Here is a 72,089-nt window from a genome sequence, read left to right as displayed (position 1 = left end):
GTAAGCTCTTTGAGGACATGTGTTATTTCATTTTTGTGTTAGTATTCCCAACACCTAGTTCAGTGCTTGGCACAAAGTGGACACCTAATAAATGCTTGTTGACCAATTAATTGCCATTGAGGAACACAGCACAGTCTTTCATTGACATCTTCTGGTGAAAAGAGAGATTATAGCTTACTGAAAGGTGTAGACCACACAAGGAAGACTAGGAGACTAGACAAGAGTCTGGACAGAAGGCAGAAAGTGGATATTTGGCATAGGTCTGGCTGGGGAACAGCCCCTGGTGCACTGGAAAAGGTCCTGGCACAAAGCAGAGTCCAGAGGACCCAAGGCTGATACAGGGCACCCAGGAAAGACTTGGGACAGAGGTGGCCTGAGTTGTGACTTAATTTATGGATTTATAAAATAGGGCCCAGTTCTTTAGGTACTCACCAGGAAAGATCATGATAGCAACAGTGTGAAGTAAGGTTGCAATCACACACTAATAAGGCACAGAGGTTGTATGTAGGGGCAAACGGTGCAGATGATACAGAGAAAAGTGTCAAGAAGGGTCCAGAGACAGAAGGTGTGGGGATGGGGGATGGAGGATGGGGTAGCAAAAGAAGGAAGACAGGTAGCAATGGGGAAGAGGATGGGGAGGGGCAGAGGCACAGAATATCACTCCCCTATCCATGGATTAGAGTTGGGAGCACTTGGTGGCATGGACCCACATGGAAGGGAAGGAGGGCTGGGGGAGCAACAAGAAGTGGCAGGAGTTTCTGATCTCCTTTTACAGGGTTTTGGGGAAAACAGACTAAGTCTTATCTATGCCACCTTTCAGACTCTCGTTGTTGACATTTCTAGTCAACTAAAAAGAAAGAAAACAACCTCTCGCTGAGGTTTGGCTGGCAGACCATCATGGGCAATTCAGAGGCAAGACAGCTTTATTTAGCTGAATAAATTTGCAGTGTTCTTAATGCATATCATTATTTAATTTCATTCTTCTGTTATGGCTAAGTAACTATTCTCTCTAAAATGCTGAATGACCTAGACATGTTGTGTTGTTCCAGTATTAAACTATACTACCAAGGGACTGGCCTGAGTCACAACCACAACCACACATACAGAGGTGGGACACCGCATGCTTAGCATGGTGTTGCTCCATGTGAGGACCCACTCCTTCACTTCTGTACAAAAGGAAGTGAAGAAGCCAATCTAGAAAGAAATAACTTTTTTTTAAACTTGCTGACATTGAAAATTCAGCATGTCCAAAATTGGACTCATCATGTCTCTCCCCCAAACATGCCACTCTTCTGAACTTTCCTGTTACTGTCAAGGACACACCCACCCTTCCAGACATCCAGGGTTGCAACCTCACAGTCACCTTCTGCTGGGTGAGCTCTCCCCTTGTCTTGCCTTCCACCTCATTTCCCATGCTGCTTCTCCCTCTTCCTTCTAATTTCTCTTTTATGTATTCTCTTCCCCTACCAGAACTGAGTTCTTTGAGGACAAGGAATGTCTTGTCTTACTTGCTAGTAAGACAACACATTGGTTTTCTCCTTGTTTAGCATAGTGACTGGCACATAAGAAGTGCTTAATACATCCTCTGTTCTCTCTTTGTCTCTATCTCTCTCCCCCTTCCCCACTCCTGCTCTCTCTCCCTCCCCCTTCTCTCCCTCCCTTCATCTGCCTTTTTCTTTCTCATGCTCCCTACTCTCCCATATTCCCATATTCAGTGAGGCTGGTGACTTTGCACAGCCCTCCCTCACTTAAATCCAATTCACTTGCATATCATGGCATCACTTTCCTGATGTCACCATCCCCTTGAAGAATGAAGGACGAACAACTACTCTTACTATTATTGGAACACAACATCTCGTGCATCCATATCCTGCTCTCCACTCACACAACACTTCTCACCTGGCCTGTTGCAATAGTGTCCAAGTTGTCTCCCTGCCTTTAGTCTCTTTCCCCTTTAATCCAGGTCCACTTAGCTCCCAAAGGATTTTCCTGAGGATGAAGTTTCATCATGCCATGCCCCAGTTCACTAAATTCCAGTGGTTCCCTAGTATATCTAGGACCAGGCTTCTTAGACTTAGATGTAGTTTGTGAATGTGTCTTAAACCCTTTTTTTTGATAACTTTCAGGTTAACTGGTTTTCTGTATCATCTTTTGTATTTTATTTTATATATTTAAAGACATCCTTCTGAGAAGGGGTCCACATTGCCAAAGGGGCCAAGAAAGAAAATCAAAAGGAGTTTAAGAAACTCTGCTCTAGAACCAGATCAAACTCCTCTGTTTATCATTGAAGGCAATTCTCAATCTGGCTAAAACCTATGTATCTCCCGATATTATATAGAATTCTTTATGTACTCTACAATCACGTATAACACTTCATTTATCACATATGTGCCTTTGCCCAGGTTATTCCCCGATCCCTGGAATGCATTGACGACTTAGCAGAGCTTAGCAGAATTCCTTGTTTCCTTCAAAAATCAGCTCAAATGAAACCTCCTACATGTGACCTTTCCTTGTCTCCTCAAGTATTGGAGAGAGGTGCCCCCACACATTAACTTGCATTTTATCAATATTTTGTATATATCAATATATACATACATGTTATCTTTAGGAATAGGATGTATGCTCTTTAGATCAGAGACTTTTTCATTTTTGCTTTAGCTTCCCCAGTACTTATCATAGGGCCTGGAACATAAGAGCTTAATAAATGCTTTTTCACCTGACTTCAGGGCCAGTTGTCATTTAATAACACAGGCTCCATGTGTCTAACTCTAAATGCCTCTGACTCCAACTCTAACTCTAACCCTCCACTTCCTTACAAAAGGAAGGGAAAAAGCCAATCAAGGTAGAAAAGACTGCTTGGCTGCCATTTTAAACTTGATAACCTATGGCAACTCAATCTCAACCTGTTCAAAACAGAACTCATCATCTTTTCCCCAGACCCACCTTCTCCTGAACTTCCCTGTCAAAGACATCCCCATCTTCCCAGTCACACAGGGTTTCATCCTGAAAGTTATTTTCTGATAACTGAGCTCTCACCTTATCTTATCTGGAGCCAAGCCTCCCCCTCGTTTACCAGCCATCTGCTCTAAACTATGCTGCTGCTCCCTCCCCTTTCCAGGTTCCCTTTATGTATATTCCTTTCCACACTAGAAAAGGGAGCTCTTTGACAGCACTGACTCTCTTGTCTTACTTGCTGGTGTCTGTATCCTCAGTGCTTAGCATAGTGCCTGGCACACAGTTAATACAGTGTTCTCTCTCTGTCTCTCTGTCTCTGTCTCTGTGTCTCTCCCCCTCCCTTCCTTGATCTCCATTTATCTAGCCCATTCTCCTCACCCTCCCTCAGTCTCCATATTCAGTCATCTGCCAAGCCCTGTCATTACCACCTACACAACACCTCTGGCATCCCCCCTCTTCCCTCCACTCACACAACCTCATCACTCTTCACCTGCGATGCTGGAGTAGCCTCCTGTAGGATCTCCCTGCCTCTAGTCACTCCCCTTCCCAATTCATCTTTCTCCCAGCTGCCAGAGGGAAAGTCCTAGAACCCATGTCTGACTGTGTCCTTTTTCTGCTCCATAATCTTCAGTAGCTACCTGACACATGTAGGATCAAATACAAACTCCTTTGTCATATAAAACTATTCATATCCCGGCTACACCCTCCCTTTCCAGCCTCCTCTGATACTATTTCCCTTCATGTATTCTATAATTCAGCTACATTGGCCTTGCTTTGCCTCACATATAGAACTTCACAGACAAAAGTATTTTCCATTTACACGCCTTTGCAAAGGCAGTCCCCCATGCCAGGTATGCTTTCCACACTCACCTCTGCCTCTGAGAATCCCTAGTTCCCTCGGTGCTACCTCTTACATGAGGTTATTTTTTTTTACATCCCTCCGCAGTTGTTGGACCCTCCCCTGCCCCACCATTTCCTTCATGTTGTCTGTATTTTGTAAATTCTTGAACATGCACCTGCTGCATCCACCACTAGGATGTAGGCTCCTTGAGGACAGGGGCTGTTTCATTTTTGTCTGTGTATCACCAGCACCTAGGACAGGGTCTGACATGTAACAGGAGCTTAATAAATGCTTTTTGACCAATTAAGTACCATTTAGAAAAGTATCATGGTATTTTGTTGACATCTAGTGGCCATATTGGATATTGCAGGTTAGGCCAACATTCCACTTCAGTAATAGGTTTTTGTGCTCCCTTCCTCCCCTCACCCCACAACCACAGAGTCTCAGAGCTGGAAAGGAGTTTCAAGGCCACTGTTCCAACCCAAATGAGAATCTGCTCTGTAGTATCTCTTGAACAAGTGGCCAAATGGCTTCAGTTTGAAGACTGCCAATGACAGAAAACCCACCACCTCCCACGACAGCCCATTCTTCTTTGGGACAGCTCCAAGCAGAAGGAAATCATTCTTCATTTTGAGACAGAATCTGCCTCTTCACATTTCCCCAGGTGTTCCTAGTCCTGTTCACTTGGGCCAAGTTTAACCTTTCCTCCTGGTGGTCCTTCTAATAGCAGAAGATGCCTATCTTGTCCCACCTGAGTCTTCTCTTCTCCAGGCTAAACATCCCCACTTCCTCCAATGGATTCTCCTTTGACATGAACTCAAGGGCCTTCACCACCCTGCCTGCCCTTCTCTGGATGCTCTACAGATTATCAATGATTTTCGTGAACTGTGGGGCTCAGAACTCCACTCAAGACTCCAAATTCTCCATCTTTCATAGCAATCCTCTCTATGCTATCCCAAATAATTGGTCACTCAGCCTTGACCTGAATGCCCAAAGTGATGAGCATTTCACCTACTCACAAATCAACACATTCCATTGATTTTTTTTCCCAATTCAACTGCTTCTCTTCTTATCCTAGATGCATTATTTTTGTCTGTATACAACCTTTTCAGTTTTGTTTAATCCAAGTGATCTATTTTATCTTTTGTAATTACGTCTATCCCTGGTTTGGTTAATAACACATCTGATATCTTTAATTGTGTGAGGTAGATAATCTGCTTCTGTTCTATTTGTTTTTGTAGTATGATCTATAAGGTCTTGTATCTTTTAGAATGGATTATGGAATGTGCTGTGTTAATTTAAGCCTAATTTCTACCAGACTGCTTTCTAGTTTTCCCAGAAATTTTAAGCAAATAGTCAGTTCTTTCCTAAATAATTTCTGTTTTATGGTTTCTTGAAGATTGGCTTGTTGAGTTCCCTAGTTTCTAACTCTCTCTTCTCTAGTCTGTTTCATTAATCTGCTTCTGTATTTTTTACTAAATGGTTTTGATGACTTCTCCTTCATAACATTGAGATCTAGAAGTGTTATTCCCCCTTCTTCCCTTCATTTTCCACTATTTTTCTTTATATTCTTGATCTTCTCTTTTTCCAAATGAATTTTGTTATTATTCTGTTAAGATTTATGAAGTATGCCTTTGATAAATTGACTGTTATAGCATTTTTTTAGGCAATTGGGGTTAAGTGACTTGCCCAGGGTCACACAGCTAGTAAGTATCAAGTCTTTGGTCTGAGGCCAGATTTGAACTCAGGTCCTCCTGACTTCAGGGCCAGTGCTCTATCTACTGTGCCACCTAGCTGCCCCTGTTATAGCATTAAAAGATAAATTAACTTTGATAGTACAACTAGGTCTAGATTAGTGTGAACAATGAATCTCATGAAGTGATTGCAGGTATTCAAATTCACACTATTGGAAGGTATAATTCTGCTGTAAAATATGGTAACTGGTTCCAGCCCAATGGAAATATGCAGTGCAAATTCAAATAATGTGACTATTTCATAGGACTCAATATTTGCATTAATTGGAACCTATGTTATATCATCATTTCTATTCAGTTGGCATGACCCAACCACGAGCATTGAATATTCTTCTAGCTGAGTTTGTTCTTTCTTTCTTTTGTAATTTTGTAATTGAATCTACAAGTCTTTTGTGGGCTTTGGTATTTGGTGGTTGCCAGATACTTTATGCGTTTTGTAGCTATCTGGAATGGGATTTCCCTTTCTCTCATAGCCTCTTATTTGGTTATTATTATATGGAAATGATAATGACATTTGAGTTCATTTTGTAATCTGATACTTTTCTGAAGCTATTAATTGTTTCAGTTAGTGTCTCTGCTGGTTCCCTAGGCTTTTCCAAGGCAGATTTTGATCTCCTCTTTACCTATCTTTATGCCTTTGATTTTTTTTATCTCTTGTCTTATTTCTATTACTAGAATTTCTAGTACTTCAATAGTATTGGGGAGAGAAAGTATCCTTGCTTTACTTTCACTATTATTGGGTTGTAGTATATAGCCATTGCATATGATGATTGATTTTTGTTTTAAATACCTTTTATCGTATTAAAAAAAATCTCTGCCTACAGTTGGTAAGACTTTTATTATTAAAGAGTGATGTATTTTGTTAAAGACTTTTTCTCCATCTATTGAGATGGTCATGTGGTTTTGGATGTATTGGATTTTAATAAGATTCATTTTGTTGATTATTTTCATAATTATTTTCATATTTCCTTGCATCCCTGGTATTAATCCACCATCGGTATGATGAATGATTTCCTAGAAGAATTGCTGTACTTTGACAGGATTTTATTTCAAATATTTGAATCAATATTCATTAGTGATATTGGTTCTTGTTCTGTGTTTTATCCTTTCCTGGTTTAGGTATTAAAACTACATCTCATTAAACAAGCCCTTTAGTATGTTTTCTTTCTTAGTTTATGAATTTTTTTGTGAAATATGGGGAGTAATTGTTTTTTCAAAGTTTAATAAAATTTTCTTGTGAATCTATCACAACCAGGAGATTTTCATTGTTAATTTTTTTACAGATGGTTCTATTTCTTTTTTTGAGATCAGGTTATTTAAAATACTGTTTAATTTTCTGTTATTTTGATATTTTATGTTTTTGAAGAAGTTCTGTTTCTTTTGTGTTCTCTGTTTTGTTAGCTTATAACTTTATAATAGGTTCTGATTATTTTTCTTTCTGCTGCTTTTGCTGTGATTTTACCTTACTCATTTGCTTTGTTGTTTTTGATTTTCTGCCTTATTATTAATCAGATTTGATAAAGGTTTTTTCAGTTTTAATGGTCTTTTCAAAAGAACTAGCATTTAGTTTTATTTATCATTTCAATGAGGTTTTTTTTTTTTTTTGGTTTTTAGTTTGTCTATTTCTCCTCTAGCTTTTAATGTCTTCTCCTTTATGCTATTTTTAGGTTTGTTTATTTGTTGGTTTTCTAGTTTTTTCCAAGAAATATTCAGTTTATTAATCCTCTCTTTTTCTATTTTGTTAGTATGTTTGTAGGTGTATGACTTTCAACTGAGAGCTACTCTATCTGCATCCCAGAAACATTGGTATGTCATTTCATCATTGTCATTTTCTTTCACACATTTATAAAGTTTCTCTGATGAAATTCTTTGACACACTTGTTATTTAAGAATTCATTGTTTGTCACCATTTGAGTCTTTGTTCCTTTTTTGTTGTCAATGAATTATTATATATAATTATGTAATATATATTGTATATATTATATAAAGAATCTATTTACAATTTCTGCATTTTTACCTTTGTTTGCAATATCTCTGGGCCATCATACATGACACAATTTTGCAATAATTCCACGTCATGCAGAGATTTAGGGTTTTTTTGAGCTGCCTCATTTCAAAGATACCATAAGTCCTTTAGTGCTAATTTCTCCAACAAATTATTCATTTCTCTTTTCCTTTTTGTTTATCTTTCATGTTACACTTATCTAAAGCTGAGAGGACATGGAAATTTCCTGCCACTGTTGTTACTGTATTTGTCTTTTTGTAGTTCAGTCAATATTTCCTTTATGAATTTAGATGTTAAGGCATTTGAAGCATAGAAGTTTAGTATTGACATTGGTTTGTGGTTCCTTTCAGCCTCATGTAGTTTATCACTTTTCATGTTTTGATTATTTGCTTTTTCTTTCTCATAGTGGGATTGTAACTACTGCTTTATGGATTCAATTGCTTCATAGTAAATATTTGTCCAGTTGTTCATTTTTATTCTGAGTATGTCTTTTTTGTTTTGTTTTTTGAGGCAATTGGGGTTAAGTGACTTGCCCAGGTTCACACAGCTAGTAAGTGTCTAAGGCCTGATTTGAATTCAGGCCCTCCTGCCTCCAGGATGGGTGCTCTATCCAGTGTACCACCTAGCTGCCCCTGAGTACACCTTTTTTAATGTTTCTTGTGGGGCTTTGGTGTTTTTTTTTAACCAATCTGTCACTTTTTTAAATGGTATTTTTAATCTATTCATATTTAAAATTATGTGAGCTACATTTATGGTTACCTCTATTTGTTTCTAGTATTATGTTTTCCCAACAAATTAGAATTTTTCTCTCTTACTCTCTAAATACAGAACTATGGCTCTTTGTAGTTATTTAGTTTAATCTTTTTAAAGGCAATCCTGTTTGCACCAGCTTTTTTCCTTCAATCTCCCCCTTCCTCCATTTGTTTCTCCTTTCCTTGGTTTTGGGGGTTTGCTTATTAATTCCTTTTTTTCTTCCTTTTATCTGGTTGTTTAATTTTCCCCCTCTTTTATTCCTCTCAGGTAAGTAGTCAGGGAGAATACCTCTTCCTCTCCTCCCCTTCAACAATTTTATTCATGAGTTTCTACAATTTCATTTTCTAAAAAGGATTTTGTGTCCTTGTTTTCTTTATTACTTATCTTTACTTTCCATCTATTTTAGGCTTTTATTCTTGGATTCATGTCCCTTATACTTATTTATCCATTTTTTATTCTCTGTATTCCTCGTGGAATTAAAGCTTCTCAGTTACCTATTTGGGGTTCCTTCTTCTAAACGGCTTTGATGTGACTCTGTTGTGGATCTTGTCCCTTGGTCCCCATGTAGCTTGTGAAAGGTGCTTTGTGATCCTTGAAACCCTTGTGATCTGTATAGCATTCCTTACTGTTCAGAGACTTTCTTGGGAAATTCAAGAATTGAACCATGCATTTGGGCTAAGGACAGATTTACTGGCAAACTGGCTGGGAGGTGATCAATGAGTCTTTGACTGGCATGATGGATGGCAGGTTTATATCCTTCTCCTGACTCGTCTTGTTACCACAGATAGTTTACAAGGCTTCTTATATGTCCTGTTCTGCAGTGAGCTTCTCTATTACTATCTCTCTACCTGACTGTCTGTGTCTGTCTCTCTATGTCTGCCTCTCTCTGTGTCTCTCTCTGTGCATGTGTATACATGGATATGTGTGCATATCTCCTGTTGTTTTGTAATGCCTAGGGACTCAGGTCTGTACCCACCTAGCTGTTCAGACAAAGTGGGGAAGAAGGCCACTTCTTCTCCTGACTGAGGGGTTGCATAATATAGGCTTGATAAGGAGCTAGCATGAGGGCCAGAAGTATTGAGGGTTTCCTTGGAAACAGTTTGGTCCCCATGGCAATCAATGATTGAGACCATCTGACACTACCTTCATGACACTGAATTCTTTTTCATCAGGGACTCCTAAGTCTGAAGGGCAGGGCTCCTGCCTAGAAGCCATATTTGTATCCTCTCCTCCTGCATAGACTTTGTCAGCATGCTGCTCCCTCCCATCCCCCCATTTAGGACAAAATAGAGAGAATCTACCCAAGGGAGAATCCAGATGAAATGAAAGAGGAACACAGTAATCCTTAATTCACTTCCTTAAGCACTCCTTCCCAACCAGCCTCCACAGTACCAGTAGAGATGCAGGAATTGGCCTATAGATTCCTGCCAGGGGTCCATATTGGGATCCCCTCCTGTTGCAGAGAGTTTACCACATACCAAACCTCCTCCTCTCTCCTTTCCTCTTTTCAACAAGCAGCAGACATAAATTCTGCCCAGCAAAGAGATGGCAAATCATTCCATGAGAGCTGATGAGATCACCAGATGAAGTGGTATAGAGGGAGAAGAGCAGAGGGCCCAGGACAGAGCCCTGAGGATATGATCTGAAGGGGGATCCAACAAAGGAGACAGAGAGGGAGTGGTCAGAGAGGGAGGAGGAGAACCACAAAAGAAAGGGGTGTCCTGAAAACCTAGAGAGAAGACTATCAAAGAGAGAGTGATCAACAGTATCAAAGGCTGCAGAGAGGTCAAGGAGAATGAGGACCAAGAAAAGGTCATTGGGTTTGGTAACTAAGAAATCTTTAGTAACCTTGGAGAGAGCAGTTTCTGTGGAATGATAAGTTTGGTGTCCCATGGGTGTCCTACAGGGCTCTAATTGCTCATGGGTAGACCAAGCCAATATTAAAAAAGACAGTTCTACCTAAATTAATTTACTTATTCAGTGCCATACCAATCAAACTGCCAAAAAAAATATTTTCTAGGGCTAGAAAAAGTAATCACAAAATTCATCTGGAAGAACAAAAGGTCAAGAATGTCAAGGGCATCAATTAAAAAAAAACATAAAGGAAGGTGGCCTAGCAATACCAGATTTCAAACTATATTACAAGGTAGTAATCATGAAAACAATCTGGTACTGGCTAAGAAATAGAGTGCTGTATCATTGGGATAGATTATGTACACAGTAGTAAATTACCATCTAGTAATCTAGTGTTTGGTAAATCCAAAGATGCAAGCTTTTGGGACAAGAAATCACTATTTGACAAATATTGCTGAGAAAACTGGAAGCAGTTTGGCAGAAACTAGGCAGAGACCGACATTGTATACCCAAGATAAGTTGAAAATGGATAAATGATTTAGTCACAAAGAGTGACATCATACATGAGAGGAGCATGGATAAAATGTACCTGTCAGATCTATGTATAAGGGAAGAGTTAATGACCAAACAAAAGATAGAGAGGATTATGGGAAGTAATATTGATAATTTTGATTACATGAAATTAAAAAAGTTTTCCACAAACAGAACTAATACAGCCAAAAGTAGAAGGAAAACAGGAAACTAGGGGCCTTTCATAAAGGCCTCATTTCTCACATATATAGGGAACTAAGCCAAATTTCTAACAATGAAAACCATTACCCAGAGGATAAATAGTTAAAGAATATGAAGAAGTAGTTTGCAGAAGAAGAAATCAAAGCTATCAATAATCACAGGAACAAATGCTTTAAATCACTATTGATTAAAATAACTCTGAGGAGCTACCACCTCACACCTATCAGACTGGCTAACATGACAGAAGAGGGAACATGATAAATGCTGGAGGGGATGTGGAAAAATTGAGACGCTAATGCACTCTTGATGGAGTTGTGAATTGGTTTGACCATTCTGGAGAACAATTTGGAACTATGTCCAAAGGGTTACAAAACCATGTATACGCTTTGACTGAGCAATACCAATACTAAGTCTGTATCCCAAAGAGATAAAAGAAAAGGAAAGGACCTATTTGTACAGAAATATTTTTTGCAACTCTTTTTGTGGTGGCAAAGGAGGGGAAATTGAGGGGATGCCCATCAACTGGTGAATGACAGAATAAGTTGTGGTATATGATAGTGATAGAATACTATTGTACTGTAAGAAATTGCAAGGAGGACAGTTTCAGAAAGACCTGGGAAGACTTATATGAACTGATGCAGAGTGAAGTTAGCTAAACCTGGAGAACATTGTACACAGTATTAGCATTATTTTAATCTGTGAATTAACTGTGAAACATTAACTGTGATCAACTGTGAAAGATTTAGCTATCTGATCAAGACAAACATCCAACACAATTACAAAGAACCTATGATGAAAAATGCTATCCCCCTCAAGAGCGAGAACTGATGGACCCTGAGTACAAATTGAATATAATTTTTTTGCTTTCTTTTTCTTGCTTTTTTGTGACATGGATAATATGGAAATGTATTTTGCATGACTTCATATATACAATCAACATCATATTGCTTGCCTTCTCAAGGGGTTGGAAGGGGTTGGAAAGGAGGGAGACAGTTTAGAACTCAATTTTTAAAAATGAATTATAATTTTTTGCATGTAATTGGGAAATATTTAACAAAATAAATAGTAACATATTAAAAAAGAAGGAAACTCCCAAATGAAAATGCTCCATAAGAACATAGCCAAAATCCAGAGGGTTTAGATCAAAGAAAACATATTTCAAGCAACTAGAGAGAAAGAATTAAATCAGAAGAGCCACAATCATCATCACACATGATTTATCAACCACAACTATGAAGAAGAGGAAAAGTCAGAATATAGTATTCTGGAGGGCAAAGGATATAGACTTATAGCTAACAATGAATTAACCAGCAAAACAGTATAATTCTGCAGGGGAAAAATAGACTTTTAATGAAATACAAGACTTCCAAGGATGTCTCATGAAAACACTAGAACTGTATAGAAACATAGAAGTTAAAACAAAGGAGTTAAGAGAAACATAAAAAAGTAAACATGCACAATCAGTTATAAGGGAGTAAACAAGGACAGACTGCTTACATTCTAATAAGGGGAAATGATACATATGTCCCCTCTGAACCCTGCCAAAATCCCAGTTGTAGAGGGTGTCTAATTAGCCAGGGGATCAAATCTTGATGACCTTAGAAAATAATGAAAGAGGAACACACTGAGTGCTGTGGAAAGGAAAAGAAAGTTAGGGAAAATTATGTCACATAATCGGAGTATGCAGGTAGAAGTGTATATAGAGGAGGAGGAAAGGGTGGTGGGAGTGGTTAACATTTGAACCTTACTTTGATCTGAACTGGTTAAAGGAAGGAAAAATAGTGGGTACAGAAATATATTTTACACAACAAAGAAGAGGGAAAAGAGAGAAAGGTAAACTGGAAATGATAGGGAGGATAGATTAAGGAAGGGATGATTCCTGTGCAAAACAAACTCAAAGAATATAGATCTTTTTGAGATGGGAAAAATGGGAATCTGAGGGAATGCCTATCAACTTGGGGAATGGCTGAACAAGTAATGGTATATAAATGTGTTTAGAAGATCATTGTGCTGTAAGAAATGACAAAGGGGATGGTTTCAAAGGAATCTGGAATGATTTGTATGAACTACTGCAGAGTGAAATGAAAAGAACCAAGAGAACAGTTTATACCATTGTTGGTTGGTTGTTGTCCTTCATTCTCAAAGAGGATCAAAATGACATTACTATGTCAGTCAAGTCACAGTGTGTCTGACTGTGGCTGATCAGACCAATACAAACTTGGAATGTTCTACCACAGGTCGAGCACAAATAGTCCATGTGAACATTTGGAATAGATTTCCTAAATTTGAGCATCTTGCATTTCTTTTGAGCTATTTCAATTTTGCTTTACTCACAGAGCACAGCCTCTTCTCTGATGAGGGCATGCCATGCTAGGTGGTCCTGTGCCAGTGTATCCCATGCCATGCAATCAATTCCAAAGTTCATAAGAGAGTCCTTGAGAGTGTCCTTGTATAAATGTTTCTTCTGATCACCACGTGAACGCTTGCCCTGTGTGAGTTCTCTATAAAATAGTCTTTTTGGCATTTTCATTTGAACATCATAGCCAGCCCATCAGAGTTGCACTCTCTGCAGTAGAGTTTAGGTGCTTGGCAGGTTAGTTTAAGAAAGGGCCTCATTGTCTGGTATCTTATCCTGCCAGCTGATCTTCAGAATCTTCCTAAGATAATTCTAATGGAAGTCATTCAGTTTCCTGGCATGGTGCTGGTATACTGTCCAGGTTTCACAGGCATACAACAAAGAGGTCAACACAATGGTCTGTAGACCTTCAGTTTGATAGTCAGTCTAATATGTCTTCTCTCCCACACTTTCCTTTGCAGTCTCCCAAACACTGAGCTAGCTTTGGCAATGTGTGTGTCAACCTCATTATCAATGTGTACATCCCTAGAAAGTATACTACCAAGATAAGTGAACTTATGCACAGCATTCAAAAGTTCTCCATTTGCTGTAAGCAATGAAACAAAGCTATGTGCTTGCTCCCATGCTTTTTAGCATGCTGTTTTTAGCCATGCTGTCAAATGCCTTCAATGAGGATGAACACAGCATCAAAGCTACCACAATAATGGCAAATTCTTCAACCTGAAAAGGTTACAAGGCAAGACCAAAGTGGGGGGAGTGTTGATACATGATTTTGTGTTTGCAGATGTATGCACTCAATGCAGTCCTTGAAGCTGAGATGCAATAAAGTATGGATCATTTCTTTGCTGCTTGTGCTAATTTTGGCCTAAAAATTAACACCAAGAAAACACAGGTACTCCATCAGCCAGCACCACACTACCCATATGTGGAACCATTATACCATGACAACAATATTGTAAAGACGAACTTTGGAAGACTTAAGACTCTGATGAGCATAATGACCAACCACACTTCAAGAAGACTAATGACACATGCGTGTTTGTATCCATTTATGAGCATATACATACATATTCTATTTTTTTTTCCTTTTGGACTTGGACATTGATGTTGTTTGTTTTGCTTAACTCATCATGTTTGTAACAGGAATTGTGTTTTCCTTTCATTCTCAATTGTTGACAGGTAGAAGGGAGAGGTCAAATTTTTGCTGATTCAAAAAAATTTAATTTAAAAAATTACTCCTCTTTTTTGTGGCTGGTTTTCTATTAATGGACTACTTCAGAGTAACGACAAGTAAGAGCTCTCCACAAGTGATAGGCAAATAACCTTAGATGAAACCCACTCTACATTATAAGCAAGGTTGAAAATTTCCACCCCCATTTTGTGCAAGAAGTGTTTGTATCCCATTTACTCAGTAAGAATTCCACAACACAGCAAGCTCTTGCACAGTGTTGATCAGAGTTTATGACCATCAGATGGTCCCAAGAATCCTTGTAAGTTTACAAGTAAGGAGATTTTACAAGGGTTTTTCTTTGTACCTCTTCCCACATAGTGATCAATTATCAATTTTTCCTTTTAAAATATACTCATGTAAATTCTTGATAGGTTTTAACATTATAACAATAACCCCTAATAATTAATAATCATAGCCAAATAATTTAGGTGAAACTTTCTCTTAAGTATAGGCAAATTTGGAAGTTTCCAGTTTTTAAAATTATAGTACTTCAGAATATTACAACATGGGGTCAGCAGGGCTGATAAAATCACATAATAGTTCTCAAACATTTTTTCCACCTTCTTTTTACAGTTTAGTTCATAATCTAACAATATCCAGATTATAAGAGAAGTTGCTTTTCTAACAGCATATCTGATATAACAGTTTACCAAATTTCAAAATATGAGAAAATTTAGAAACATAACAATAACATAAACAATAGTATGCATTTGAAATGTGAAATAAAACCTAATACCAATCAGATAATCTCAATTCAGTTGAATACATTTCCAAATTATGATACATAGAAAAGCATTCATCTTATCACTTTTGACATTTCTAAAATTTATTATAAAGTTATCTAGTATACAAGTAAAGAAATGCTAATAATAACAATAATAGTTAGCATTTATATAGTGCTTGCCATGTGTCAGGCACTTTACAATCCTGTGATCCTCATGACAACCCTGGGAGGTGGGTGCTATTATTTTCTTTCCCCCATTTAAACAAAGGTAAAGTGACTCAGCTAAGAAATTTCCCACACTGCATTTTAACTCAGGTTTCTCTGATCCATGCATTTCCCATTCCCAGCAGTTTCATGCTTTAATACCAATAGCAAATGTATTTTTACATTGAGTTCTGATTTACCACAATTATCCCAATAGGAGAACACATTTAGACCACATTCTGATTTACTTTCAGGACAGATTTCGACCAGATCAAATCTGGATTTACAATCACTAATGGTAACATTTAAATCTCAGTATAATCCTATTGACTTCCCACTCCTTCCCCCATTCCTAACTCTTCATACATCTTTTCCTCTTATTCCCAGGCCAACTCACTTTGGAGACTCCTCCACCCAGAGAAGTACTGGTAAATGTTAAACGAAGGTTAGACACACATTTTTAAGTTTAATCTGAATTATTTACACTTTCATAACTCTACACAATCAACAAAACAGTAAATCAAGCCCTAATTCATAGTTTGCAGATTTCCAAGATCTAGAGGCTCCCACTGAAAATTCCATATTGTCTTATGAGAGGAAGGCAAATACATCAGATTATAATTTTTTTTTAATTTGCTTTTGTTTTTGAGTAGAAAACCCCCATTAGTTACTATGCGCTAGAAGCATGACTAAGAAGAAAGGTGAATAGTCTTCAAGTTATTTTGGACAAATAGAGAATAGATAGGGCAACTAGGTGGCACCATAGTCCACAGAGCACCAGATCTGCAGTCAGGAAGACTCATCCTCCTGAGTTCAAATCTGGCCTTAGACACTTAGTAAATGCATGGCTCTGGGAAAGTCACCTAACCTTCTTTGCCTCAGTTTCCTCATCTATAAAATGAGTTGGAGAAGGAAATGATAAACCACTCCAGCGTCTTTGTCAAGAAAACCCCAAATGGGGTTATGAAGAGTCAATCATGACTGAACAACAATGAGAATAGATAAGGAAAGGAAAAGGTGTTTCTTTTTCCCATGGTCTAAGAAGAATCTCCAGAGCTGGAAGGGAAGAATAGGACCAAATAAAGGGTAGAGGGGCAGTGTTTAGTTACATTAGTCATTTGCCACTTGTTAAGGTTAATTTGGTTTGTCACACACACACACACACACACTCACACACACATTCTGAAATCTGGACAGGATATTGAAAGTTAGGCTGACTCAGTGACCCATTGTTCCCAGATTTGCTTGTCAATCAGTGTTGGGGGGAGGTGTCATTCAGTCTGCAGCTTTATATTACCTGACATTCGTCATGGTACCTTGGGGAGAAACTGCAATGGAAGGATTCACCCCCTTTTGCTGACATGAACCTACCTGAATTGTCTATCTTTTTTTTTTAGGCAATTGGGGTTAAGTGACTTGCCCAGGGTCACACAGCTAGTAAGTGTGAATTATTTGGTCTGATATTGTCTTTATCTTATTCCAAAAATTGTCAGTTAAAGCTGACTCCATCTTGAAGCCACTGCTGATCCCCAGTGATCAGCCTGTCAATGTGTTGTTACCTTGACATACTTTAATAAACTTTTAATTCTCTTTGTCCTGAGTTTTGCCTCCTTAATCAGGGTGAAAGCCCTAAAAAAATAATTTTCTTTTCAACAAGGAGATAAATTTTAGCTGAACAGTATAACTTGTCTCATCATTATACTACCTTTAATTATCCTATGTGGAGTAATTACATTACATAGCATTCAGCATGTTTGTATCACACAAAGGTGCAGACGGACATTGGGGACAACACTTATTTTAATTGGAACAACAAGAATTTCATATTAATGGATTTTTTGAAAATTATGAAAGGGATGACAACTCAAATTTCTATTGCATTTTCCCCTTTTCATTTTTAGGGAATAATATTAAACATGAACATAGATTAAAATAGGATACTATCAACTTCAGACAAACGTTTTGTTGAGGAATGGTCCTTTTTTTAAAAGATGGAAGTAAAGCCAAAATAACTGGAAAATAAAATGGTTGTTTTAATGGCAATTCATTGTTGGAAAACCAGGTCCTGTTTCCCTCTGTAATACTAGTCAATCACTGGTCATTTGGTGCATTTTTATTTGTTTGTCTAAGGAAAAATAGGCAGAGCAATGCTGACCTTTTTTCACAAGGACCCAACCTTTACTTGTAGGAACCCCAAAACCACTCTACTCCATGAAAGACCTGATATGAACTTTTGATTTACCTTCCTTCTTCTCTTCCTTTCCTTCTCTTTAAAACTAAAGAGATGATACATTTATTTTCAAAAATTTGGATTTGTGAAGATAGTGCCATGATCTGTTTCTCAATTTGAAAAAAAAAAATGTATTCACTTAGAATTTCTCTACTCACTTTCTTTGTCACATTGAATTCTTTCCTCCGTGTACCATGGCCATCTCTGCCTCAGAGTCCAGGAGGTTAGATTTCAGTTCACCCCTAGGGTTCTCTAGTACCTTTATGGGCATTTGAAGTGTATGGGCTCTCTGCAAATACCTCCAGCCCTCACATATATTGTTCCCTCAGCTATGGGGGTGGTCCCCTGTATCCCGATTCCATTTAGCCACTAGCAGTCGAATTAACTTTTACAAATAAATATTTACCTCAAAAGCTATCGTCACAAATACACACTTACTGCTCCAACACATGGGGATTAACTAAACTCACATGATCGGGATGGTGGAAGCTTCCATGTTAGATAATCTGAACATGTTCCAAAGCCCCTTCAGGTCACTTCCATGTTAGGCAAACCGCGCATGCCCAGAGAAACCCAAGTTACATCTATTTCTTTCTTTTTAAAAATATAGGTTTTATTGATCCTTTCCCTCCTTTTTTATATTGTTATCAATGACATGCCTCCTCAAATAAAACCCTCTCTAGTAACAAAGAACTATACCACCTTTGAGGGTAGCTAGTTGGCACTGCAGTGGATAGAGCACCGACCCTGGAGTCAGGAAGACCTGAGTTCAAATCCAGCCTCAGGCACTAAACTAGCTGTGTGACCCTGAGCAAGTCACTTAACACTGTTTGCCTCAGTTTCCTTATCTCTAAAATGAACTAGAGAAGGAAATGGCAAACCACTCCAGTAGATTTGCCAAGAAAACCCAAAATGGGGTCACAAAGAGTTGGATACAACTGAAATGACTCAACAACAACAATACCACCTTTGCATTTCTGTACTGACTTTCCAAACTTCTACCATCATGTCCAAATTTTCTTATCCCTCTGAAACTTCCCTGAGCTCCAGCCCCATTTCTCCCATGATAAGTTCCTCCAAGGGCCTCCATTTTGGGGAAGGACACAACCATCTATCCTTCACTTCCTTCTCATCTATGCTTTTCACTCTCCAGACTGACTGCATGTAGTTACATCCCTTTTCATCCTTTTTACATAGAAGGAACTCCCTTTTATGTGTTATCTTCTTTCATTAGAATAGAAGCTCCTCAAGCACAAGGACTAGCTTTCTCCTTTTATTATATTTCTATCTCCAGTACTTTGTACATAGTAATTGCTTCATAAATGCTTGCTACTTACCCCTTATTTTAATTCTTTTGGAACTTTCTTTCACAAGGCTATTGATAGTTTGAATTTTTGCTTTTGAAAACTATTTATTCATATACTTTGATTATCTATTTTGTGAATTTGGTAGGAGCAACATCTACTACTATTCTGTCTGGGACTCATGGCAAAAGCAAAACTGACACATAAGCCAGTTTCTCTCATTCCTCTCCAGGCTGTACTGCACACTTGACCCACTCTACCTTGCCCTCTTCATCCTGGAATTCACACATTGCAAGTACCCTCCACCCCTCCGGCACCTCCCTTTGTACAGCTCCTCTCCCAATTGCCATTTGAGGCATGCACCTAAGCAAGCCATGTCTCATTTCTCTCTAGGCTGCACTGGATTTTGGACTTTCTGTACCATGTCCTGGGTAGCTTCATCTCACCATCTTTTACAGCTTTCTTTTAAGTGCTGCCTTTCCCCAAAAGAATGTGCTCCTTGATGGAAAGGGCTGTCTTTCTGTTTATATTTAACACATGGTAAGAGCTTAATAAATGCTTGTTGATTGACTAACTGACTTCCTAAAAAGGAAATGAAATTACTCTCAAAACTTAGTTGGTCCAGGGAACTAAAGTCTAAATTGTTAATGCAGTTTCCCAGTCACCTAAGCATAAAGTCCCAATGAGAAGACAGTAGGGGCTCATCAGGCTTGACAGACTTCCTATTACTATGTGAGTCAGCACATATTTCTAATCTAGTGCTCCCTTATGGTAAATTCAGTGGTAGGGTAAGCTTTATCTAACTGAACCAGTGCTGTATCTTTACTCAATATCTTTTCCATGCTATTATTGAATAAGTGCACTTTTGTTGATGGTTTCATGATGTACAAATGTCTTCTTTTGTTTTAACAATGAACCTGTACCACCAAACTGGTCTGAGTCAGACCTGGCCCAGAACATTGGAAGCTGGCTCTTGTTCTTACATACTTTTATCAATTTGCTATATAGAGAAATGTTACATATCAAACTTTTATGCAAGATATTTTCTCTAAGATTTTCCCTAGTTTATAGTATTTCTTCTAATCTTAGCTCCACTGGATTTGTACATGTAAAATCTTCAAAAATTTTAAGTGTTCACAATTGTCTATTTTTGCTTTTATCATCTCTACCTCTTGCTTATCTAAAAATACTACTTTACATATACAATGTCTTTTTTCCAGTCAGGGTAATTGTTTTAAATGATGTGACCTTTTATATTTAGGAAATATATTTATTTGGAGGTTATTGTGATATATGGTACAAAATATTGCCAACCCTAATTTTTGCCAAATTAAGTTTTCCCAGAAGTTCTTGCTAAATATCTAGTCTTTAGCTTCAGTAGTTTGTATTTAGGAGTTTATCAGATTGGTCATGCTTCATTCCATTTCATTCTGGCTATACTTCTGCTACACTTTGCCACCATAACTCAGTTGACTTCTCATCCCAGAGCTTTCCTCATTGCCTGGGGTTTCCTCACTCTAGAACCTCCCTCTGCCATGCTGGTCTTCTGTTCCTATCAGTGAGTTCCTCTCCATTTGGAGTGATAGGCCTAGTTTAGCCCTAATTTAATTCCTCTCCCAGCTGTGCTTTTCACTCTTATGGCTTCACTACCATTTCACCATGTAGGTACTTTTTCCTTACTCCTCATCCCTGTACCCCTACTTTTCATTTCCCTCATTAGAATAAAAACTCCTTGAGGGCAAGTACTGTTTTTTTTTGCTCTTATTTCTATCCTCAGTACTTAGCATAGGCCCTGGCATAATGCGCCATGTTCACCCTAAATGTTCTCATGGACCACTTGTGTCTGATCTATGGTAGGGCCTTCTGAGTTTGTATTGTTCTGATGCACCATAGCTATGCCCTGCACACATACTGTACCCTGACTCCAATGTCTAAACATCATTGGTCTTCTTCAAAAACGAAGGGCGAACAACAATAATAAATGACTGTTGCATTGCTTATAGCCTTGTTTTATCAAACACTACACTACTCCTATTTTTTTTCTAAATCTTTCTTACATAGTGTATTCCGTTGTTCAACTTTTCTATTTTTTTAACTATGCTCAAATAATACTGATAATAACTGTTACTATCCTAGCTGGAGGCTTGGTAATACTATGCCATCTTCATTCTCATTTTATTATTTCCTTTGAAAGTATTCACTTGTTCATCAAGATGAATTTTGTCATCATTTTGTCTTGTTCTATTAAATTGTGCCTAAGCATTAATTAATTTGGTGTAGCATGATAGCTATGAATTTATTTAAGTAAGGTTATTTTCATTTGTATTGGTAAGCCTCATGTATATATAGTGGTATACAAATTATACACAATGTAAAATAAATAAATTTATTGACCAATAAAACATAAAATTTTTTATATCTTAAGATACATATCTTAAAAAATTTTAGGAGAGGCAGAGCCAAGATGTCCCCCAAACCCCTCTAAATACCTTTGAAAAATGACTCTAAACAAATTCTAAAGCAGCAGAACTCACAAAGAGATGGAGTAAAACAAATTTCCAGGCCAAGACAACTTGAAAGGTCAGCAGGAAAGGTCTGTAGCATCAGAAGAGCACAGTCCAACACAGGCCATGCCAGCCCAGACCAGGGCCCAGAAAACCTGGAACAGGCTTAGGGGTGACTGAATCACTGGCAGTAGTGGCAGTTTCCAGACCTCTAAGCCCACAGATGTTAAAGAAAACTTAGATGGTCAGCAGGAAAGGTCTGTCCCACCTATGTGATAATGGAGCACAGTCCAGTGCAGGCCACACCAGCACAGCCCCAGACCCAGCAAACCAGGAGCAGACCTTGGGAGCCACTAAATCATCAGTGGCAGCTGCAGTGGCTGCTTCCAGATCTCTCAGCCTACAAACGATAAGGAGGTCGAACTGGTCAGAAGACTTTGCCTATACTCTGATCCAGGTCACAGTCCTGGGTGGCAGTCCCAGGATGAGGAGGAGCAACAACATAGCAGAGCTTGTAGTCACATTGAAAGGAGCACCCTCCTTACAGTCCCAGAGCAGAAAAGAGTAATTGTGGTCACTCACAGACCAGAGCACAAGGCAAGAAAATAGTAAACACCTCTCCTTAGAACATACCACCTTGGAAGACCTGAAAACTTATAGGTCCCTAGAATATTTCCAAAAACAGCTGCACAAACTCCTGAAGCTTGGGACACTGTGCTCTACACCCTGGAAGCAGAGCCTTACTTTAACAAAGACTTAAAAGTCAAGTAATAGGCCGGGAAAATGAGCAAACAATGGGAAAAAAAAAAAAACTTTGACTATACAAAATTATTATGGTGACAAGGAATATCAAAACACATACTCAGAAGAAGACAACAAAGTCAAATGCATACATCCAAAGCCTCAAAGAAAAATATGAATTGGGGCTTCAGTCCCACAGTGGTGGGGGTGGGGATTCTGGAGGAATCTTACTTTGAGCCTCCTCCTGGCACCTGAGGTCTGTATGAAGTAGATGGGGAAGGTTGGAGGTGAAGCAGAAGCGGCAGGCTGCTTGTGGAAGGTGGTTTTGCTTCATCTTGTTCTGAAGACTCTTCAACCAGCTACAATGTCAGCAGATAATGGTGTTTCCCTCTCTACTTATAATGAGACTTCAAGATCAAAACTTTCTCAAAAAGCTAAAGAGGCACAATTTGTCCCAATTAGAATAGCAAGCTTTGCAGCTATTGTTGCATGTTGATTATACAATCTGAAGAGCAGAGGGGATACTAAAATGTCTGCCCATCTGATTCACATGTGTGTGGAATCCCAAGACTTTGTAGTAAGAGCAATGACTGTTGGTATGTTGTACTCCGTGTACCGGGAATATTGGGCAAAACCCAAACCTTAGGAGGAAAGATGCTGTCTTAATACTGATGTTTTAGAGCTAGATGCTTCACATTGAGGTTATTTGTTTATGTTTAAAAATAAATCATTTAGGGATATGTGGTTCTAAAAAGCAGCACATGTCAGACACAACCAATCATGATATTTTAAATACTGGATTTTTCTCATGGAAGCTTTAGTTTCCCAGGTGATTCAAGGTATACTGATTGATATCCAAGAGTTAATTAAGAAAGCTAAGTTAGTACAAAAGAAACTGGTCATTGAGGCTTACTTGTGTGATAAATTATATTCATATTCCTCAAATCTCAAAAACTAATGACTAAAAAATTAGAGAGTCAAGCCTCATGTAGCTCCTATTGCTTTAAGATGGGACATATTTTGGGGATATAATATGGGAAGCTGCTTTAACACAATTTAGGAAACACTTCCTCTTTATCTTGTAGAATGGTGGAAACTTCAGTGTCTAGGGCTGCCTGGCTTTGACTAGGGCCAGAAGAACATCTGTAAGAAAAACATGAAGAAAATATTATAGCAAGAGTTTTCTTCCCTATCTTCACCATAGACAATGTGTTTGTATTTAAGATGAGCCTTGAGTGGTTGTTAACCAGGCTACTTAACACAGGAGTGTTTATTATAAAGTTAAGAAAAGATGAGAATAACAAATGATATGGCTTAGTTATATTTTTGCTGCTACCATATTGAAATTGTTTTTTTTAAATGCCATCTGTTTTATATATATTTGAAGTTCTTGTTCAGCAGTAAAGAGAGAACTTTTAAAATGTGCAGTATTGTGTTTTCTCTATAAGAGTAATGTCCAACTGAAAAATATATTACTGTCCTTTAGATTTGATGTTTTATCACATTATGGGCAGCATTCTCCTTACACAAATGTTGACATATTTAAGTAATGCTTTGTTACACTTGTGGAATTCTAATGTTTAAGATGAATTTACATTCCATGGTAGTAACATGGTATGGATATTATTAAATATAATGAACACATCACAAAAAAAAAAGAAAAAAATATGAATTGGTCTTAGGCCATGGAAGAGCTCAAAAAAGATTTTAAAAATCAAGTAAGAAAGGTAGAGGAAAAATTGGGAAGAGAAATGAAAGTGATGCAAGAAAATCATAAGAAAAGAATCAACAGTCTGGAGAAAGAGACACACAAAAAATGCTGAAGAAAATAACACCTTAAAAAAAAGAGTAGGCCAAATGATAAAACATGTACAAAAAGCCAATGAGGAGAAGAAAGCCTTAAAAAGCAGAAAAAAAAGTTCACTGAAGAAAAAACTCCTTAAAAAGTATAATTAACCAAATGGAAAAGGAGGTATGAAAGCTCACAGAAGAAAGCAATTCCTTAAAAATTAGAATGGAGCAAATGGAAGCTAATGACTTTATGAGAAATCAAGAAACAATAAAATAAAACCAAAAGAATGAAAAAAATAGAAGACAATGTGAAATACTTCATTGGAAAAACAGCTGACCTGGAAAATAGATCCAGGAGAGATAATTTAAAATTTAATGGACTACCAGAAAGCCATGATTAAAAAAAAAAGAGCCTAGACATCATTTTTCAAGAAATTACCAAGGAAAACTGCCCCAATATTCTAGAACCAAAGGGTAATATAGAAATTGAAAGAATCCACCAATCACATCCTGAAAGAGACTCTAAAATGAAAACTCCCAGGAATATTATAGCCAAATTCCAGAGTTCCCAGGTCAAGGAGAAAATATTGCATTCTTGATAAAAAAAAGAGCAAAACTGAATAGAAAAGTTTATTTTCAAATACAAGAAGCATAGAAAGGTAAGTAGAAAAGGGAAATCATAAGGGATTTAATAAGTTTAAACTGTTTGCACTCCTACATGGGAAGATGATATTTGTAACACTTATAAAACCTTTCTTATTATTAGGATAGTTAGGAGTATATATATAGACAGATGGCACAGGTGTGAGTTCAATATGAAGGGACAATGTCTAAAAAATAAAATTAAAAGGTAAGAAAGGAATGTGCTGGGAGAAAGAGAAAGGGAGAGGTAGGATGGGGTTAATTATCTCCCATAAAAGAGGCAAGAAAGAGCTTTTACAGTGAAGGGGAAGATGGAAGAAGTGGGAGAGTGAGTGAACCTTGCTCTAATCAGAATTGGCTAAAAGAGGGAATGATATACACACTCAATTAGGTATAGAAATATATCTTACCACATAGGAAAGGAGGGGAAGGGGATAAGAGAAAGGGGGGTAATAGAAAGGAGGGCAGATTGGGGGAGGGGGTAGTCAGAAGCAAAACACTTTTGAGGAGAGACGGGATGAAGGGAGAGAGAAAATAGAATAAAAGGGGGGGAATACGATGGAAGGAAATACAGTTGGAAATAGTAACTAAAAAAAGATCTGAAGCAAGTTTCTATGATAAAGGCCTCATTTCTCAAATATATGTAGAACTGAGTCAAATTTATAAAAATGAGTCATTCATCAATTGATAAATGATCAAAAGATATGATCATTTTTCAGATGAAGTAATCAAAGCTATCTATAGTCATATAAAAAATACTCTTAACTCACTATTGACTGGAGAAATGCAAATTAAAACAATTCTGAGGCACTACCTCATACCTATTAGATTGGCTAATAGGATAGAAAAGGTAAATGACAAAGTTGGAGGGGATGTGGGAAAAATGAGACATTAATGCACTGTTGGTGGAGCAGTGAACTTATTCAACCATTCTGTAGAGCAATCTGGAACTATGCCCAAAGAGCTATAAAATCATGCATACCCTTTGACCTAGCAATACCATTACGAGGTCTGTATCTCAAAAAGGAAAAGGATCTATATGTACAAAAATATTTACAGCAGCTCCTTTCTGGGGGCAAAGAATTAGAAATTGAGGGGACACCCATCAATTGGGGAATGGTTGAACAAGTTGTTATGTGATTATGATAGTATACTATTGTACTCTAAGAAATGATGAGCAGGATGCTCTCAGAAAAACCTGGAAAGACTTGCATGGGTTGATACAAAGTGAAATGTGCTGTGTACAAAGTAACAGCAATATTGTAAGAGGATCAGCTGTGAATGACTTAGCTATTCTCTGCAATACAGTGATCCAAGATAACTCTGGAGGACTTATGATGAAAAAATGCTATCCATCCCCAGAGAAAGAACTGATGATGTCTGAATATAGATTGAAGCTTACTTTTTTTAACTTTATTTTTCTTGAGTTTTTTTTTGTCTATGTTTTCTTTCACAAAATGACTATTATGGATATGTTAAAATTTTTTAATATGAATGCCCTTGTTTTACTGCCCCCTATTTGATTTATATTATTTGACATTGAGTCCAAAAGATTTTAACACATATACTTTAATTCTCAAAGTGTCTTGGTACTCCAGTTGCTAGAATTATTTTGTCACCTCTCCCTTATCACAGGAACTAGAGTGGGAAGTGCAGGCCTGCTGGAGAAACTGCAAACTTCTCTGTTCTCAGACATTCACTTTCATTGGAGGGCCCACAAGGGGAAAGGTACTTCTAAGCCCTTTTGCCTTATAAGTCTAGGATAAGTGGTTCCCAAAGTTTTAGGTTTCATGAAGCCCTTTCAACAACAACTATATATAGTGTGAACTCCAAGGGTAATTTAATATATTACTTATAATAGTCTTTTAGATTTATTTACTAAGTGCTTACAATAACTACAATGACAACTTTTTTCTCCCATAAGCTCCAAATTAAAATGTACACTGTATAATCATAAAATTTTATTCTACCTATAATTATGAAAACTTTCAATATAAAATAATTATAACATAATTACAAATATTTTATGTGGAACATTCTGTAAGGATTAAAAGAAGTCATCCAGCATGACTTCATATGTTTATTCTTATCTGAAACACTTCATGTTAAATTTCTTTATTTTAAAATTTTGTTGAATATAAACAAATTTTTTTATTTGCACAGGCTTTTCTTTTAGTAGCCATGGCAATCATTTATTTATGTATTTTTCCTTCTTTCTGTTGTGAGAAGTGCAGGGTCTTCTTTCTGGCCAAATGGAGTCTGTTCTGGGCATTTTTATATGTGTTCCTTGTAAGATTTGTCTTTTACTGGAGGAGACAACAGGCAACAGGGTAGTGGCTCTCTGAGTACCCTCTGACATAATTCTGAGGCAATTCTCAAAGCCAGTCAGCCCTACACCACCACTGCCTGGATTATTTGTATATTTTAGGTCATAGTGTCTTTTTGGCCTAAAATGATAGATAAGTGCTTCAATTTTCAAATTCACCTTTTGTGTGTTGACACAGACCACTTGAAAGATTGTTATCTCCCTAGGAACCCGGGCTGAAGTTAATTCCAGGTAGCTGAACTTGAGATTTGACATTTGAGGAAACAAAATTAGAAATGGGTGAAGGAGGTGTCAGGGTAAATGGATATGTGACTCTCTATTGCAGGCACATGTCCCATTGTATGTTATTTATTTATTTTTTTAATTCTTATACATCTATTCTGTGGAAGCAATTAGAAATAAATTGGCAAAGTTCTCGCCCCCAAGAAACCTGTCTTCTTATGAGGAGCATCAACATATATAGAGGTAAGCTAATATAAAATGTACACGATTTAAATTCCCTTTCTGTCTCTGTGTCTGTGTGTCTGTCTGTCTCTGTCTCTCTGTCTACACATATATAGACTTCTTGTAGGAAGTGGAATTTAAATTGAATCTCAAAGAAAGCTGGGGATTTAAAGACAGAGAAGAGGCAGGTGTGAATTACAGCTATGAGGAAAGAGCTTTACAAGGCTCTCAAGCTGGGAAATAGAATTTTATATATGAAGAGAAAAATAAAGAAGTCAGTTTTGCTAAAGGTAGAATATTAAAAGAAGAGTAATGTGTAATAAGATTGTTATAGTACCAAATGATTAAGACATTGAACTTGAAATCTAATAATTTTGAATCCCATTCATGAAGGCTATACTAACTGATCTATTCTGTGTGTATTGATTAGTAAGTAATGCTACATTCACATTGTTTCACCTATTAAAATGTAAGGTCTTTGCAGAAAGGGACCCTTTGTATCTATTGCATGTAGTACAGTGTCTGGAACATGGTAACCACTAAATAAATTCTTGTTGATTGATTGAAAAGGTAGAGTGGAACCCAAATGGGAAGGATTTGAAAGGTGAAACAGAAGTTTGCATTTTATTATAGAAACAATTGAGGGGGGAAGATGGCTAAAACTCTTTGAGCAAGGGAGGGCATTGATGAGACCTAAGCTATATAATATCAACTTTGTGACTATGTGGAAGATGGATTGAGTAGGAGAGATATTGAAGGAGAGGAATCTATTAAGAGGCTATTATAATATTTTAGGTGAAAGGTAATGAACCTGACATTGTATAAGTATAATTGGCAAGACTTGGCAACTTAATTTAGGGGAGGAGTGACAGAGAAGGCAGAGCAGAGAGGGTCTCATAGTTTGTTCATTTGGATAATTGGAGGTATAGTAGTACCTTTGGCAGATTTAAACACATTAGGAAAAGGGGAATATTGTGGAGAATAGATAGAGTTGTTTGGATATGATGAGTTGGACATGCAGTTTGAAATATCCAGGAAGCAATGAGGTAGAACAGGAGGGTAGCAAAGGAGGTAGATAGAACTGCATATTTCTATTTGAGAATCTTCTACATAGGGATGATAATCACTTCCATGGAAGCTGAGAGAACTTCGAGAGCAATGGAATTCTGGTACCATCACGTGAGAGTTAATTCTGTGTCCTTGACCAAGTCACTTAAGTTCTGACCTTCAGCTCTTCTATGTGTACTTCCAGTGATCCCAAACTATTCCAAGAAGTATACATCACAATATTTTAATGCTGATATATATTTATATATTTGTATATATTATATCTATTTTTTTCATAAGTCGGCATTTATTATTTAAGTTGAAGAACAGGTTATGAAGGGAGTGGGGGTAGCCCTAAGAGAGAGAGAAGAAAGGAGGAGACGGGGAGACAAGAGCCTCACCTCTGTGTCTGTTCCAGACAGGATTGATCCTGATTTCTGAGCCTTGGTCCAGGGCACATGATAAGATGAGGTTCCAGGGGCTACAGATTTAGGAAACATCAAGGGGTGGCCAAAGTTACACATCCAACCCGAGGTGAGGGCTGGGATTCTCCTTGGATCAGCAGCACTGCTTCCTTTTAGGAACTGAAGCAGAGGGATAAGTTCCATCCCTCTTATTTCAGCTCTTAGGAAACATTCTTGTAGTTAAAGTCTTTGTGCTAATGAATTCTTTCATCACCTCTCTAACTTCTTGTACTTTGCTTCTAGTTTCTTTGAATATGCATCCCACTTGTAAGCTGCCTGCTACTTGCTCCTCAGTTGAAGTGATCTGATCCAGATAAGGCTGAAGTGCTGCATGTTTCTGGTTGAGGTCCTTTAGGTTTCTACTTATGTTTACTGCAAGATCTTTCATTTCTAGAGACTTCAAGCTAGTCAGTTTGTTCATATTTTCCAGAAGTTTATAGTCTTCAGTGGTGGCTGTCGGCTCGCCTGTCAGGTACGTGGTCATTAGCGAGAACATGTCCTGGAGCACAGCCCCATGATGTCCGCCTCAGTGGGCTCCGTGGCCTCCTCGGCCAACTCCACCATGGCATCTTCTGGAAGCCCAGACGCTTGGCTGCATCTCTAGTCATATACAAGGTGGAAGGCTCCTCTCTGTGTTCTGATAGTTCCATCATGAATATGGAAAGAATCTTGGTGCAGCAAAGCCAAACTCTGGCTTTATTTTCTTCCAGTTCCTTAATTATTAAGTCTGGCTGTTTCTTGAGGACAGGGCTTCTGTCTGAGTCTTCTTCATATTCCCAGAGTTACTGGGGCCAGGACAGATACTACTCCAAAACTTGCCATGTGCAATCTATAAATAAAATTTTAATGAAGCAAGTTACAAATTGGAAAAGATTTACCATAATATAACTCTGTGTGTGTGTGTGTGTGTGTGTGTGTGTATACATGCTTAATTTCTAAGTTTGACTTTTTTACTTGATCAAAAGTTTGTAATGTTTGGCTTAACATCAGACAAACACAGTATTAAATCTGATTCTACATCGAATTTATTTCTGCATTTTTATTTAAAACAAGTGAAAGTAAAAATGCTCTCTTTCACAAATATGTGATGTAAAATGGTAGGAGACTTTTCCAAATTCTCTTGCTGAGAGGGTGACAATTCTTGATCATGTGATTACACAGATGATGAGGTATAGGGTAACAGAGGGAATTGAAGGATTTACATAAAGGTATGTGCATGTGTCAGGCCATCCCTTGGGAATCAGTTTGTGCTTGAATGTGGAACCTCTGTGGTGGTTTGAAAACGATTTGATTACAAGCTGAAAAATTGCAAGAACATGTCATGCTTAGTCAGAAGTTTAGTGTAATAGTCTTAGTCAGAATTTGATATAATCACTATGAGAACACTGCACATGATTATGATAATTTCAAATTGACACAGAAAATTCCCCTATAATGCTTCAAACATACACATACTTGTCACAGCCAAAAGTAGTATTTGTAATATAATTGGGCAATTATTTACTGCTTATAGTTCTCTTAAAGAATTTTTAGTGCAAATCCCTTGGACCAATGTTTTGAAACCCCCAGAGTTTGTGAACCATTAAGTGGGAAAAAAATAGTCTAAGATAAAAGTATTTTTTCCAGCCTTTTTCCATCCCTATGGTCCTGAAGAGATCAGAAGCTGATCCAGGGTCAATATGTCCTCTGAGACCTCCTCTTTCTCTTCTATCCCAAACAGGAAAAAAAATGAGTTGTTTTTGATCTTTCTTCTCAGTAGAGTCCCTAGCTAGAAGCTGAATTTTGCATGATAGTGACCTCTGAGTCCCTTCTTACCCTCAGGTTTTTGGTTTTTTTTTTGTTTGTTTTTGTTTTTGTTTTTGTTTTTTGGCTAAGCACTAAGCGATGGGTTTAAGTGACTTGCCTAGGGTCACACAGCTAGTACGTGTTATGTGTCTGAGACCGGAGTTGAACTCCGGTCCTCCTGAATCCAGGGCCAGTGCTCTGTCCACTGCTCCACCTAGCTTGCCCCCATTACCCTCAGTTTTGAATATGGTAAAAGCTGAAATGAACTCAGAAAATGATCTGATTCTTTGGTACTCCCCCTTCCACTAAGAAGCAAGGAAGATAAGTTCTAGGTACCTTGGCTTCTTCCACTAGGATCCATATATATTGGTAAGCTCCCAAAAGATGGAAAAAAATATAGCAAAATTTCAGTACTTGTAACTTCAGGGAAACATCCTCCAAATCTGGCCTTGCACATGATGCAATTAGAAGGAGTCAGGAGATCAAGTCAAGTGATACATGCCTGCGAGTATCTGTGATAGGACAATAAAAAGATGAGAGGTGACTACTGTTACATAGAAAGGTAAAAAGAAGAATACAATTCAAGACATTTTTATAGTAACTATCATCCACATAGTGACAGGATTTCAGTTTTTTGAGACAATTTTGGCCAATAATGCAGTTGCTATCCTCCATAGTGACTTATATTATAACTCTTTTACAACTCAATTACACCAAAGTAATATATAGTTTAAGTCTGAAATGAAAGCTTAGTGAATGGCTATTATACAGAATATTTGTGAACCTAAATTTGACTTTGCTAGCAATTTTTAGGATAATCTTACTATAAAAATACTTTGATAATTTTCCCAATTTATTCACTACAGAAAAGGAAATTCTTTGTGAAATATATATGTATTTATATATGTACATTTATATGGAAATATATTTATATTCTTTGACAAGATTTCTTCCTCATATTCATGGCATGTTGCAAATAAAATCTACTTTTCTGTTTGATTTAAATTTTATGACATCTATCAACAAATATTTATTAAATTCCTGATATATTCTAGAAAGTATACTAGGTGCTAGAGATTTGGAAAAAAAAGGAACAACAAAAAAAATTAGACAGTCCCTGTCCTCAAGCAGATTAAGTTCTACTGAGGTAAATAATGCGCATAGATATAAATATACAAAATAATTATATATCAATTGATTGGTTGGTTTATTATTGACTGTTCTCAAAGAAGACCAAAATGACATCACTATGTTGGAGTCAAGGTACAGTGGGTCTGACCGTGGCTGATCAGACCAATATGAGCTCAGAAGGCTCTAGCACAGGTCAGGCACAAATAGTCCATGTGAACATTTGGGTGGATTCTCTAAATTTGCACATCTCACATTTCTTTTGAGGTCTTTTTAAGGAAGTAGTTTATTTCAGGCAAGTGAAATAGCCTGTGCTAAGGCACTAAGGGTGGAGATTGAATACTGTATGGGAGAAAGAGAAAAAGGTAATTTGGCTGTATTGAAGATTATCAGAAGTGATGCCCAATAATGCTGGAAAGGTAAGTTTAGGTCAATGTTATTCAGGGCTTTAAAAGCTAGACAGAGGAATTTATATTTGATCCTAGAGACAATAGGAAACCACTGGAGTTTACTGAGTGGAGGAATATCATGGTGAGAACTGAATTTCAGCTTAGTCAGCAGTTTATAGGATTGACTGCAATGAAGAGATACATGGCAGGAAGACCAATATGGAGCCAATTTATTTTATAAATTTGTTGAAAATAAGTCTAGGCAAGAGTAATGAAGACCTAACGGACAGCGCTGACTAGCAACTGGAGGGCATTAGTAAAGACCTCATAAAGAGGTATATTTGAATTGAGACTTGAAGGAAACTATGCCTTCTAGGAAGCAGTGGTGAAGACCTAGAGGACAAACAACCTATTCCAAATCTTGGATAATGTAGACATCTCCTCTCCCTCCCCCACCCCCCAACTACATTGGAACAGAAAGATACAGAGGGAAATAAGAAGAGATCAAATAGAATGTATGCATATAAGCAAAATATTAATGAGGTTAATTGAGCTAGGATCTTCAAAAGATAGAAATTAAAGATTTCACTCCTCTCACTGCCTTCCACCTCAGGAAGAAAGGTAAGAAGAGCAAAATGAAGGAACAGTTCTTATATCAGTCACCAGGGAGCAGTTAGCCATGAGCAACTTACTGAAGTGGAATATTCTAAAGACAGGAATGAGAGATAGCATGCCACTGGCCATTTGTATGTATAGATAAGAGGATTATAAATTCTGTTATAAAAGAGATAGGCCTTAGGGAAGGAAATAAGAGCTGGATCTATGATTTCACTGGTATTAGATGAGAAAAATTCCTCTAGCAATGTGCAATTTATAGTCTCGGAGATTTACCCTAGATTTAAATGATTTGCCTAATGTCACACAAGTATATGTCAGAGGTGAAACATATATAAGGGGTTTCTTGTGCTTCTTAAACTCTGCTAAATCTTACCAAAATAAAGAAAATAAGAAATAGATTAAATTGTTTAAATTGTGTTGGCTATTTAGTAAAACAAAATTATTACCACATACCACATAAATTTTCAAATGCTTTATAGCAGTTAGAGATTTGGCTGAAAATATTTTCTCTGAGAACAAGGTGTATATTTTTAAGTGATAAGACTATTTATAATTAACTATATTGTTTTAATATAGTCACTGGTGCCTTTCATTACTGTGTCAGTAAATTGAGCATATGATTATTCTGGCTTACTTTCTGGTTTATCCTTTTTATGGATATGGGCAATTTTTACTAAACCAATGGAGCTTTTATTTTGTCATGGTTTTAAACAGTTGCTCCAGGCTTGTATAATTTCATTTTGGACAATGCACTAATTAAATCCCTTAGTGGATGGGCACTAATTAGTCATCAGTCTGAGGATACTGTTACATGGGATGCCAATAGAAGGACTGGAACAAGTGTCTCTGAGACATGATTTTCATTAGTAATCTGCCAACTGTTTGCTGGCATTTTTGTTCTCTGTTGGGAGATTGCCATTCTTCTTTAGAATGATTTTAATGTAGTTCTTTGTCGATTTGCTCATAATAATTTCTGAAGCATGTATTGGACAGTGCCTCTTTCCCCACTCCATTTGTCTTTGAACAATGAAAAAAAAAAGACACCTCTTTTACTAAAAGTTTTGTGATGTTTTATTTAAGAAAAATAGAAGATCTCCTGGAGTTTTCTGAATGCAATTATGTTACCATTTTTCTACTTTTTATTAATATGAATTTGTCTACTATTTATTACATTTAGAACTGATGTCTTGAGGGGCAGCTGGGTAGCTCAATTGATAGAGTGTTGAACCTGAAGTCAGAAAGACCCATTTTCCCAAGTTCATATATGACCTCAGATTCTTACCAGCCGTGTGACCCTGGGCAAGTCATTTAACCTTCTTTGTCTCAATTTCCTCATCTGTAAAATGAGTTGAAGAAAGAAATAACAAACCACTCTGGTATCTTTGCCAAGAAAACCCCAAGTGGGGTCACAGAGAGTCAGATGTGACTGAAATGATTGAACAACAACTCAGAACATAAAATTAGCTTGCATCAGTGAATCATGAGATTCAAGTTTAAGATGAAAAAAAAAGCTTTTAAAGTTCTACATTTGTAAAAAACCTAAACAGTATTAACTGGATTGTTATAAATATGTTAAATGCTAGATAAAAGTGATCATCATCTTCATTATAATTTTGTTTTTGTTAAGCAATAACCGTAAAGCTAGTAATTCCTGGACCAAAATATGACATATGTATGTTTTTTCTGACCAGTGGACATATTCAAACTAAAGCTACAATTTTGGATGAATTCATCCAAAAGAAACTAAAAATCACTCTATTCAAATGATAACTAAGGTAAATTATGTATTTTTTTTAAAATCCACCCCAGGTGGTGCAGTGTTTACAGCATTGGCCCTGGAGTCAATACGACCTGAGTTCAGCTCTGGCCTCAAACACATACTAGCTGTGTGACACTGGGCAAGTCACTTAACCCTGATTGACTCAAAAAAAAAAAGAAAAAGAAAAAGAAATAAAGAAAATCCACTCTGCCTCTAGTCTCCTACATATAAGTTATTTTAAGGTCCATGGTATATGATGGTTCCCTTCATCTTACTTATACATTTTGCATATGAAAATGATAACATAGTTTAAGAGGAGGACAATGCCAAGTCAAAATGTCTATTTTCAGTTTTTCAAAAAAGTTTTTAATTTCTCTTTGGAGAAGAACTTAGGTATTTGTTTTTTAATACCAATTTTACAAAATCACATGTGCTCACTGCTGAGTTCAAGTTAAAATTTCAGACTAGAAGAAGCTAAAAAACTCATGATTTTCATCTTAATCGTGACTCATAATTCATGCACCTACATCTGGAAGAGATACCATAATGACATCTAGTCCAATTCCCTCACTTAAAATAAAATAACACAACTGTGTCCCAGGGAGAACAAACGATTTGCTTGTGATCTTGCTGTCTATGTCTTGCTTTTTGAATCACATAAAGGGGAAATTATTAATTCCTCTCAGACCGTCCATATTTCCTAACTTTCCATTTCTATTGTTAGCACCCCATCCAGTCATATGATTTCATGACCTGAGCAATCAGAGGTTCTTCACTGTCTTTCACTCTACATATAAATCATTTGTAAGCCTTTTCGAGTCTATTTCCAAACCATCTCATGTTCTTCCTATTATTTTTTAAAATTATACTGTATTTATTCCAACATCCATTTTTCAAAAAATCTGAGTACCCCATTCTTTTCCTTCCTCTAGCCCCTCCCCCCATTGAGAAAGCAAGCAATACATCAATTATACATGTGAAGTCATGCAAAAAATGTTTCCATATTAGTCATGTTGCAAAAAAGGGAAGAAAAATAAAGTAAAAGAGAAAAATACACTTCAGTCCACACCCAGACTTTATCAGTTCTCTCTCGTGTAGATAGCATTTTTCTTCATGAGCCCTTTGGAATTGTCTTGGATCACTGTATTAATTAGAATACCTAAATATTTCAAACTTGATCATCCTTATAATATTGCTGTTAGTGTATACAGTATTCTCCTGGTTCTGCTCTCTTCCCTTTACATTAGTTCATATAAGTCTGCCAAGGTTTTTCTGAAACCATCCTGCTCATCATTTCTGACAACGTGATAGTATTCCATCACAATCATAAGCCACAACTTGTTCAACCATTCCCTATTTGGTGGATGTCTCCTCAATGTCCAATTCTTTCATACCACAAAAAGAGCTGCTATAAATATTTTGGTACGAATAGTTCCTTTTCCCTCTTCTTTGATCTCTTTGGGAAAGAGACATAATAGTGGTATTGCTGACTCAAACGATAGACACGGTTTTATAGCCTGTTGGGTATAGTTCCAAATTGTTTTCCAGAATGATTGGACCAGTTCAAAACTCCACCATCAATGCACTAGTATACCTCCACAACCCCTCCAGCATTTGTCATTTTCCTTTTTTGTCATGCTAGTAAATCTGATAATTGTGAGATGGTACCTCAGAACTGTTTTAATTTGCATTTCTCTAATCAATAGTGATTTCAAGCAATTTTTCATGACTATCGATAGCTATGATTTCTTTTTCTGAAAACTGCCTGTTCATATCCTTTGACCATTTATCAATTGGGGAATGGTTTTCATTTTAATAAATTTGATTCAGCTCCCTATGCATTTGAGAAAAGGTCTTTGTCAGAGAAACTTGCTGCAAAAAAAATAATAACTTCCTGGTTTCCTGCTTTCCTTCTAATTTTGGCTGCATTGATTTTGAGTATGTAAACCTCTTTAATTTCATGTAATCAAAATTATCCATTTTACTTCTCCTGATACTCTTTACCTCTTAATTAGTCATAAACTCTTTCCTTATCCATAGATCTGATAGGTAAATTTTTCCATGCTTTCCTAATTTGCTTATATCACCCATAATGTCTAAGTCATGTACCCATTTTGACTTTATTTTGGTATATGTTGTGAGATGTTGGTCTATACCCAATTTCTGCCAAACTGCTTTCTAGTTTTCCAGGTAAATTTTGTCAGATAGTGAGTTCTTGCTCTCAAAACTGAGATCTTTGGGTTTATTAGACATGGATTACTATGGTCATTTACTGCTGTGTATTGTTTACCCAATTCATTCCACTGATCCACCACTCTATTTCTTAGCCAGGACCAGATTGTTTTTGATGATTCCAGCTTAGTAATACAGTTTGAAATCTGGTACTACTAGGCTACCTTCCTTTACATTTTGTTTTTGTTGATTCCTTTGATATTCTTGACCATTTGTTCCTCCAGATGAATTTTTTAAATTATTTTTTCTAGCTCTACAAAGTAATTCTTTGATAGTTTGATTGGTATGGCACTTAACAAGTAAACTGATTCAGGTAGAATTGTTGTTTTTATTATATTGGCTTGGCCTACCCTTGAGTAATTAATATTTCTTCAATTGTTTGAACCTGTCTTTATTTTTATGAGAAGTGTTTTGTAAGTGTGTTCATATAGTTCCTGGGTTTGTCTTGGCAGGTAGACTCCCAAGTATTTGATAGTGTCTATAGTTATTTTAAATGGAATTTCTCTTTCTTGCCAGACTTTGTTGGTAATACATAGAAATGCTGACTATTTATACAGGTTTATTTTATATCCTACAACTTGGCTAAATTTTTTAATTGTTATAACTAGTTTTTTAGTTGAGTCTCCAGGGTTCTCTAAGTGTGCCATCATATCATCCGCAAAGAGGGAGAATGTGTTTTCTTATTGTTTATTTTTGTTCCTTCATTTTCTCTTATTTCATTGCTATATCTAGCATTTCTAGTACATATTAAATAACAGTGGTGATAGTGGGCATCCTCATTTCACCGATCTTATTGGAAATGCTTCTAGCTTATCCCCATTACGTGTAATGCTTGATGATGATTTTAGATAGAGACTACTTATCATTTTAAGAAACGTTCCATTAAGGAAGCACTAAAGCCCAAATCTCCTAACATTCTCCTCCAAAGAACTTTAAAATAATTCCTCAAATTGAATTCTAGAGTGGCACAAACAACAAAAGCTTGGGATGAGTCATTTCTAAGTTTTCTGACCTTAAAAACAAGTCAGAAAGAGACCTTTCTGACCTTTTCCTAAGTCAGAGAGGCCTATGGCAATGGGATGGGAGTTGGCCTATACATGTGGTGGCAACACCAGCTTCGGGCCTTGTAGCAGCAGTCACATGGTTACAGTGACAACAGTTCCTGGAGCCCTAATTGCCCTGAGACTGCAAGGAGATTGGGCAATTGGTCAGAAAGAGATTATGATTACCTCAATAGATACAGAAAAAACTTTTGATAAAATACAACACCCATTCCTACTAAAAACACTAGAAAGCATAAGAATCAACTCCTCCATCTTGGAATATCATGCCTGCCCTCTTTCTCTCCACTCACACGGAGTGATGCATCTTAATTTAGGACTTTCTCTCCCCCAAGTAGAATGTTAAAATATTTTTCTAAGCGTTCTACCTGTCTTCAGTTTCTCCCCCTGATAATCCCTACTCTGTACAGCTTTTAACGTGATATTCTGAAGTGGAGATCTGACCATGTCACTCCTTTGCCCCATAAGCTGCACAGTTTCCTATTACATATAATTTCAGATCAAAACTTCTCCTTCAGATACTCTACAGATAGCCAAAGTGGCCTGCTTGCTGCTCTCCAGATAACATTATATCCACCATCTATGTGCCTTTTTATAAGCTGCCACTCATGACTGGAATTCATAGCCTCCTCTCCTCTACCTCTTTAATTCTTTAGTCTCCTTCAAACCTCAGCAAAACTGCTACCCCCTACGTGATGTCTTTCTTTCCCCCCTAACCAGTAGTCTCTCCCATCTTCCACTGTCAATAAATCACATTATATTTCCTTGGTCTCTATTTTGTATTTACCTATAGATATGTGTGTAATGTTTTTCCTCCCCCCCCCAAATATAGATATGTGTGTAATGTTTTTCCTCCCCCCCCAAAATAAGCTCTGAGTGCATAGGGCAGGGACTATTTTGTGGTTGGCACAGAGTTAGTGCTTAATAAAGGCTTATTAACTGATTGATCCAATCTAATCCAGGTACTTAGTCATACCTATTTAACCACTTGTGTTTATAGAATTTGAAAATAAAAATGGTTAATCCAAGTGTTTTATATTTCAATTATTCATAACATTTGTTGGAGATAGAGTTACGATTTCATCAATGTTCACAGCTCCCTGTGTATGCCTGTGAACTTCACAAGTACAGATCTGGCAAATCAGATAAAATTTATAGTTTCAGGAAGTTGCCTGGGACACCTGAGAGGGTGTGACTTGTCATACACTTCATATATTTCAGAGTAAGGTCTTAAACTTAGGTCTTCCTCCAAAATTGGCCATCTATACATACTCTCTGACAGTCTATTGCAGTGTACTGCTAGGAGTCAGGAAGACCTGAATTCAAATCATACCACTGATACTTACTTACTCCATGACTCTGGACAAAGTTAGTCTCATCTATATGTTCTTCAAATAACTTCCTAGGATTTAGATACTGAATGGTTGCCAGCATCAATGGTGGAAGGAGTTTCCTTCATATTTTCCACCACAGATGTCGCAAGCTTCATACATGTTTTCTTAAAATATAAATGTTGATTTAAAATGATAAGATAGTTGTGCTTCATAAGTTAGTTTATTTTTGCTTCTAATAATCATTCAATGACATATGTTTCCATAGTTGTCTTCACTTTGTTAATATTAAAACTTTTCTATACATTTCAACTCAAGCATATCAGTATTTGTACTTCTCAGTATATGCTTTCCTTTACCCTACTTTATGTGTCCTGCCACAAACCAATTTCACTGAGAAGTAGATTTTTTTTTGCTGATGTCTAGTTTTCTTTGGTCAACAACATCTAAGTGAACTTTTTGGAAGTGGAGATTTATTTCTACTTCCTTAAGGAATTTTTGGAATTGTTGAGTATAACACTTAGATATTTGTAATAGTTTTGTTTTGTTTTACCTTGACACACTGCATATGATTTGCTTTAGGCTTTTAATAAATATATGTATTTGACATTAATTTTAGACATGATCATTCTCAACATGTTCCTATTATTGTATTTTTTTCATAGGGAAGTTGTAAATTGAGCCACCCAGTATGCTTGTTAAAATGCATTTACTGGCATTTGATCTACTCAGCTAGTGGATTGATTGGTTTGATAGAACATGTAAAATGAGCAAGTAGACAGGAACACCCCAAGTTGTCACTGGTATGAGAAGGAATTAAAACGTTTAGTCTCAAGAAGAGAGGGGAGCAGACACATTGTCCCTTGGGTGTACAGGGCAGTTTAGTTTTAGTCTACATAATGGTTCTTTCATCACTTGCTAAAATGCATAAGCAGGTGTCAACCTCCAGAGTTAGGTCTAAGAAAGACAAACAGAATTAAACTGTATGCATATTTATTTCTCTCAAAGTGGGTAGGCATGCATATGAATGCATGGGATCCGTAGTCATGACTGAGCTCACTTTTGGGCTTAGGCTGCACAGTTTATATACCCTTCCAATAGGGGCTGATGTCATTCCATCATCATTTCACCCCAAACAGAGAAAATATGTCTATACCAGACCACTCCAAATGTTGGGCTATCTAGACAAAATAATGTGTTTCCACCCAAGATTAAGTAGAACACAATGGGCTTCCCTACTTTAGATTAAATTCCTTGCAAATTTGGGTGGGGTCTGATTAGGATTAGGAGAGTCAATGCAATCTCATTATCAGTAATGTCCTTCTGAAGAAAAACTGAACTTAAAGTCAGGACTTTGAAAGGTGGGAGGGAGCTCTAAACCTCCCTGAGATTTTGGTTATTAATCAGTTTGGCCTCCTCTGGATAGTAAGGAGCTCATTTTTCACAAGGGATGAAAATCATAACATCTGCCTTATCCAACTCTAAAAAAAAAGTTAATAGCTTCAGTTATAGATATAAATTCTTGACAGGAAGAAGTCATCCATTTTGAGTGAAAAAGATAAGGTATTATATGAAACAAAAAAAAAATCCAAAGCATTCGTATTTATGTTTTTGTTTATTTTCCTGCGTCACAACATTAGGCTACAGTTTTTTTTTAAAAAAACTAATCATCATTTAGACATTTATATTTACAATTTTAATGTAGATTATAAATATGCTAGAATCTCAACAACTTCATTGCCTAGTGATACTGTAGAATTAGAATCTATAGTAACATAGACATATATTGTCAAGACAAATAAGCAGAAACAAAACTAGGGTGGGAAAATTAAGGTTTTATCCTAGGGCATTAAATTTCAAGGGTGCTAACTGGACTTGCAATCATTTAGCAGCATACAAACAATTAAGCTTAGTGTCTAATTAACAATAATGATTCATTAAAACAGAAATTTATTAGGGAGCATGGTAGGTTGAGCTCATATTCCCCCTACACATTTCAGCCTCCCCAGAAGTGGCCTCATGCTGTGGTATCCCCAAGTAGTTGCCTTTCCCTCAGGAGTAGTGTCCTCCTCTCCCCAACTAAGGTAATGCATCATGGCATTTCCCTTGGGTGTTAAAATCCTTTGTAAGTAGAAAACTACCAGTACTCCAAGGAAGGCTATGAAGTTTACTTTTCTTAATAGCTTTAAGAAAATTGGAGGGGAAAATCTTGAAATAGTTCTGAAGAGGTCTAGAGGTTTTGGGGTGCTCAGATCCCAAGATTGCGACGCCTGGGCCCTGCCTGAATGAATTCAACTCAAATCTTCTTCCAGCCAGAGAAAAAGTTTATTAGAGATAAACCACATAGGCCAGGTGAGATAAGGAGAGTAGATAAGGAATCTAAAAATTTTAAGGGTTTTCTGGGACCCTGTAGACAAAGGGAAGCCAGATTCTTTTTAGGGCTAGGGGCAAAGGTGCATCTGAATAAGATCAAAAGGGAGGGTCAGGGCTTTCAAAGGGAGATAAGGGGAGTTGATAAGGAATCTAAAAGTTTAAGGGTCTTCCAGGGTCTGTAAACAAATGGGAGCCAAATTCCTTTTGGTGAAAAGGTCTTGGCTTCTAAAATTGAATGATACCCCATCAGTTCCATACAAAGAATTTGAACATATACTCATCATTTAATATTAACTACATTTCTATATTGCCAAGCATCACAGTTAAACTTCTGATAATTTTAAAAGAAAAAAAAGGTTTTATTGGGGAAGTAGATCTGTTTGCCTTGATTCCATGACAGTTTATTTAATATTAAATAAATGCCAGCTTTTTAAAAGAACAGAACATTGTCTTTGCTCTGGAGCTTTAATCAGATGGTTATCCTAGATTTCAATATCTACCTCAACTCCTTTTGTATGAAGGCAGGACCAGAGGCTAAAAACTTGTATGTATATATTCTAAGGGAAAAGGAAGGAAGGTCTTCAGTGTTTAGTCATTCTGTCTAAAATAGTCATGGACCTGAAATCCAGAAAGAAAATGGAGATAATGAATAGCTCACATTTATAAAACATTTAAAGATTTATGAAGCACTTTTTTCCCTCTGGGCCACTCCAGGCTCCTTCCCACCCCTTAATCTCATCTGGACCCCTGCTCTGTTACTTCAGGATCACCCCAGGCTATTTGCCACTCCTTGATCCCATCCAAATCTTCCCACAATCTTTTTCCCTATAAAGAAAAGTCAGTCTTGTCCCTACCAAATGCACAGATTCTTAAAATCTAACCTGCTTCTATTGGTGACACAATAAATCTTGTCCCTGACTTAACAAAGGCTTGAGTGGTCGAATTCTTTAGAGGCAGACCTACACTCTTTGCCCTTGCATTTTGGGGTTCCCAAGACCCCTAGACTGCAACAACATGACTAATGGAATTGCACTGGGTGGTATGTTAGTGAAAGGGACTGAAGTATGAAATATTTCTTAAGACCTAGCATAATCTATTTATTTGTTAGGTGTTTATGAAAGTGTGTATTGTGGTAGCCTGTGAATCATGCTTTTCTTTGTCTCTTCCTTTTGTATCACCTTCTACATCTAATCAGTTTGTAAGCATTTTCAATTCTTTGTTGTTGTTGTTGTTGTTCAGTCCTGTCAGTCATGCCCGCCTCTTCTTGACTCCATGTGGGGTTTTCTTGGCAAAGATACTGGAGTGGTTTGTCAGTGCTACTTCATCACCATCTCTTTTAGGTGACTTAGTCTAGTGGTAGTGGGTTCCCTTGCCTTGGGCATCTTCAAGGAGATCTCCCAAAGAGACAACCAATTCAGTTGCCCCTGCTGATTCTGTTGCCCCTGGGAGGTAGGTGTTATTATTATCCACATTTTATAGGTGGGATACAGGGGTCCTGGCCATGATTCCAGAGCAGAGAAGAGTGTTTGTAGTCACTCACAGACCAGAGCACAGACCATGAAAGCAGCTGTACACTCTTTTCCTTTGGATTATGCCACTTTGGAAGAAATGAGGGCTTGCAGACCCCCAGAACTAGCTCTGAAAAAAAGCACCTGGAAGGAATGAAAGTCTCTCTTAGAAAAGGGTCGGGGAAGATGAGGCTAGAGATGTCTGTTCTGCTTCCCTTGCAGCCACATACAAGTATAGCTTTGGCCACATGTAGTTTATTTCTCCACTTGGGGCACCATATCTTTACATGTGGGCGCTCTGTCCATGGGAATATGATTTTTGGTTGCTTATATTTTGTAAGATATTTTGGGGCTTGGGGGCTAGATTTTTTCTAAAAGCTAGGACAATTTACTTTTCATCCTATGCAGTTTTCATTTATGATTTCTTGAAAGGTATAGTTCCAAAAAAAAATAGGCTTTTTTTTTTGTCAGGCAACTGGGGTTAGGTGACTTGCCCAGAGTCACACAGCTAATTAAGTGTTATGTATCTGAGGCCTGATTTGAACTCAGGTCCTCTTGACTCCAGGACAGATACTCTATCCACTGAGCCACCTAGCTGCCCTACAAAAACAGACTTTTGTAAAAAATAGTTTTAAAGGAATCCAATGATTCTCTGGACTAGCCCATTATGTTTCAAATGGAGCTACTTGACTACACCTTTAAACCCAAATCACTCTGGCTTTCATTGAATGACCAATAATAGCCCCTAGCCCAAGGCTCAATGGCTCATTGTTTAGATTCTGATGGCTTAGAATAAAGGTAAAATACCAATTGTTTTCTGTTCTGGTCAGAAACTTTTAGGGTCTTCCACCCTCAGACTGATGTTTTTCTGATGGTAAATTAGACCATCTTTTCTCCCAATTTTTACCTAGCCCTTAGTCTTTGAATAGGTTGCCTCAGAGAAATTGAGGCCTGGGAAAGACCTTAATTTACAAAGGCCAAGGTCATCCACTGCATCCCCAGCCATCTCCTGTGTTCTGACTTTTGTCTTGCCATTGGACTTCAATGACCCTGGAGGAGAGAATGAGGCTGGAGATTTTGAGCAGCTCTGTCACTCCAATTTACCCTCATGATGTCATTGATCCTCTTCGACAGTGAAAGATAAACAATAATTGCTTCCATCCATTCCCTCCTCTCCCTTCTTGTTACCTATGTTAAACTCTCATCATCATCCCCCTGGACTATTTCAGTAGCCTACCTGGTTTTCTCATCATCACTCTCCCTTCTCCAATCCCATACTTCCAGTGGTGTCACACTCAAATAGAAACAGATCTCTGTATTGACTTAGAAAATTCAAAATTAACATTGTGTTTTGTTGGACTATATGTGAATACTATGTTGTATTATATTTTCATTTATACTATTAAATATTTCCCTTACATTTTGATCTGGTTCTGGCCACATTGAGGCACCAAAGCCCAGTTTGACATCTCTGCTTTAGACAATTTAAGTTGTCAGATTTTAGTTTCTATGTATGTACATGCTGGTGTCATACAACTAATAAAATTTTTTCAATGGCTTTTCTCTGCTATTTACCAAATAAAGTTCATGCTTCTATGCCTGGGATTTTATGCTACCATAACTGTTATTACATCTGATGCAATGGGCCAATTAAAACTTGAGAGTTCATGTATGTAATTAAAAATAATAAGAGCATATTCAGTAATTCTCAGGACAAAAAAGTCAAAGATGGTAAAAGCAGACAAGAAGATAAAATCAGCCCACTAGGAGATAAAAATTAATCAATGATGAAGTTCCTTGGGAACTCCCTGCCCATGTCCTACAGTTGCTTTTTTATCTACATCTTTCAATATATTCTCCATATATTCTCTTTTTTTAAAAATTTTGCTTTTTGATGAGGTAATCCAGGTTAAGTGACTTGCCCAGGGTCACAAAGCCAGTAAGTGTCAAGTGCCTGAGGCCAGATTTGAACTCAGGTCCTTCTGACTCCAAGCCAGAGCTTTATCCACTGTACCACCTAGCTACCCCCCTTACATATATTCTCAATCTCCAAGAGTTTAGTCTAAGAAAGACAAATGAATTAGGTTGTGTCCATGTTTTTATCTCTCTCAAGCAGGTGGCATGGTTATGCATGGGAGCTAACAATTTGGAACTGAGAGCCCCAATTTGGAGATTGGGGTACACAGTTTATATGCCCTTCAAAGAGAAGGTGTTCCCAATGGGTGCCAATCAACTCTTTTTGGTTAACACACTGGGAGGTGGGCTATATTAAAATGAGAGTCTTGGGGTATATGACTTAGGTCACCTAAATGTTGGTCAACGAGACATCAATTTCCATATCACCTGTCTTGACAATCGGGAGAATTAACATTTTCCCAGACCTGTCTGGGCAACACAATGATCAAGAATATACTCATTAGTCCAAACTTAGAGTTTCTTTTACTGTCTGCTTAGATCTTGGCCAGGGTAAGTCTTTAAGAAAGATTTTCCATACTGATTGATTTCTGGATAAGGAAGGAGTTTGAGTTGGCAATCTGTCATGTAATTAATGTAATCTCATTATTAGTGTCCTTCTGAAGAGGAAACTGAACTTTGGAAGAAGGGCCCTGGGGAAAGCTCTAAATCTCCAGGATTATAATGAATATATAATGAAGCAAAACTCAGGAGAAAGAGAATTAAAAGGAGTTTATTATAAGGCTGTCAAGGTGCCAACACTGTGACAAGTTGATCACTGAAGATCAGCAGTGTCTTCAAGGTGGGGACAGTTTTTATAGGTAACTTTAAGATAATTCAGATAAGACCACCTTAGCAGAAGAGGTTGGGCCCTTGAATCTCAGTTCCTTCCCAAGGTAGCAAGAACAATTTGCAAGTAGGGCCACAAAGGTCACAGGCAGCAAATGACTTGGCTATGTGACCAGTATCAGGGGACTGGGTGATGCCTTTCCCAACACTGATTGACAAGCAGGACTGGGAACAATGGGATACCAAGTCAATGTATCTTTCAATATATATCTTGTTCAGAGTTCTCACAGGGGTTTCCATGTCAATCCACTTTAGGGCAAAGTTAACACAAACTGTCCTAGATCTGCTTCACAGGATCTTTACTCTCAATAGCCCTGGTTGTTTATGTCTTGCCCCACAACAGTCTACTTTGTGACAGTCAGTAGCCAATAACCTGAGAGACCAGGATCACAAATTTCACCTTCATGTAACAACTCCCATCCCTTCATCTTGACAACAAAGTTGAGGGATCTCCATCAAAAAGGAAACACAAATAAATCTACCCTTGTTGCCTGCCTGCCCAGCTGGCATGAAGAATATGGATTCCCAGATGAAGTAATACATGCAGTTGTTATTTTTTTTAATAATAAAATGATCTTGAGTCATTTCAAAGAGCCATAAATATGAAATTTACAAGGCAAAGAGCTGCAACTGAAAAATATAATATAGTACAGAAATAAAACCCACCATCTTTGCCCAATTTGTTCTAGAGTCAAATTTACAAATTCTTTGAAATATAAAGAAATTATAAAAAAAACCTTCAATCTAAAAAATGTCTTTCTCCTCCCACAAAAATAGAAGAAAAAAGGAACATCCTTCTTTATTTTATAGAATTACTATATCTATGTGGTCACAACATGTAGAAATGAAAGTAAAAGGAAGAAATATTACTTCCAGATTCACTGTTTGAAAATTCAAATTCAAGCTATTATAGTTGTGTTCCCCATAAATCATTTAATTCTACTCTTAGCCTGAAAACTGTGTTCTTAGTTATAGATTTCTTGAGTGATTTCTGTATTTCTGCCAAGATCCACACTTTTAATCTACTATAAATTCAACATGCTGACCTATAAATAGGTCATGAAAATCAAATGTTATTTTTTTATTTTTTTTAATGAAAACCAAATGTTAAAATGTGCCCTCCTATCACATCAGTATCAGGGATCCAAACATTATGTCAGCCTAGTAGGTGTTGAAAAAAATTGATAATACAGTTATTCCAGAATAAAGTGCTAAGTTATGTGAATCCTGTATGTCATTGTTGCATGTTATCATTCTGGTCTATGCTGTACCTTTGCTACCATTTGGATATCCCTACCTTACCCAGATCTTTGACCATTTCTAGGACCTTGATCCCTGACCAGAAGAAGTTAATTTGGATTAAGGTAAATCTTAGCCCTAAGGGGCTCAAATAAACTAAAGCTACTTTAAAATGCACACTGTAAATCTTTGTTGTCTAGAAATCAAGAGTACCCTAGTATTTACCTTTTTTATATGTAGCAGACACTTAATAAATGATTGTTGAATTTAGCTTGCTCTATGATGTACTTCTTCTAAGACTGTATGGATTCATCTTGAGAAGAAACATGGAGGATTTAAAATGGCCCATCTCCAAAGCCTATGTCCTTGGTCATTCCCTGAATTGACTCATATTTCCAGAGAGTCTTCATTTTGGGTCTAGACAAAAGAAATTCTATATTGATTATAGACGTACTTTATTATAAAACTGAGTAATTTGGAAATAGTCAATTTTTAGGTCTCTGGAATGTGCCACATTTAAATTCTGGAAAATTTGCTATTTGTCACCCTTAGGGAGATCAATGGCACAGAACACTTAAAAACAACCCAGTAACATTTAAATTTGACTCAGAGCTTGTAGCTAAAAGTAAGGAATTGAAGTCCAGAAGTTTGAGGTAAGTGGAGTACAATGAATCGAACTTTGTTGGGTATTAGTGATTGCTTGATTTCCCCAAAAGGAAGGAGGTGGCACCTATCCTAGAGGAGTAAGCACTTTCAGTTCATTGAGATAATGATAAGCAACTACAAATATTATCCCCAAAGTTCTGAGAAATTTAAGGTCAATATTTTGGCAAACAATAAATGGAGTAGTTAAGCATACCAGTGAAATATGTAAACATGAAGACTCAGAAAATAATGTATAGGTTAGAAGATCAATTGGAAGCCATCACCTCCAGTTTATGCCCATAAAAAATTGGTTTGATGAATCAGCAGTTTGGTCATGAGAAGACTCTGCTTTTTCATCAGTGGATAAGTATGTCCTCTTCCCATGTCCCAGAGTTGCTAACATCTTAACCACATTATTTATTGGCAGAATTGTTAATATAGCTATTTCTATTCTAATTAGCTTAAATCTAGATCCTTGATGTCTAGAATTCCTCTTTATTTAGCCTGAAAAATAGAGATTTCTTTCCAAAACAGTGGAGGCTATTCATAGGAACTAATAAAATATTATTTTTTGACATTTTCCCGATACATTTTCTGGTGGGATTATTTACTACTGTATCAACTGATTAAAGTGGGTTAAGAACTCTCCTATTTTTCTCATCTGTTTTTCTGTCTGTTACTGTTTGCATTTATAACTTTACAGTTGGGAATCTCATAAAAATTTAAAATAATCTTAATATGAAATAACAAAGTATCATAATGTTACAATTTTGCATAGGGTTACCTATTTCAAGAAAAAAAAATAAAAAATTATTTTGAATTTTCAAGGTTTCAAATTTATATAGTATAGACTAAAATATATTTTTCTTATTGAAGTACAGACTTTGGAAATATCATTGATGTTTCACAGCAGGTTTCATGTCATTACTAACACTACAGAATTGAATCCCTTGCCAAATTCTTCTAATAAACACATTTACTATCTCAGATGCCATTTTTTTCCTCACTTAAGTTCATGTATCAATAGATTTTCTTCTCTTGTATGAATTTCTTCCTCCTTTTTTCCCTTTTCTCTTACAACAAACTATGTAATCGTTGCCCAGCAACAGCCCTATGAAGATAAATATCAACTCCATAGATTATTCTGAAATAGATTTACCAATTAAATAACATCACATTCTTTTTAATAGAATGTCCAAGTAATTTAGTAATAGGTGGAGACTCATTTAATAAGTTAAAAAGCAACAATGACAGAGCAAAAGTATGCAGAGGTAACCAGTGAAGAAAAAAATGAACAGAACAAATTGTTTTCCTTTTAAGTATAGATTGAAAGAGCAACTTCAGATCACTTTAATTGGCATCAAATTATTTGATTTTTAAAATAATAATTGTTGTGGAGCCCTATTTAGAGGATCAATGTTAAATGCATGATAGCAAACATTTGTATGGCTCTTTAATGTTTGCAAAGCACTTTACATGTGCTATATCATTTGATACTCCCAACAACCTGATGAATTTAAAATCTATCCTTTTACTAAAAAATATGCCAGTATTCTGAATAACTTCAGTGAGCTGAAATGACCAATTTTACAGAAGCAATATGTGGGAGCAGAAGGAGGCCATCGCTAGTGTTCATATTTATAGAAACTGCCCACTGGTGAATGGACAGACATTTTTCCATTCAACATTCATGACAGTCAGAGCTACACTGCCTAGAATCCCACCTGCATAGGTCTTTATAACAAAAGTTCTAACCACTAGTAAGTACTCTAGTACTTACCTTTACCCAAGTAAGAGTATAGAGAGAACCAAGTGCTGGACCAAGCAGATAGAACAAGAAGACTATCCAATGATAGTAAGTAAGGTTTGTACCTGAAGACCTGACTACAGAATCAGTGCCTAAGGGATGGACATTCTATGACTCAAGTGTGCTAACTCTGATTTGACCTTCTCTCAACCTATTTCCAACTTTTTAAAGCAGTTTTTGTCACTGTGTTTAAATAAAATATGAATACTGATTTAGTGCATATTGATACTAAATGATCATAATGTCTTAAATTCTATGGTGCTGGTTCATTCTTGTATTTAGAGAAGCCAGGTATGAAAAATAAAAAGAAACAACCCTCAAACCTTATTAATACCCCAAAATATTGATCAAGAGAACTTTTTTTATACCTTTGCGCATGTTTTTTTTTTTCCTAACACTTTTGATATCTTTTGCTCTCTTGGATACTTTATATATTGATCCCTCAGTGGTCTCCCAATTTTATCCCCTCAAGAATGGATTTACTCCTATATTTTTAAAAAATTTTTTTTTTTTTGCTTCTTTTTTGGTGAGGCAATCTGAGTTAAGTGACTTCCTCAGGGTCGCACAGCTAGTCTGAGGTCACAATTGAATTCAGGTCCTCATGACTCTAGAGCTGGTAGCACCTAGCTGCCCCACTCCTATATATTCTTGATCCAATCAAGCTTCTTTTTCCACTTTTGATTAAGTAACTCACCTAATACCATACAGCTAATAAGCTACAAAATTGGGTCTAACTTTCAGGTGTTAACTTTTTAAAATGAAGCATTTTTTTGCTCTACACTATTTTGAAAGGGCAAAGCTGCACGAAGAGTCTGGCTGTTAAGAAACATACATAATAACTACCCCAGATTCACAAGAACTGATAGTTAAATGTAAATCTTACTTTTTACAATTTTATAACCTTGTCCTTTTTTTCTGATAAACACATATATTTCTCAAACTTTGACACCTTAAACTAATGTAAAAATTTTCTTTATAAAATTTATAAAATAAAAGAAAATAATTTTCTTTATAAAAAGATTTTCTTGTTTGTCACCCAGCAAAGAAATCCCAATAGCCTAAAAGAAAGGCGTATCTATTATTCAAGTAAAATACTCTTAAAATTGTTATCTTTACTTTTGAAAAACGTATAATCTTCTTCACCCATCTCTTCTTACTGTGTTTATCTTTAAATATCCTTCATTCTTGGTCCAATGCAACTTCTGTCATGAAGCTTTACCATTTCTTCACAACTGGATGTGATCCACCCTCCTCTGAAACCTCTTCATTTTATGTAGCATTTGCATGATGAAATGACATGGAGTGCTCAGAAGGTGGGATTGAAAAGAACCATTAGAATGCCTTTGATATTTACCAACTATATGACCATAGGCAAATCACTTAATCCCACTGAATAGCATTTTCTTTGCCTAGAAAAATGGGAATAACATTTTAAGCTTGCTTTAAGAATCAAAAGTGATGATAAAGTAAAGTATCTTGGAAGCTTTAGAGTGCCCTACAAATATTGGTGATTGTAATTTCTTTTGCCTGAGGGACTTGAGTTGGTAATGTCTTTAGTACAGAATACTTTCAGTGTACTGAAGTGGAGGGGAGGGAGAGAATAGAATAAAGTCTTGTAAATAGCCAATTTTCCACGTCAATATTACCTCTAGCACTTCAAAATACTAAACAAAATGTAAAGCATATAATCATGTTCTAGGGGCAAACTATTTTGTTTCTCCAATAATCACACTTTTGAAATTTGAAATTACTGTCCTTATTCACAAAGGTGGCTATCAAAGATTCATTAAAATGAGTTAATTTGCCTAGAGGTTTTTTAACAATATTTCTCATGGCAGAAATCTGGAGAGTAAAATGGAAATTAAGAATTTGGGGAGGAGGTAGCATTTGAACTAAGGCTTTCCTGAATGTACCACCTAACTACTACCATCTAACTCTCTATTGCCCTCTATGTGATATTCATTTTCAGTTCTTTGTAGATTATTGTGTTCCAAGACTTTCACCTGTACAAAACTCCCAATAGAATGCTGGTATTAAAAAGAGTACCTCATGTTTCTGAAAAAAATAAAAAAGAATTTTGGGAGGATATAAGCAAGGTAAAAATAAGAAGGAATCTTTATAAGCATTTAAATAATACTAGTTCTTATGAAAAAAAAATTATGGTTTCTGGAAAACCAAAAATGGATACGGATATGTGTGTGTGTGTGCGTGTGTGTGTGTGTGTGTGTGTGTGTGTAGACATACATACATATATATATATACACATACATACATGCATACACACAGCATGTAAATCGTATTGTGATGTCACCTTCAGACCTTCAGAGCAGTATGTAGTGAATAGAGTGTTGAACTTTAGAGTCAGGAAGATTTGAGTTTAAATTCTGCCTTAGATACTAAGTAGCTTAAAGTACTTAACCTGTCAGGGCCTTGGTTTTCACATCTGCAAAATAGAGGTTAGACTCAATGAACTTTACAACTCTAGTTCTAAATCCATGATCTCAAAATTATCTCTTTTATTGATGTGGGGGGGGAGGGGGGAGGGTGGCAGGTGGGGAGGCTGTAGGAAGTGGTAAAGGAGGAACTGGAATATATGAAATAAAAATGAGTTATTTTTATTATTATTGTCTTGTCATTATTAAGCTTCTTATCTCCTTGTTATTAAAAACAAAACAAAACAAAAAATAAGTAACTTAAAGAAAATACTTTGGGGAAAAATAAGAAAAATATCTCTCAGAACACCTATTATTTATTTTAAGATATAGAAAGAGAAATTATAAACAAGTTAAAGATAAAAACAGGTTATTAGGAGACAAGAAGAAGCTTTACTTTATATTGCTTTTAATACAATTTGAGAAAAAATGTATAGAGGAACTATATTTCTAGTTAAAATTTATACAAATCATCAAAAATCTTCATTTGGTACAATATATTCTGTGAATCACATCAGCTAATTACAAAGAAAACCCTGTCTGTACAAGAAACTAACATTGAAGTAGAAGGGAGATGAGACTGGTGCCTAGGATTAATTGGTTAATCACTGATAAAATAATTCTCAATTCTTGTGGAATAATTGGCAAGCCTGAGAATATGTCCATTTAAGGGCTATTGGAAACAGTAATGGGAGAAGAGGGGACAGGGACACATGTTTATTAACTGCCTATTATGTTCCAGGCACTATGCTAACTGCTTTACAGATATGATCACATTTGATCACACAATGCTTGGAGAAAGGTGCTATTATTATCCTTATTTTATAGTTGAGAAAACTGAGGCAGATAGAAGTTAAGTGACTTGCTCAGGGTCACATAGCTAGTAAATGTCTGAGGTAGGATTTGGACTCAGAGCTTCCTGTTTCCAGGTCTAGCATTCTACCCACTTGTACCACCTAGATGCCTCAATAAACATCCACAAAGGTAGCAGGAAAACCCACTCATAGATAACAATCAGTAACACTTAAGTGCAAATGTCACTAACAAATGTTCATTTCTCAGATACTCATGAAAATTGGCTTAGACCTGAATCTTAATGGTAATAAGAGAAAAGTTCATAGACTGTTAGAGCTGGAAAGATCTTAGGCATCATCTTGTTCATCCTCATAATTTCACAGGTAAGGAAACTGAGGCCCAGAGAGATAAAGTGACTTGCCCATGGTTACATAGTTGGTAAATAGTAGAGTAAGGGACTTGAACCATCCCCTCTGACCCCAAATATAACACTTTTACTATCACACTAAGCAAAATAACTGATATCCAACACTTCATTTTATCCACTACTCTAATCTCCTCTTTCACTTTTTTTTTTTTTTACCGTAGAAGCTAACAAGTATCAAACTTGACTGATTTGAATTTTGTGAACTCTCTTTTTCAATTTACTTTGCCTATAGCACAGGTAATTAAAATCAAAATAATTTGAGAAATCTGGAGCAACTAAAATGTGTATGCATTTTTCTTAATTAGGCCTCTTAACTAGCTCCGTGGCAGATCATCATTTAGGGCCCAGAACAAATACTCTAATTCCAAGTAATGATGGTATATCTGATGTACGTGAGTCATCACACTAGAGATCTATCTTCAGTTAGTTTATCTAAAAATCTTGATGGAAACATTTCTTTAAAAAAAAGTTTTAGGAGCTTAACTAAAATAGGGAAAAGGAATTAGAGGGGAAATTTTTTCCAAAGGAAAAAAAAACTAACTCCAGCATTTCCTGGAATATTGAAGCCCCCAGTGTTTGTAATTATTTACATCCTCATCCAAACAGATGGCATGCTCAAATCCTCCAAGCACCTCCACCTCCTTGCCTTTTTCAGCTCTGTGGCAACAAACAACAGTGAGTCTATATAGAAAAAGTGTCATCCTGTAGAAAGCTGAAATAAATGATAACTTACAAGTGGTCAATTCTTCTCTGGATAACTTTCACTGATGGTTAATAATCTCAAAAAAAAGGATATCAGTATTATTTACATTTATTATTCAATACTCAAATACGTAAATGAATGTATTATTTTCTTCATTTGGTAGTTTACCCTAATGAATTCTCTGAGATTCAGATCACAACTCATCCATTCCTGCCCATCCTGTGGGACTTTCCTCCAAGTTCTGAAAGTTGGCCACAAGGGGTCCACCTAAAATAGTGAAGACCTTCTTCAATTTCTCCCAACTACTCATGGACACCATTGGGCACTCTACCTGCTACCTGTCATCCTTTGCTCTTGGCACAAAATCAAGCCTTCTCTCGATGTCATATAATTCATTGATGACATTCTGTAGTCTTATTGTTCTTCAGAGTTCCTCATCAGTTATTATAATGCAGCTTGTTCATACTTTCTGTTGTCCTTTTAAAATATTATATAATAATATAATAATTTTAAATACTAATATAATAATTTATAATATTATTAATAATAAAAATGATAATTTTTAAAGTAAGAGAATTGAAGAGATTAGGACAACAAGTGATTAATAGTGAGAATTGCGTGAACCACACTGACTCCATCTTGTGATTCAGTTCTGGAGTTAGCTCAGTTCCCTTTCTATTCAATTATGGATCTACTCCAAATTCTTTCTTGTGAGAAAACTTTATTCAATTGTAGGAATTGGGAAGAAACCTTATGGCATTGTTTGAGCACAATTAGCTGGGAAACTGAACCACCTCTCCCTGTTGTTTAGAGACCCTTAAGTAAGGACCCAGATTATGCTGACTAAAAACCCAGTCAGATCCAAAGATTGATGCAAGGAGTTTTCTCAAATTTGTACATTTCAAGCAACCCATATGTCTTATCTGAAAACTGTCCTATACTGATCAATCAGTAATTGTTTCCATGTTCCCTTGATTGTTCACTGGTACTTGGGGAGTGGAACACCCATTTTTTCTGAATTCAGGAAATCGTGCCTTTTTACTCTCTCCCTCCCAACTTGGAAAATCCCTAATCTTTCATAAATCAGATTACCTTATGTTGTATTGTTTCCTTTTAATTAATTGGCCTTATTTGATTAATTGTTTTTAATGTATAAAGTCTGTTTTCACATTTGATTTAATTATCATCTCCATGTTGATGATTCTCAGATCTACCAATCTTGCCCTAACTTCTCTGCTGAACACCAGTCTGGCATTTCCAGCTACCTCCTTGACCTGGGTGTCTGAGTAGATATCTTAAACTCAACAGTCCAAAACTGATCTCTTTATCTTTGCCCCTAAGCCCTTTCCACCTCCAGGCTAAATGAATCAAAAGCTGGAATTAAGGAGAAATATCAGCAATCTCAGATATGCAGATGATACCACTCTAAGGCAGAAGTGAAGAGGAATTAAGAAACCTCTTAATGAGGGTGAAAGAAATGGAAGCAGTGTCAAATTTTCTATTCTTGGGCTCAAAGATCACTGCAGACAGTGACTGCAGCCACGAAATTAAAAGACTCTTGTTTCTTGGAAAGAAACTTTGGCAAATTTGGACAGCAGACTAAAAAGCAGAGATATCACTTTGCTGACAAAGGTCTGTATGGTCAAAGGTATGTTTTTTCCAGTAGCAATGTACAGCTGTGAGAGCTGGACCATAAGGAAAACTGAGCACCACAGAGCTGACACTTTTGAATTGTGGTTCTGGAGAAGACTTTTGAGAGTCCTTTGGACTGCAACGAGATCAAATCAGTCAATGCTTAAAGAAATTAACTCAGGTTATTCACTGGAAGGTCAAATACTGAATGAAGCTGAAACTGAAATACTTTCACCACATAATAAGAAAATGGGACTCATTGGAAAAACCCTGATATTGAGAAAGATTGAAGGCAGAAGGGAAAGGGGACAGCGGAGGATGAGATGGATAGATAGTCTCATGAAAACAAAGAACATGAACTTGGACAGACCAAGAGATAGTGGATGATAGCATGCTATGATCCATGGGGTCATGAAGAGTCAACCAAATGACTGAACAACAACAAGAAGCTACTCAATGACAATGATGGCTTTATTTTGTCTTTTATCCCCAATACTTAGTGCTTTGCACATCTAAAGTGCTTAATAGATGTATTTAGTCTTGAATATAATAGAATGAAAGAATTATTGCTACTTTCACTACAATTACCATCATGGTCACCACCACCAGCAGTGATAGGGTACATCACATTTTGTTTCATGTTCTTTTGGCCTGAAGAAATTAAGCCATGATTCTAGAGCAAAAATGCACGTCAGTGACCCCATGTCTTTTTGAAGATCAAAACATTTATGAACCAAAATGAGTATGTCTTCCAAATAGAAGCTTTCTGTGGATAGAATCTGCCTTCTCTTTTTATTCCTCTACTACCTACCCTGTCTTTAAGTTCCTCCTCTCCACCTCTAAAAACCTGGTTGTTTGTTGTGCATAAAATGGACATTCAATACATTAGTATCAAATTAATAATCTATGGAAATGATGTTGTTCATGGGGTTCCATATTATGTGATTATGTTATTCGGTCTCATTATTTAATATCCAATGGGTCACTATTTCATTCATTTGCATGATAGGTGTCAACCCCAGAGTTCAGTCTAAGAAAAACAAACAGAATTAGGTTGTGTGCATGCTTTATTTCCCTCAAGCTGGTGCCATGCCTGTGGAGCTGCAGGCTGAAATGAGTTTGCTTTGGGGTTAGGCTGCACAGAGTATAAAAACAAAAGCCACAAAGTTGGGTGGGAATGGCTGTGTCATGGCCCAATCAGGTACTGCCACCATTCCTTGGGTTTGGTTTCCATATCCCCATGAAGGGATCTTTTCTCAGAAGTCAGGAGACATCCCAAGGTACACAGAACAAAGAGGGTCAGAATAGAATGTCCCCAGAGCTCTAGTGTGGTGGGTGAAGCAACAGAATGCTCCTTGTGGCCCACTGTAGAGTTCGGGTTTGGCCTTAAAGCAATATTGGGGGAAAACAAGGTTTAAAGGGGCAGAGACTTACTATTACTCAAAGAGTAGGAAGGGGAGTTCTAGCAGCCCTTGCTTGTTTGACCAGGGGTCTGATCTGTTTGCACATAGATCTGTGCACATTTAAGAAAATTTAATATGAAGAAAATCAATTCAAAGTATTTTCCCCCTACACTCTATGGGGGAATGTATTCTAATAGAAAAAAAAAGTCACAGATGGGTTATTCAAAGGACTTACAAACAGAAAGAATTATGAAAAATAGTTTAGAATTTGTTACCTCCATTTTCTTCAGAATATTCTTTATCTTGCATATCAATGTAAATAGATTTTAATGGGGTTTCTTAAAGAGCTTGTTCATTGACAATGCTTTTTACTAACAAAAGGAAACATATTACACGAGATAATTAGCTGAAGCTGGAAGCATCTGATAGGCTCTGTCCTCCTCAGTTTATACAAAGTAGCTCTTTCTACCTAGGACTTTCAAGTTGTGACATGGCATATTTTTAATGAATCCTTCTCAGGTGCCATTTCTTCTACATCTCTATTATTTCTTTAATAGAGATCTACTCTTCTGAATGACAATGTTAAGTTGCTTCTTTGTAACTTGGAGCTAATTCATCAAATGTCATTTCTATAAGTAATGAGATATAAACATATAGAGTATCAGGCACAATATTATAATTCATCCATGAAATAACACGGTGATACTCTTCATACCTAGTGCAGTTTCTGGCACATGGTAGGTTCTTAAATTCTTGTTCATTTGATTGATGGATGAATAGATGTATTCAGATACAAAATGTGCATGAATGTAAGCTGGTAAAAAAAAAAAGTCTCAGCCCAATCTAAAAATGCAGTCTCCATGTACAAATCTCTGATATATTATTTTAATAAATAGTGATTTTCCCAAGAATATGTTAACATACTTTTAAAAAAATTATTTAGTATTTTATTTTCTACCAGTTACATGTGAAAACAGTTTTAACATTCACTTTTAAAACTTTGAGTTCAGGGCAGCTAGGTGGCACAGTGGATAGAGCACCAGTCCTGGAGTCAGGACGACCTGAGTTCAAATCTGGTCTCAGACTAGACACTTGACACTTACTAGCTGTACGACCCTAGGCAAGTCACTTAATTCCAATTGCCTTGCCCCCCCCAAAAAAATTAAAACCTTTGAGTTCCAAATTCTCTCCCTTCCTCCCTTCCCACCCCCACTCCCTCATTGAGAGGGCAAGCATTTCGATACAGGTTATATGTATGTAGTCATGCAAAACATTTCCATAATAGTCATGTTGTGAAAGAAATGTAGACCAAAAGAATTCCTCAAGAAAAATAAAGAAAAGTATGCTTCAATCTGTATTCAGACACCATCAGTCCTTTCTCTGACTATGGAGAGCATTTTTCATAAATCCTTCAGAGTGGTCTTGGATCACTGTATTGCTGAGCATAGCTAAGTCATTCATGGCTGATACAGTATTCACTTTATACACAGTGCAATCACTTTGCATCAGCCCATGCAAGTCTTTCCAGGCTTTTCTGAGAGCATTCCACTCATCATTTCCCATAGCACAATGGGATTCCATTACAATCACATGCCACAACTTGTTCAGCATTCCCCAATTGATGGGCATACCCTCAATTTCCAATTCTTTGCCACCAGAAAAGAGCTGCTATGAATATTTTTGTACATGTGGGCCCTTTTCTTTTTCTTTTTTTTAAATGTCTTTTGGGATACAGACCTAGTAGTGGTATTGCTAGGTCAAAGGGTATGCATAGTTTTGTAGCAGAATGTTTGAATCAGTGCACAACTCTTCCAACAGTGCATTAATGCCTATTTTTCCACATCACCTCCAACCTTTGTCATTTACCTTTCCTGTCCTATTAGTCAATCTAATAGATATGAGGTAGTACTACAGAATTGTTTTCATTTGCATTTCTCCAATCAGTAGTGAGTTAGAGCATTTTTTCATATGGCTATAGATAGCTTTGATTACTTCATCTTAAAACTGTTCATATATTTTGATCATTTATTAATTGGGGAATGGCTCTTACTTTTATAAATTTGACTCAGTTCTCTATATGTTCGAGAAATGAAGCCTTTATCAGAAAAACTTGCTTCAATTTTTTTTTCACAGCTACTATTGCTAACTGTATTTTCCTCCAAGTGTTTTGCTTCTGGCTACCCCCTCCCCAAATCTGCCCTTCCTTCTATCACCACCAACCCTCCTTCTCTTATCACCTTCCCCTCTTACTTTCCTGTAGGGTAAAATAGATTTTTATATCCAATTGAGTGTGTATGTTATTCCCTCTTTGAGCCAATTCTGATGAGAATTCACTCATGTCCCCTCACCTCCCCCCTCTTCTTTTCCATTGTAAAAGCTTTTTCTTGCCTCTTTTATGGGAGATAATTTACCCCACTCTACCTCTCCCTTTTCCTTTCTCCCAGTACATTCCTCTCTCATCTCTTAATTTTACTTTTTTTGGATAGAATCCCTTCATATTTAACTCATACCTGTGACTTCTATATATCTATATCTATATATATGTACATATATATAGTTTGAATAGATACATATATATAGTTTGGATAGCTCTTCAATTCTTTAATGTAGAAGCTGTTAAGTCTTGTGTAATCTTGACTGTGGCTCCTTGATATTTGACCTGTTTCTTTCTGGCTGCTTGTGGCATTTTCTACTTGTGGTATTTCTATTTTCTACTGATAATTCTGGAACTTGCCTACAATATTCCTGGGAATTTTGGAACCTCTTTCAGAAGGTGATCTAGAACCTCTGGCTCTAGAATATCAGGGCAGTTTTCCTTGATAATTTCTTGAAAAATGATGTCTAGGCTCTTTTTTTGATCATGGCTTTCAGATAGTCCAATAATTTTTAAATTATCTCTCCTGGATCTATTTTCCAGGTCTGTTGTTTTTCCAATGAGATATTTCACATTGTGTTCTATTTTTTCATTCTTTTGGTTTTGTTTTATTGTTTCTTGATTTCTTATAAAGTCACTAGCTTCCATTTGCTCCATTCTAATTTTTAAGGAATTATTTTCATCAGTGAGTTTTTGTACCTCCTTTTCCATTTGGCCAATTCTACTTTTTAAAGAGTTCTTTTCTTCAGTGAATTTTTGTGCCTCTTTTTCCATTTCCAGTTCTGCTTTTGAAGGCATTCTTCTCCTCATTGGCTTTTTGTAACTTTTTTTTACTATTTGACCTAGTCTGTTTCTTTAAGGTATTATTTTCCTCAGTATTTTTTTTTTGTGTGTGTGTGTTTTCTTTGGCAAGCTGTTGACTTATTTTTCATGATTTTCCTGCATCACTCTCATTTGTCTTCTCAATTTTTCCTCTACCTCTCTTACTTGATTTTCAAAATCCTTTTTGAGCTCTTCCATGGCCTGAGACCAATTCATGTTTTTCTTGGAGGCTTTGGATGTAGGAATTTGATTTTGTTGTCTTCTGAATGTGTGTTTTGCTCTTCCTTGTCACCATAGTAACTTTCTATGGTCAGAAATTTTTCTGTTGTTTGCTCATTTTCCCAGCATATTACTCGACTTTTAAGCCTTTGTTAAAGTAAGGCTCTGCTTCCAGGGTAGAGAGCACAGTGTCCCAAGCTTCAGGGGTTTTGTACAGATGTTTTCAGAGATATTCTAGGGACCTGTAAGTTTTCAGTTCGTCCAAGGTGGTATGATCTAAAGCAGGTATGTTTACTGCTCTCCTGGCCTGTGCTCTGGTCTGTGAGTGACCACAAGCACCCTTTTCTGCCCTAAAACTAAGAGGAGAGTCTTCACTCTACTGCAGCCATAAGCTCTGGTGTGCTAGTGCTCCTCCTCACCCTGGGACTGCCAACCAAGATTGCGATCCAGATCCAAGTATGGGCAAAACAAAAGAAGTCTGCCTCAGTGCTAATAAAGAGACCCCTGTAATCTCCTTCTAACCAGTTGTTTGACCCCCTTACCATCTGTGGGCTGAGAGCTCTGGAGGCAGCCACTGTCCCTGCTGATTCAGTTGTCTTGAGGCCTGCTCCTGGTTTGCTAAAGTTTAGTCTGTGCTGGTGTGGCCTGTGATGGACTGTGCTCCTCTCTCACCCCTGTGCAACAGAACCTTCCTGCCAAACTTCTAAGTTGTCTTAGGCTGGAAAATTGTTTCACTCCACCTTTTTGTGGGTTCTGCTGCTCTAGAATTTGCTTAGAGTTATTATTTAAAGGTATTTTGAGGGGTTTGGGGAGAGGTCAGGTAAGTCTCTCCCTCTACTTCACCATCTTGGCTCTGCCTCAATATACTTTCACAAAATACATTTTATTTTTCTTATTCTTGTAGTCAAGTACTTTAGAAATCTATGGAGACTGAAAAGACTGTGACAAATGTTTATAGGCTGATTTTGAAGAGAGTTGGAGTCACTTTTTTTCAAATTATTATTTTTACAAAAAAAAAAAAGTCCAATTAATGAATAAGGTCCATGACTGTGTTTAGTTATTTTTGAATAATTCATCTTTATCTATTTGGAAGTAACTGGTAGTTCAACAGATAGAGCACTAAGCTGGGAATCAGGAAGTTCTGAGTTCAAAACCTGCCTCATACACTAGCTGTGCAACCCTGGGCAAGTCACTTAATCTTTATTTGCCTCAGTTTTCTCAACTATAAAATGGAGATGATAATAGTAGTACCTACCTTGTAGGGTTCATTGTCAGGATCAAATGAGTTAATATTTGTAAAGCAGTTAGTACAGTTCCCAGAACATAAGAGGAACTTAATAAATACCTACTTTCTTCTCCCTTCCCTATTTTAAAATTTGACAAATAATCCCTTTCATATGCATGTTGATGACCCCTTATTTTGCTTTCTGGATTTCCCTTTATATTCCTTCAGCCATACCTTATGAGTTTAAATGGTTATTGAATTCAATTATATTGAATTACTATGCTATTAGATAAGAAATGATAGGTAAGACTTCTCCTCTGAATCAGTTGAAAATGTAGCAGATACTGAAATTCCAATATTATTTGAAATTCAGAAACTATGTCAGAGGAAATTATTCCCATTCAAAATTATTCTTTTCCTTTTTTTATTTTGAAAGATATGCTTATTAAAATTGAACATCTTATTTATAGAAAACACAAAGAAAGAAATAAAATATAAAAACAGAAACTATACGGGCCGCACGCTGACCCTCTGCCAGTCGTGCGCCAGTACCCACTTCTCTTAAAAGAAGTGCACCGCCAGAGTCTTACCCATTCCCGGGTCTTCGGTCCTCAGCCGGATCACCACACAGAGACAAGCCATGGGAAGGCACCAACACCAGAGTTTTATTCAGAGGCCAACACAGCAAACCATCATAGCAAGCCCAAGCAGCAAGGCCAGAGCAACAGAGCAGGAGCCAGGGGAGAGCGCACGTGTGTTCTGACCACGCTTGTTCCTAAGTACCTACTTAGCCCCTCCTCCCCAGCCCGCTACTAGCCAATGATTGTAGGGTCAGATACCGGAAGGGGCTGTCTGAGTTTAGCACACCAAGGGGGAGGGAGTGACGTAGGAGGCCAGGATTGGATACAGGAAGGAGGCATCTGGGATTGACGCATAGACAAGAGTACGTGACCTAGGAAGTCAGACTCAGGAGGGGACTGGGTCAGTGCTGCACAAGGTCAGGAAGGTCACAAGAGGCATCTGGGGATGACGTTGCATATAGGGAGGGGACTAAGCAGAGGGAACTCAGTCCTCTGCCATCCCACTCCCACGTGGCACCACCCCTTGCCTCAGGAGCTCAGACTTGGCTACTTCCTTGCACCCAGCTTATGTCACAGCATTGCCCAATTGCCTCATGGCTTCTCCGAATCCAGCACATCCCAGTACACACGACTCTGCCTACCACAGTCCCTGCCTCGACTTCCAAAATACCCAGATCTTACCTTACCCATGCCACAGCACCCAACTGGCAGCTGCCAGCATCAGACAGTCCCTCACAAGAAACTATTATTAGTCAAGGACAAATATTTTATGGTTTGGAATGAGCTAAAAGATAGTGTTGAAAAAAAAGATGGGACTGCCCAATAAAAATGGCCTGAATTAGAAGTGTATTCAATTAATATGTATGATATAGGAAAAGTGAGCACTCTTAGTGAAAATTATAATATTTAAAATTATTATGGAAGTCTTTTTAAGTTTTATTAAGAATTCAATTATTCAGAGATTTCTGATTAAGGTATGAATCACAGGGACATAGTCTCTACTTTACTGAAGAAATGTTTAGTCTAACAGGAATTCCTATCCAAGAGTCTGTGAAATAGTTGAAAAAGTATTTTGATAACTGTATTTCAGTTTAGTTGATTTCTTTGGAAATTATTCTAAGGATCTATATAACCTTTACTAGACTGACAAAGGAAATCATGATACAAAAAAAAGGTGAACTAATAGGTCCAAGAGTTCAAAGGTGAACTAAAGTGATATAACAAAGTCAATAGTCCTTTTAACAAACCACCAAATATAAATTTGAGTCATCATAATGGATTAGATAGAGAAGGCAATGGTCTGTACTTTTCAGAAAGCCATGATATGGATTCAACTTCATATTGACCTCTTCAGGCCTCCTCCCCTGAAAGAAACCATAGTACAATTCTTTTCTTCTTTCTGGTTGAAATTCTTTTTGGTTGCTATTACCTACCTGTGTTGAGGGAAGGAAATGAAGAAGAGGAGAAAGGAGATTCTGCAAAATTGTAGAAACCACTTTCTTCCCTATACTTCAAGTAACCAGAAGTTGTGTTCATCATATCCACCTAACTGAGGGCCTCTGTAAGGGTTTAATGTTCATTCTTGTTCATCTTTTGTATTTTAACAGAATCCATCCCTACTTTTTTTGTTCTACAACATATGACATGATGCTTTCTTTACCTGTGTAAATTTTTTGCTGTTGTTACAAATACTTCTAATTATGTTAGTCGTGTGAATAACTAAATGTGTCTACACACTTCTTGATCAAATACCAAGCTTAAATGTGACTCTCTTTTATGTCTTCCTAAATAGTTGTACTGATTCACAGTTCTACCAAAAATACAGCAGTGTACCTATCTTCCCCAACCCCACTAACACTATTTCAAACTTTTTTTATCTTTTCCAGTATTCCATATGTGAAGTGAAGTCTTAAAATGGAGAAAGAGAGAGAGTGAGAGAGACAGAGAGAGAGGAAGGAGAGGAAGGAGGTAGAAGAAAATGTATATTTCTTAAAATCATTCTACCAGGTTGGATTTGGACCTGAGTTCAAATCAGGCCTCAGACACTTGACACTTACTAGCTGTGTGACCCTGGTCAAGTCACTTAATCCTGATTGCCTAATCAAAAAAGCAAAAAAAAAAAAAAAAGAATACAGGTAAAACAAGCGTATCCATTGTTATCACTATTGTTTGATGTTCTAGAAATGCTAGCATAATAATAATAAAAAAAGAAATGAAGGGAAGAAGCACAGGCAAAGAACAATCAAAATTAACTCTTTGAAGATAATGAGATGGTTTAAATGAGAAATTGATCACCACGATGTTTCTACAAAGCAGCAAGGTACAAAATATGTCCATTAAAATCATCAGCATTTGTATAAACTGATAAAAAAAGAAGGAAAGAAACAATAAAGAAATTCCATTCAAAGAAACAACAAAATATATAAAAATAACATGTAGTTAACATAATAAGACACACTTATATATATATATATATATAAATCTATATATAAAATTCAATTCAAGAGATTATTTATGATTGAGGTCCCTATCAAGACCTTATTTCAAATTTGTATTCTGTTTGGAGCTAAAATTTTCCTCTTTGATATTGTTGATCCAGAAAGAGACCAACTGAGGATGAACTTTATGTAGTTTGTCTCCCCAGATAATTGGTTTATAAATCCTGAGGCTTTGGTTCAACACATTTTAAAAATTATTATTTACAAAATTTTTTTAAAAATTAAATATTTTCCCCTTTGATCCAGCAATAGCACTTCTAGATCTGTATCCCAAAGAGATCATACAAATGGGAAAAGGACCCACATGTACAAAAATATTCATAGCAGCTCTTTTTGTGGTGGCAAAGAATTGGAAATTGAGAGGATGCCCATCAATTGGGGAATGGTTGAACAAGTTGTGGTATATGAATGTAATGGAATACTATTGTGCTATAAGAAATGATGAACAGGCAAGGCTTCAGAAAATCCTGGAAAGATTTGTATGGACTGATGCTGAGTGAAGTGAGCAGAACCAGGAGAACATTGTACACAGTTAACAGCCACGATGTGTGATGATTAATATTGACAGACTGAAGGGTTAATGCATATGATCTTCCTTACCCACAGCCTAAGCCAAAGGACAAGGAACTTCCTTAACGTATATTGTTCTGGGATTTGTTTCAACCCAGACCCACCTTGGGGAGCTATTCCTTAGAAACAGGTCTTGAGGTAAACATCCAGGGACTTGGCCAGTTCCTGGGTATTGATCTGAGACATTTTTGACATAACAAAGATTGTTTTTGAGGTCGGAGAGTTTTGGCCAAAACTCTCAGGTCCTTAGGATCAATCACCTGTTTTGTGGCTCCCTGCCTTCTTTGTGTAAGGATGATAAAAAGGGTCTCTCTTGGGAAAGGGACTTTAGGGAGTCTCCCCTCGGAGAGGACGCTCTGCCGTAGGGACTTTCCCAACTGAGACCCTGAAGGCTGTGATGCAGGACTCCCCTAGCCAGACATTCAGGAGTTGGTGCTTCCTAGGACTGGTGAGGTATTTCTTCCTCTTTATCTGTCTTTCTGTTAATAGTCTTTGCTTCTAAGATTGTATAATCATATGTAATCACATTTATGTGCATGTTTGTTTATGATTATTATCATTATTAAATCATTTGTAAGTTAGGAAAAGTGTGAAAGTGTCTTTGTGGGTACAGATCCGAACCTGTGAAACAAATTATAAGTGCTGCGCAGCCTGTAAAACCTTACTGTTACTCAGACTTAACCCTTCTCAGCAATACAAGGATCTAAGACATCTCCAAAGGCCTCATGATGGAAAATACTATCCACATCCAAAGAAAGCACTATGGAGTTGAATGCACATCAAAGCATACTATTTGCTATTTTTAAGCATACTGTTTGCTATTTTTTTTCTTCTGTTGTGTTTTGTTTACTCTTTCTGGTGGTTTCTCCTATTGGTTGTAATTCTTATTTACAACATCACTAATGTGAAAATATATTTAATAGGAATGTATGTGTATAGCCTATATCATATTGCATGCCATCTTGGGCAAGAAGGTAGGGAGGGAGGGAGAGAAAAATTTAAAACTCAAAAGCTTATGGAAGTGATTGTTGATAATTCAAAATAAATTAATTTTTAAAAATAATATTAAATTTTAAAAAATTAAATATTTTCAAACAACAAAAATCTACCTTTTCTCTCTCCCACCAGGGACCTTAAGAAAGAAAGAAAAACAAAGCCTCTATTAGAAACATGTATAATAAAAAAAAATAGCCCTAGGAGCCATGCCTAACCCTCATGGCCTTCTGCACCCTCCTCCTCCCACAAAAAACTCTCAATTTGCACTGATCACCTATCAGGAGGTATGGGTAGTATGTTTCATCATAAGGAATTGTGTTTGGTTATTGCATTGATCAGAAGATCTAAGTCTTTTAAAGTTGTTTGTCTTTAAAGTCTTGGTATGATTGTGCTTGTATAAATTATTTTCTTGGTTCTGTTCACTTCACTCAGTACCAATTCATATAAGTCTTCCTAGGTTTCTCTGAAACTGATCCCTTCATCATTTTACAGAACAATGGTATTTTATCCCATTCAATTAACTTAATTTGTCTAGTCATTCCCTAATTGTTGGATACCCTTTCAAATTCCAATTTGCTGCTGCTGCAAAAAGTGCTTAACAAACATTTAGTAAACTTAATGTGTGAGGGCATACCACTGTTGGGTACTAAACAGCCTAGCAGCAGATATTTGGCACAAATAACTTATGGTCAGGAATAAAGCTTTGTTTCATAAATGCTGGTTTCATGTGCTGATGAAGCTACTGAAAGTTCTGGGTTCTAATCCTCTCGAGTAAGCTTTGTCCATCAATGACTGCCATAATTTTTTTTTGCTATTTTTGAGTTATCCTCTTTGACCTGTTTGTTATTTCGGGCACTTTGGCACCTTACCTACCTCCACCTGCTCTTTACTGAATAGGTTCTTTTCCCTTACCCTAAGAGATGATACATACTCTTTGTTCTCCTACTTCTCTATAACTTCTCCTTTCCTGTCTTTCACTGATTCCTTGTCTTTTTTCAGCCTAATGTTTGAGATCCCCCAAGGGTTTGTCTTTAGTACTCTTTGTGTATTTTTTCCTTTGATGTTTTATTCATTCTTACAATTCCCATAGGTCTCTATGCAGATGACTCTCAAATCTATATTTCTAGTCTCTGCTTCTCTTTCGAGCTCATTTCCAACTCCATATAAGGACATCTCCACCTGAATGATATACTGGTACCTCAAACTAAGCAAGTCTAAACTTTTACATCTTCCTGAATTCCACATTTACGTAGTCAAATATCACCAAGGATATGCTAACTCCATCTCTTTAACATTATTGCCTGCTTAGACTATTATTTAGCCTCTTGATCCAGGTCTTCTGGCCTCCACTCAATGCCAGAATAATCTTTCTCACATAGAAATATGGCTATTACTCCTATTGATTTTATGTGGCTTCCTAATGCTTTGCAAGTAAAATCAAATTCCTTTGCCTGGCATTCATTCATAATTCTTCTCCATAATCTGCATAACCTCAACCTCCCTCTCCAGCTATATTTTATTACTCCTTAACTCTGCCCCCCCATGCAGTAGATTCTCATGCGCATAATCTCTATACATAGAATATCCTCTTGCCCTTTTATTGTTAAATTCCTAATAGTCCTTTAAAATCCAACTTGTTGATCTGAAAGTTTGTTAAAGAGGCAACCAGCTAGGTGATAAGTAAATTCATATTGTTTTATTCCCCTTAAGGTAGTAACATGTTACATGGAGCCAGAGCTTTAACTGACTGAATCAAGCAATTTTAGGAGGCCATTTAAACCTTGACTCAGGATGTCTGTGTTACTCAGTTTATGATCTCCATATGTGTTATAGCATGAGAAAGAATTTTTCTTAATTGAGTAGGCTGTAAATACAATAAAATAAGAGAATGTCAAAGTGTCAGTTGAAATTATAGATCCAGGATATCTGTGTTTAACATAGATAAGAAAAGTCCCATTATTCAAGGTAGTGTCTGGGTCAAAGGCACCTTAGTGGTCATAAACAGAAGAATGCTCCTGGTCAGCTTCAGCTGTTGACACAGGAAGGGGCATTCTCAGTTCACTCAGAGAATAAAGAAAAGCATATCTATTATGTTGGGGTACTTCTTGTGGTTGATTAGTTCCGGCTTTGGCCCTTATTGGGGTTCAAATGATCTCAAATGATTATCAAACTCAAATGTTAACTTCCTTATGAAGTTGCCTTCCTTGGTTCCTTTCTCTTCCCTCACCTTACTTCATTCCTCCCCATGGTGATAACTAATTTCTGCCTTCTGTCTCAGGCCTAATAAAGGTCTGAGGCACTTTATTTTGTAATGTTTACTTAAGTTATGAAGTAATGTGTTAATATTTTATTTATGTGCTTAGATTGTAAGCTCCTCTGTTCAATCTAAACGTGATCTCTGCACTCAGTACCTACCACAGTGCTCTGTTACATAGTAGGTACTTTAACAACAACAACAAAAGCTTGTGATAATGGTTGTTGTAGATGCATAACACGTATCCCTAATTTGAACCTAGATACATTGTCCTTCATTTTTTTTGAGGGTCATAAGTCGGCATTTATTATTTAAGTTCAAGAACAGGTTATGAAGGGGGTGGAGGGCAAATTCAGAACAAAGAGTCCAAGATGGAGCTCTCAGAAGGGGGTGGAGGGAGGAGACAGGGAGACGAGAGCCTCGCCTCTCTGTCTGCTCCAGACGGGGTTGATCCTGATTTTTGAGCCTTGGTCCAGGGCACATGATAAAATGAGTTTCCAGGGGCTGCAGGTTTAGGAAACACCAAGGGGTGGCCAAAGTTACACATCCAACCCGAGGTGGGGGCTGAGATTCTCCTTGGATCAGCAGCACCTCTTCCTTTCAGGAACTGAAGCAGAGGGATAAGTTCCATCCCTCTTATTTCAGCTCTTAGGAAACATTCTTGTAGTTAAAGTCTTTGTGCTGAGGAATTCTTTCATCACCTCTCTAACTTCTTGTACTTTGCTTCTAGTTTCTTTGAATATGCATCCAACTTGTAAGCTGCCTGCTCAAGAGCTGCTACTTGCTCCCCAATTAAAGTGATCTGATCCAGATAAGGCTGAAGTGCTGCAGGTTTCTGGTTTAAGTCCTTTAGGTTTCTACTTATGTTTACTGCAAGATCTTTCATTTCTAGAGACTTCAAGCTAGTCAGTTTGTTCATATTTTCCAGAAGGTTATAGTCTTCAGTGGTGGCTGTCGGCTTCCCTGTCAGGTACGTGGCCATTATGGAGAACATATCCTGGGGCACAGCCCCATGATGTCCGCCTCGGCGGGCTCCGTGGCCGCCTCGGCGGGCTCCGTGGCCTCCTCGGCCATCTCCACCACGGCATCTTCTAGGCTGGGGAAAGGAGGAAGGTGAAAGAATAGAGGGAAGGATGGGGATGGGGGAAGAGAGGAAAAAGAGAGGAGAGAAAACACTGCCTTTCATCTTAATGTACAAAGGATAACACAGCTGGTAGCTCCACATTTCTCATACTTTTTTTTTGTCAATGTTTACTTATAGCCAAGGTGTAATTTCAACATCTTATGAGTTGGGAATGACCTAGGGATCATAGAGTCAAACCTCTTCCTGAACACAAGATTCCTAACGTGTCCTGACACAGAACTCACCATTCCATTTTGCAGCTAAAATTGTTCTTTACAATATTAAGGTAGACTCTGCCTTCCTTTAAAATCTATTCAGTTTACTCTACTGTTTTCTGGCCCAGAGGTATCAAACTCACAGTTCACAAAATTCCAAGTGAAGTGCAAACCAGATTAAAATGCAGTTGGGAAATTGTTGACAAATAAAATACCATATAACATAGATAATGTTAATTTGTAGTTTTTTAAGTCAATATACAGACAGCAGGGATCTACTTCTATTTGAATTCCACACCACTGTTCTGGCCTATACAGAACAAATCTATTCCCTCATATATGACAGTTACTTGGATAACTGTAGTGGTCCTCCTTCCTCCTCACCTATGTTTCATTCTGTCTTTATCACAAATCTATCCCCAGTTCCTTGGAACTTCAAAGGACACCCATTCTAGCCCATGAACAAAAAGCAAATAAAAAACAAAAAAAACAAAAAACAAAAAACACCCCTAACCCTGCTACCTTGAAGCAAAGTAGAGTTATATCAATCAACAAGAGTTTATTAAATGCAGACTATGTACCAGGCTGGGCAGCTAAGTGGTGCAGTCGATAGAATGCTGGGCCTGGAGTCAGGAAGAGGCCTTGTAAATTCAAATCTGGCCTCATATACTTACTAGCTATGAGACTCTGGAAAAGTCACTTAATTATATTTGTCTCAGTTCCTCATCTTTAAAATGAACTGGAGAAGGGAATGGCAAACCACTCCAGTATCTCTGTCAAGAAAACCCCAAATGGGGTCACAAAGAGTTGGACATGACTGAAATGATTCAACAACAACAACAAAATGCGATAATTTGAAAATGATGCTACTATATATTAATTGACAACTTCAGGATTATGCCAGACTACCAAGGAGTTACTTTATACAATGGTCCCATCTAAATTTTACATTGAACCTAACAGGGGGAAGAGGTCCTTCTCAGAGAGATAAAAATGTATATTTGTAAAAGGACAGAATCAGAAAATAATAGAGGCATTTGGTTCTTTGAATTCAACAGAGAGAAAATAAAAACAAGATTTATAATCCAATTAAGTCCTTTTCTGGGACATTTCAGGGAAGAACAGCAATTCAAACACTTTGAACTTTGCTCATCTCACCCTCAGCCAGGCAGGAGTTTTTTTTCCAGGTAGGATTGTGGGCAACAGTGGGTGGAGAAGGCAAGGTTAGGGAAACCAGGAAAAGCACCCAGGAGGTGATACAGACCCAAACCAACAGAGACAGGTTATTGAACTGGTGTTGGAAATGTGATTTGAAGTCTGTTGGGTAAATCAGTGGGTGACTCAAAGGATCCTATATCTAGAGCTTGGAAGAGAATTTGGAGGCCATCTAAACCAAGACACTCATTTTATAGTAACTTGCCTAAAATAACATAGGTAATAAGCTTAAGAAATGAGATTTTAATAGTCTCTGTGACTCCAAAGCTTTATTTCTTTTATTTTTTTAAAATTCAATCTTTCACCTAAAAATGTTTATTTTCTCTCTCTCCCATTTCTCTCCCATTGAAAAAGAAAATAAACTTTTTTTTAACAAATATGAAGTCAAGCAAAACACATTCCCATATTTCCAGGTCCAAAAATGTGTTGTCTCATTCTGCATCTTGAATTTGTCACTTCTGTCAGATCCTCTGATCAGAATTCTAGTCTTTTTAAAAAGTTGTTTGTTTTGACAAGGTTGTTATTTCTGCTGCTTACTGATTCTGCTTACTTCACATTGCTTCAGTCCATACAAGCCTTCCCATATTTCTCTGAAACATTCCTTTCATCATTTCTTATGACATAATATTTCAGATCATTCATATACCATAATTTGTTTAGCCATTCTCTAGTTAATTTGTTTAGGCATTTTCTAGCTAACCTCCTAAATTTCTAGTTCTTTGCCACTCTAAAAAGAGCTGCTATGTGTATGTTTGTACATATGGATCCTCATGATAAAGCAAACTGCAATGTGAACATTTCTCACCCTACCTCCATCTACCCAAACTAGGATGACCAGGCTGATGACCACCAGGCAACTTGCAAAAGCAAAAGTTATTCATGCTTCTAAGATCCTGATCAGAAGAAAAGAATGTATTTCATCTCCAAAACATTAAGTGTGGGTAAACAAGCTAATATAACAAAAATGACAACTCTACCTAAATTAATTTACTTATTCAGTGTCATGCCAATCAAACTACCAAAAAT

At 37.0% G+C, this 72,089-nt stretch overlaps 3 pseudogenes; 1 reads left to right on the top strand and 2 right to left on the bottom strand.

Moving 5' to 3' along the window:
• The first annotated feature begins 22,516 nt into the window (after positions 1-22,516).
• On the top strand, positions 22,517-22,834 carry LOC114053355 (annotated as a pseudogene).
• A 6,266-nt stretch (positions 22,835-29,100) lies between these two features.
• LOC114053322 lies at positions 29,101-69,141 on the bottom strand (annotated as a pseudogene).
• A 63-nt stretch (positions 69,142-69,204) lies between these two features.
• LOC114053349 lies at positions 69,205-69,539 on the bottom strand (annotated as a pseudogene).
• Between the last annotated feature and the right edge of the window lie 2,550 nt (positions 69,540-72,089).

The sequence above is a fragment of the Vombatus ursinus genome, unplaced genomic scaffold (assembly GCF_900497805.2).
Source record: "Vombatus ursinus unplaced genomic scaffold, bare-nosed wombat genome assembly UNPS02004080.1, whole genome shotgun sequence".
Lineage (NCBI taxonomy): Eukaryota > Metazoa > Chordata > Mammalia > Diprotodontia > Vombatidae > Vombatus > Vombatus ursinus.
Note: the sequence above shows the minus strand (reverse complement) of the source record. Positions and strands in the feature narration are given on the sequence as shown.